At 34.2% G+C, this 72,089-nt stretch overlaps 4 protein-coding genes and 1 non-coding gene across 13 annotated transcripts; 4 read left to right on the top strand and 1 right to left on the bottom strand.

Annotated features, from left to right (window-relative positions):
- The first annotated feature begins 3,563 nt into the window (after positions 1-3,563).
- Positions 3,564-9,282, top strand: LOC115969175 (pentatricopeptide repeat-containing protein At4g39530). Of its 7 annotated transcripts, none has more exons than XM_031088761.1 (4): positions 3,564-7,049; positions 7,765-7,841; positions 8,265-8,394; positions 9,178-9,282. In XM_031088761.1, the coding sequence occupies exon 1, from the start codon at positions 3,890-3,892 to the stop codon at positions 6,455-6,457; it is 2,568 nt and encodes an 855-aa protein (XP_030944621.1). In that variant the 5' UTR covers positions 3,564-3,889; the 3' UTR covers positions 6,458-7,049; positions 7,765-7,841; positions 8,265-8,394; positions 9,178-9,282. The 7 variants fall into 7 exon arrangements, with proteins under 7 accessions (XP_030944621.1, XP_030944620.1, XP_030944619.1 ...); XM_031088760.1 differs by having other exon boundaries at positions 8,326-8,394; XM_031088759.1 differs by having other exon boundaries at positions 8,326-9,282.
- Positions 9,283-13,988: 4,706 nt separating this feature from the next.
- LOC115968872 (25.3 kDa vesicle transport protein-like) lies at positions 13,989-33,792 on the top strand. 2 transcript variants are annotated; one of them, XM_031088402.1, is made up of 7 exons: positions 13,989-14,289; positions 20,182-20,222; positions 20,345-20,569; positions 21,508-21,668; positions 21,844-21,990; positions 27,789-27,865; positions 33,377-33,792. In XM_031088402.1, exons 3-7 carry the CDS (start codon positions 20,385-20,387, stop codon positions 33,458-33,460), a joined length of 654 nt encoding a protein of 217 aa, XP_030944262.1. In that variant the 5' UTR covers positions 13,989-14,289; positions 20,182-20,222; positions 20,345-20,384; the 3' UTR covers positions 33,461-33,792. The 2 variants fall into 2 exon arrangements, with proteins under 2 accessions (XP_030944262.1, XP_030944261.1); XM_031088401.1 differs by lacking the exon at positions 20,182-20,222 and having other exon boundaries at positions 13,990-14,289.
- Positions 22,333-23,962, top strand: LOC115968873. Its single transcript, XM_031088403.1, has one exon. It carries the CDS (start codon positions 23,159-23,161, stop codon positions 23,690-23,692), a length of 534 nt encoding a protein of 177 aa, XP_030944263.1. The 5' UTR covers positions 22,333-23,158; the 3' UTR covers positions 23,693-23,962.
- A 2,206-nt stretch (positions 33,793-35,998) lies between the features above and the next one.
- On the bottom strand, positions 35,999-40,897 carry LOC115968363 (putative E3 ubiquitin-protein ligase LIN). Of its 2 annotated transcripts, XM_031087747.1 has the most exons (8): positions 39,698-40,897; positions 39,437-39,581; positions 39,123-39,315; positions 38,351-38,903; positions 38,128-38,275; positions 37,663-37,914; positions 37,169-37,478; positions 35,999-36,658 (listed from the first exon to the last, which is right to left on the bottom strand). In XM_031087747.1, the coding sequence occupies exons 1-8, from the start codon at positions 40,744-40,746 to the stop codon at positions 36,537-36,539; spliced, it is 2,772 nt and encodes a 923-aa protein (XP_030943607.1). In that variant the 5' UTR covers positions 40,747-40,897; the 3' UTR covers positions 35,999-36,536. The 2 variants fall into 2 exon arrangements, with proteins under 2 accessions (XP_030943607.1, XP_030943606.1); XM_031087746.1 differs by having other exon boundaries at positions 38,351-39,315.
- Positions 40,898-51,209: 10,312 nt separating this feature from the next.
- On the top strand, positions 51,210-51,348 carry LOC115969719. Its single transcript, XR_004087065.1, has one exon. It is a non-coding gene; the product is annotated as a small nucleolar RNA Z247 (small nucleolar RNA).
- The last annotated feature ends 20,741 nt before the right edge of the window (positions 51,349-72,089 follow it).

Raw genomic sequence — 72,089 nt, forward strand, 5'->3', positions numbered from 1 at the left:
ACACGGCAAATGGCCTACTGGTAAAGAACTTGGGCCAGCAAGACTTTCGCCTTGAGTTTGAGTCTCCCTCCCATTAATGAGAGCGTTATTGTGTCTATCTCCTTCTTGGTTGTCTTGAACGTATTGGGTCTCATACCTACGCATTTTTTGTATTATCTTTAACCCAATAAAAAAATGAAAAAAGAAAGACAAAAATATCCTATTAGTTTTATTTATATATATAATAAAAAATGTTCTATTAGTAAGAGTTCGGTTAGCAAATTCCATTTATTAATAAATTATTTTATAAAAATTAAAACAATTATTATAAAATTTAGTTTTTTTTTTTTTCATAAGAAATTTACTAAAAGGCACCCATTAGTAAAGTTTTAGTAGTATTTGAACAGCATGCACAAGCAGTCAGATGCACATAAAAGTTGGAAGATGGAACCTGTCCAGAAAAGATAAGGGAAATGGGAGGGATGGGGGTACCGTTGACGGCACGGTATATAAAAACGAGAGAATAGCCGATCGAAAAGGAACAAAAGTATGGTGTCAGAAAAATAATATGAGACAATGAGTGTCGGGTGAGTGACAATCGCTACTAGTACAACGTGGTCCATGCTATTATGCCAGAGCCAAAGCCACTGCCACATCACAATCGCAATCAAGCCCACACATCTCACGTTTGCTGTTCACTGTTCAGTCATCACTGTTGCAGTGTTACGAATCACACTGATTATAATAATAAAATAAAAGAGCACGGATCACAAATTTTGTCACACCTATATACGGTGGAGTTTTACATTCATTGTATTTATTCTAGTATTTATAACTTGTCACACAAGTTAGTTGCGGTAAAAATTGTGATTAGCACCAAAAGTTTTTTCCTTCACTTTGTCGTGCGTGCTCTCTGTAGACCAATTTCCAACCCAAAAGCCAAAAGGGGCCAAACCCAAATAGCTTTTACAGGTGCTTTTCTAGCTCACGAACCTTAATGCCTTTGGAGTTTGGACTTATATTGAAATGTCCTAAGCATCTATGCGTGACAGTCAATAAAGTTGAGTACATATAGGCATATCCGGTTCTCCACTCTTGGGACTTGGGAACCTGGATTTGGCTGCTTCCTCCACTAGAGATAAAACTTAATGGACCCACCTTGATAAAGAAGACAACAATTGTCTTCCAATTCATGGAACACCAAACTTCAGGTAGGAGTTATTTTGTTATGGTGCCATGGAGCTCTCTCATTCTGAATTTCTGATCTCCCTAGCTATCCATATGCTAGCTATCTTCATATTCATGGAACATCAAATTAATGGACCTACCCTTGATAAAGAAGACAACAAGTATTGCCAATTATGCAAAGGAAATAAAGGTTCTATGATGTTACATATTATTAACTTCTATTGACTCGGTATGATTAGTTTTAGTCTTTTTAAGTGGCTGTTGCCTACTCTTAAGCTAGAGTTTGAATTAAATTTGAAGTAATTTGTAGATTAGAGTTCAAATAAGGTAATATTGATCAACTAAAGTCCTTGCTCTTTTGAATCAATTTTGTTAGGCTTTTATGGATGTATTTGGGTTGAATAATTTGAATAGTGTTATAGTTGGGTATGATTAAGAGGGGATTAAAGATCATAAAGTTTTGATTTGCTCAAATATGATGAGTGAATATGATCCTTTGTCTAAATCAAATTAGACCTAATTTGAATTTGAAAAATGAGAGATATGACTATTTGAAATTAACAAAATTGTGTCACTGAGAATTTCCTTAAATCTTAATAGATGCTCACTCAAACAAAAATTGTGACAAACACTAAACTAACATTGAAGGCAATAGTAGATTCTCAAAACTTACAGTGATTTAGTATACGATTGGATCCTTGGAGTGGTTTTCTTTTGAAGATGTTCTTCATTGGTTTTTCACTTCATTATGAAATTTGTGTGCCTATTTATAGCTTTCATTATTATTGTTTTAGATTTAGGGCTTGTTTGGTTTAGAAATAACTCAGTTTTCAAAACTCATATCTCAAACCCAAAACTAATAATTCTTAACTCAAACCTCACTTTCACTCAAAAACTGTAAAACACTTGTTTGATTTAAAAACTCAGTCACATATCTCATTCTAATAACTCAACTTTTTGCCAAAATTGTGGATCCCACCCATTGAAAATCAGTTCTCAGTTTTTGAAAACACTCAAATGTTGTTTCCAAATTCCATCACTCAAACTCAAATTTTTGAGTTTTGAGTGATGGAAACAAGTACTCAAAACCAAGCCAAACACAAGATTTTTGTAGGACCCATGCGTTTCGGAAACTAAATGATGAAAACTGAGTGATATCACTCAAAATCAGCATGATCCAAACAGGCTCTTAAGTGATTGATTATTGTGGTTGAAATTCTAGGCTGGATTATATGTTTGAAATGGCCTTAATTTGTTAAATAAATAAATTAATGTTGCATAAGGGTTTGGGGTCTAAACATTATTTTTCAATTGATATCATATCTTACAGCCTTATATGCGGCTGATAATTGGCCTTAAGACTTTGGAAGGCTCATCCAACATCGTATTGATTTGAGGAGGAGAGTGATTATTTTTATTTTTATTTTTTTTATTTTTGATGATAGAGCTACCGTCTCCTCTAAAAGGATTTAGAATAAAATCTAGAACATAAAGGGAGGACCACTGGGGCAAAGAGTGGGGAAGGGTTATAAATATAATCCCTTGGTACATGCTTAAAAAGACAAAAAGAAAAAGGAACTATTAGGAATCTAAATGTCCTCGATAATGAAGTTGTAGAAACTAGAAAGTAAGGACCGTTTGGTAATATTGTTCTAACAACGTTGTTTGTATTTTATGAAAATGCGTGTTGGTGGAAAAATGTATAGAAATACATGTAATATTGTTTAAGCACTGAAAATTGTTGTTTAAAACTGATAGATCTTCTGTCAAAAACTTGAGTATGACTAGTAGTGGTGGTCTCATTAAAGATTCATTGGAGCTTTTCGCTCGTAACATTGGGATCAATTCTAGTGTTTCGGTAGAACTATGGGTTCTTGGGGATGGTTTAGAATTAGTGGTTGCTCTCGGTCTAACTCATGTTATTATTGAACTAGATGCTTTGATAGTTGTTTCAATCCTTAATAGCTCTACTAATGTTCATCCATGCTTGCTTCCTTTGGTGGATGATTGTAGGTCTCTTTTGCGGAGGATTCCTTAACTCTCACATTTCAACACGCTTACAGGGAACCCAATAACTAGGAGTGCTGATGCGCTGGCTAATTTGGGGCGAACTCTTTCCCCTAATTTTGTAGTTTTTTTTCTTATCCCCATCTGCTATTTGAGACTATTATGTAATGGATAATTCATTAGTGTCGTTTTCTGTCTTGTTAAAAAAAAAAGAACAAAAAACTAGAAAGTAAAGATTAAAGGTACAAATTGTACCAATGATATTTTCCAAGTCGGTGTAATAAATAGACGTGAATCATAACTCAGCAATCCCTACAGGCCACTACTCTCATCCCATTCCCACAGCCCCAGCCTTGACAACACGTGAAGAAATGACACCATCACCATTCACATCAAACACTTTGGTACTGTTTTGCTTTGATATGGAATGGAATCATCATAAAATGATAAAATTGAGAACAACTACTTCTCACAGGCCCAGCCTTGCCTTGGCTTATTTTTTTTGGACTCCTATTTTTTAAGAAGCCAATTAGCCCAATCTCTTCCTAGAGATCATGAGACCTTGTGGTCCAAGAGTTGATTGGGCTGGACCCATGTCTGCAAATTCTAGTAGTCTTTCTTCTTAATCTTGGGTACCTCTCTGACTCTCTTTCTGGCAAAGACAAAAAGAAACAAAAGAAAGAAAGCAGTAGTTTATGCTTTATATAGAGAGAGTATGAGTATGAGTATGAGAAAGCATTGGCAATTTACATACCAGCACTACCACCTAACATTAAGACATTGCTCTCACAAGCATCATGCTTTCCACTTCCACTCTTCCACCACCTTATCACCACCACCTCATCTTCTGCAACCTCTTCCACGCCGAGCCAAAAGCCACCAATTTGCCCACTTTTTGCAATTGCCAATACCCCCATCACACTCACACAACCCCATTTTGTATTACCAGTCACTTCACGCTCAACTTGTCGTCTCTGGCTTTCATAACCAAGTCTTTCTTGCCAACATTCTCCTCCACTCCTATTCTAAATGTAGTCGTCTACGTGATGCACGCTTGTTGTTCGATGTAATGTCTCAAAGGAATTTGATTTCTTGGTCTTCATTGGTATCTATGTATACCCGACATGGTTTTAATCAACAGGCATTCATTGTGTTTACCCAATTCCTCACTAGTTGTGATGAGAATCCCAATGAATATATTTTAGCTAGCGTTTTTCGGGCCTGTTCGCAATTGGGTGGAGTTTATGAAGGTGCCCAGCTGCATGGTTTTGTTGTTAAGACTGGTTTTGAACAAGATGTCTATGTGGGTACCTCTTTGATTGATTTTTATGCAAAGAATGGTGATTTGGATGAAGCAAGATTGGTTTTTGATGTTTTGGCAGAGAAGACTGCGGTTACTTGGACTACAATCATAACGGGGTACACGAAAAGTGGAAGAGGTGAAGTATCTTTGCAGTTGTTTGAACAAATGAGAGAAACTTATGTTGTTCCTGATAAATATGTGCTCTCAAGTGTTTTGAGTGCGTGTTCAATGCTTGAGTTTCTTGATGGAGGGAAGCAAATTCATGCTTATGTGTTGAGGAGGGGAGCGGAGATGGATGTTTCGGTAACTAATGTGCTTATAGATTTCTATGCAAAGTGTGGCTTAGTGTATACAGCACGAAATTTATTTGATCAGATGGTGGTCAAGAATATGATAGCCTGGACCACAATGATTGCAGGGTACATGAAAAATTCATTCAATTTGGAGGCCATGAAGCTGTTTGCTGAAATGGCCAGATTGGGTTGGAAGCCTGATGGATTTGCTTGTACTAGTGTTCTCACTTCGTGTGGTTCACTTGAGGCTTTAGAACATGGGAGACAAGTGCATGGTTACACTATTAAGGCAAACCTTGAGTATGATAATTTTGTGAAAAATGGTTTGATTGATATGTATGCAAAATGCAATTCATTGACTGATGCAAGAAGAGTTTTTGAAGGTATGGCTGATCATAACGTGGTATCTTACAATGCTATGATAGAAGGATACTCAAGCGAAGAGAAGTTGCATGAAGCATTGGATCTTTTCCGCGAGATGAGGCTTAGATTGTTACCACCAAGCCTCTTGACGTTTGTAAGCCTTCTTGGTGCATCGGCTGCACTATTGACGTTAGAACTGAGTAAGCAAATTCACAGCCTGATCATCAAGTATGGGGTCTCCCTGGATGTATTTGCTGGCAGTGCTCTGATAGATGTTTATTCCAAGTGTTCTTGTGTAAGGGATGCTAGGCTTGTATTTAATGAGATAAATGAAAAAGATATTGTAGTATGGAATGCAATGTTTTTTGGATATACTCAACAGTTGGAAAATGAAGAGGCTCTCAAACTCTACTCAGAATTACAGTTGTCAAAGAAAACACCTAATGAATTCACTTTTGCTGCATTGATCACTGCAGCCAGTAACCTAGCAAGTCTCCAGCATGGTCAACAGTTACATAACCAAGTCATAAAGTTGGGAGTAGACTCTGACCCTTTTGTCACAAATTCCCTCGTGGATATGTATGCTAAGTGTGGATGTATAAAAGAGGCCCACAAAACGTTTACTTCCACATTTTGGAGAGACGTTGTGTGTTGGAATTCCATGATCTCAACATATGCACAGCATGGGGAAGCAGAAGACGCTCTTCAGATGTTTAAAGGGATGATAGATGAGGGAGTAAAACCCAATTATGTCACATTTGTGGGTGTGCTCTCAGCATGTAGCCATGCAGGGCTTGTAGAAGATGGGCTTCATCACTTTGAATCAATGGCGCATTTTGGAATTGAACCGGGAACAGATCATTATACTTGCATAGTTTCTCTCTTGGGTCGAGCAGGTAGACTCACTGAGGCAAGGGAATTTATTGATAAAATGCCAATAAAACCAGCAGCAGTAGTATGGAGGAGCTTGCTCAGTGCATGTAGAGTTGCTGGTAATGTTGATATCGGGAGATATGCAGCAGAGATGGCAATTTCAGTTGATCCAACAGATAGTGGATCATATATTTTACTTTCTAACATTTTTGCATCTAAAGGTATGTGGGAAGATGTCAAAAGGCTGAGGAAAAGAATGGACTTTAATGGGGTGGTGAAAGAACCCGGAAGCAGTTGGATCGAACTGAATAAAGACGTTCATTCATTTATTGCAAGGGATAGAGCTCACAGCAAGGCCAATCTTATTTATTCAGTTTTGGACAATTTAATTCTGCAGATCAAAGGGGTTGGTTATGTGCCTGACACTTTTATGCTTCTCATGACTGATTAAGAGGAAAGATGGTGGTAATTAACACCCTCAAGAGGCCAAGCTTTTGATCTCTTGAGCTATTGTAGGATGTAGTGCTCCATCATGCAGCTTATCGGAGTGATCCTGAACTTGAAGGGATCAGCATCCTGAAGATGTTTGTATTTTGGGCTTTTGTGGACTATCCTAGTGGAAAGAGTAATAACTTATGCAATAACAGTCTAGCTGAATTGTGGCATGGTATTTACAACTTAAGAGGGAGACCAAAGGGAATGTACATGGCTACATGCACATTTAAAATGGATTTCTCCATCCACATGCAGTTTGTAAGAAAAGAAAGTTTATACACTCAGAACTCTAAGCTACTTCATGTCAACGTCACAAAAGCCCAACTTGGTCCTTTGTAAGCAGCTCCTTGCTTTTTATGCTACCTTAATGAGACAACGTTTCTGAATCTTCTACATTGCAAGATTGGATATAAAGAATTAACGACTAGAGGTGTTGGATTTGCTTTAGATCACATTACATGCAATGAGGTAATGACAGTGGTGTAAGGCCCTTTGGAGTATTTCTGCTGGTTACTGGATTTGATGACTATGGGCCACAATTATACCAGGTAATGTTTCCCTGATATGCTTTAAATTATAGTTACTAACTGGCTGCAATTTATGTCTAGACCACCTAATAGGCTGCGCCTCTGAACTTGTTGGCATACAGAAACCTTCTTTTGCACTAAATTTATAAAATTCTTTTGTCTTTGCCTTGTCTCAATTGCAATATAATTTACTCTTTAAGAGATTAGTTTGATGCTGTTAGTGAAGAATCTTTAGAAGGGTATTCATAAAGAGGAGCTAAGGAAAATTGTACAGCCTTCAGCCTTTATTATTCACTTATATAGGAGAGTTTGTTACAAATGGATAAGAATATTCTTGGCAGTTGGTGGAGACACCTCACCACTAGAGTATTCTAGACTCTTTTAGAAGAGTACAAGCCATTAGTACCACTTATACAATATTAGCTCTCTACAGATGCCTTGTCATATGGCTGGCTGAGTTACAATTTGATCATAGCTGGATTGTGAGAGTTTACCGTTTAGCAAAATCTTTTTAGGGGGATTTTTAATAAGTAAACTAATTTGATTCAATCAAAAATTCAAATTTTAATCAATTTAAGCATTTTGGCCAGCTGTAACTGTGAAATTTCCACTCAGGTTGTAGCATAGAAAGAGAGTATAATTATTTGATGAAAGTAAAATTATATTCTTTCCTCTAGTACTTTGGCATATAAGTTAATTCTACAATTGTTGATTGTTATTATATATTTTTCTGTAGGTGGATTCCTATTTGTCATGAAAGGCCTTGGCAATGGGGAAGAATGTTTCAAATGCAAAAATATTCCTAGAGAAGAGGTATTTGATTTAGAATTTTGTTGCCACTTACATTTCAAACTGGTTTAAGAGCTGTTGCTTCCTTATTCTAAATTTTTTATGTTGTTAATATTAACAATAAGTTGAGATCAAAGAATGTAATCCTTTCACATGCACTCAGTTTATGACTTTTTATGATGCAATTACATGATCTGGTTCTAGGAGCATTTAGCCTTATATGCATGCTGGACCGAGTACATTCATCTAGCAACATGGTTTTCCAGAAGATAAACGTTGCATGTCCTATACCATTTTCTTATTGATCCTTCATAGAGTTAAAATATCGACTTGCATTGATATATTTATGTGTTTTGCAATAACAGATGTACGATATTTTCACTTAACTTTATTATCTGTCAAATCCACTCCCACCCCACTCTTTACCCCCAATTTTTTTTTTGTTAGGTTTTGCCAATTCTTCTGTCACTTGAATATGAAGTTGACTGTGTTCCCCTTTCCATTATAGTACACCGTACACAGATGATATGGAGCTTGATGAAGCTGTGCATATGGCTATTTTGATGCTGAAGGAGGGGTAACTAATTGTTAAGCTTCTTTCTTTTTGAAATAAATATATTTAAAAAGCTTTGGTGGGGAACGGCCAGAATGATAAAACTTAAGGGCATTCTTGATGTGTATATGCTTATGGGGTGATGCTTGTCAGAGAAGATGTGGATGATGATTGAGGCTGAGAATCGCTGAGTAATTTTTTGGAATGGTCTAACTTCATGATGCAATACGTTGGTCTAAGACATTGGCTTCTTGGAGAAACCAATTTGCATTCCTGCCAGAATGGGTATTACATGGAGCCAATCCTGGAGAAAGGAGATTTCCTTTTGTGGTTGTGAGTTCTCTTAAATGGAATGGTTGAAATGCAACAGTTAGTTGCATAGTTTATAGAGAGGAAATTGAGATAGGAATAATCGAGCTCTGAGCTTAGGACTGGCTCGCTTGGGCTGGTTGATTCAGCTGAGAAAACCCATGACTGGTGCTAGAGAAGTTCAAGCCAGGCCTCAATTTGCTTTGGGCAAGAATGGGCTATGTTGAGCATACCTTTTCAGAATGACGATGAATCCTGCTTCTCTGTCATTACCAATTTAAGAATGGCAACATAAGCCTCTTTTCCTTGCTCTCCTATCTAATTAGCCTCCTTCCCTTCAAAAATTATCCTTTATGTTTCCTCAACTTATTATTGATACTGTCCTCATAATATTCAGATTTTTCAATCATTTCGAGTCCTTTATGATTCTTTGATTGTGAAATTTCTTTTTTAATGTGTAACTGATACTAATAAATCTGCTGTGCTTGCTTTTTGCAGAGTAGGAACCCCAGCTAAAAATGATGATTATTTAGCTGAAGTGGAGTAGCTTGCTGCTTGCCCTTGCCAAACAGCTTTGAAGAGATATTATTAATCAAGTTAAAATATATATATATATATATATATATAAATAAATAAAAAAAAGGTTGCATTCCTTCTCATTGTAGTAGGGGTGACCAATTTGATGTAGGTTAATTGATTTTGAATTGATTGGATTAAATTGCTAACTTGTCTGAATTGGAGAAGCAAATTGTTGAGCCAATAGATTGGTGTCCCTTTTTATAGGGTTGTAAATGAACCAAGCCGATCATGAATAACTTGGTCTCGGCTTGATAAAAAACTCATTCATTTTTGTTTATAAATAAGCTAAGTTTGAGTCTTAGTTTTAGCCTCGTTTAATAAACAAGTCGAGCCCAAGCAAAAAAATTTATTCACAAATAAGTTCGTGAGCTATTAGACTTGATACAAAACAATTTAAGTATAGACTCATTTATAAGTTTATATATGTGTACAGTACACTAGTCAAGGCATGGGAGAATGTTGATGTGGCTGGATCTGGACCTTACACGTGGAGTGACTGTGAGCAAAGGAAGAGGAAATGTTGGCTACAAAGTTCTATCCTCAACCTGTGCCAAAGGCGTGACTACCTTGGGAAGAAAGTAAGATATGCATCTAACATGGTACTCAAACACTCACAAAAGGGAGATAGTGACTTTCTAAGGTCAGCAACTATAAAAACACTCCTTATTGGATGAGTGCATGTTGGACTACTTCAGAGACACGTGTATCACCTACAGTACTTCTGACGTTCTTCTCGTTGCTCAAGAGTTGTTCCCCAAGTAGTGGCAAAGTCACCTACCCTCATGCCACAATGCCATGTTGGAGTTTTCTCTTTTCTCTAGTCACCAAATAGTACCCCAGTTATGGAAATGTCCAAAAATAGGAAATGATGACTTGACGTCTGTCTTTGTACTCAGCCATATTCCTCAGATTATAAGAGAAACGTGCCGCTAGACTTTTAGGGTAAGAACCAAAGTAGATCTTTGGAGAAGAGAGTTGAAAGTAGATAAGATATGAAGATAGAAAACAAGGTCTCTCTTTTAAGGAAAAACACTCTTATTATACAAGAGTTACCTCTTCTTTACATATAATACAAAAATTGAAATTCTTGCTCAAACCGAGGTTTTTCATCCCTTTCTTAGGGTTTTCATGTACATCTTGTGTCAACTTGACCATTCTTGCTATCACTTTATTCTTCTTTTGATATTGTGATGTTAAAACTTGCACCTTTGTCACTCATAAGCTTTTTCATTTAGATGTATTGTTAGATAACTTATTTCATCTCTTATAAAAGCTCAAATTTAACTTGCACGTATAATGCGTTAGTTAAATATACTCATTACACATATTTTAATAAAGACATGGTTAACATGAGATTATTACCTATTACCTTAATTTTTTCTATCCCTCTAAACTGACTAAGAACCACTTTAGACCATAGTTACATTTAAAAACAAATAAATTAATCAAGTGGGTCACGTATAATCCTTTCCTATCAATCATCTAAAGTAAAGTTATGAAATATGTTACTATTTTCTCATTCATAATAGTTACAAACAAGTATTTTTATAATTCTTCACCATTTAACATGAATGTAAAAATTGTATCTTAAACAATTTTTGAAGCTGTAGGCAAGGAATGATGAATGAATAAATTTAATTATGTAAATTTTTAATTTGAATAATGACTAATTATAAGTAGGACTAGATGCATGATAAAATGAGTATACTATTTTTTTCTTCTTCTTAATTTTAGAGATTTAAACATTTGATAATGTAATTTTTTTAGATCTCAAGCTTAAAAGCTTGATCTGAGCTTGAGTTTGAGCTTGATATTGAGTTTGAGCTTGCCTTGACTAATTAATCAAGCAAAGCTCAAGCTTGTTGGCTTTCCCATGAGCTCAAACTTAAACACTATTTTTAGGCTTGTCATGAAGTCGAGCCAAGTTTGAACATGTACTACTCGACAAAACTCAGCTTGTTTACCGACCTACTTTTTTCAGTGCATTAGAGACTATAAAATTCCTTGTCACCCAACACTATCATTAAGAACAGCAGAAGCTGACGTTAGTTTTGAAGGGATTTGTTGGCTGTAAGTTGGAATTGGATAGGATAGGATCATAAGAATGACATGGGATTGTCGGATTTGGCGGCCTACACTACAGTTCTTATCGGATTGTCTGGTATGGAAACATGAATCATTTTTAAATACCCAAATCTCTAGTTAACAGCCTTAGAAATAGAGTTAGATGCCAAAGCTATTGACTATTGTTGACTTGTTAGCTAATTCTAAATTTCTCTAATAATGCTGTCCCTTCCATTGTGGATGATTGTAGGTTGTTGATTTCCAAGCTTCCCCCCATATTCGAATTAGTCATTACATTTGCGAAACAAACATCTGTGTTTATGGCTTGGCAAGGATGGGTGCTAATCAAACCAATAATTTTGTGATGTATGAATTTCTTTTTTCTACCAAAAAAATTATTATAATAATAGAATGCATCGCATGACAAGTGGATATTGAAATAGGGGAGAAAATAAGGAGAGGTTGTCTACCTTATGCAACCGAGACTTGTATGAAAAAACTTTTAATATAATTTACTAAATTTAGATATAAGTTAACATAATATGTAATTTTATTATGAATAACTTAATAGGTAATTATTATATATTTTCACAAACTCTTATATAGTAAAAAACTAGAGATCATTAAACTTCACATGTAAGGTGTGGGGTACAAGAATTTAAAAAGGAATTTGTGCCACGTGTCATACCCATGGTCGAGGAGGCCACCATCGCGCTGAGGAGGTCACACGCTCGGACAATAAGGCCACGTTAGTGGCACATTATTAGAGGAGGTCATTTTGTAGAGAAAGAGTTTTGGGAAGGAGGTTAGCCCTGACATGATTGAAGGGATGGTGGCTGCCACCACATTTAATGCATTTTACCAAACCTCCTGGTTACATTTATGTGGAGAAGACCATTAAACAGTGCTGTCTTGGGTGCCCCAACTCACAAGGGGTTTGAGAAGGTGTCTGATGGGACAATCACTCAAGTAGTGGCCTAAACGATCAACAAATGGAGGGCCAAGATCATCTAAAAGGAGCTATATAACGTAAGAGACTCTCCAAGGAGAAGGGATCGGAAAAATCTGTAGAGAACACACTGTAGCAACAAGAGCTAAAATTGTATCCAAATCCAAAAGAACTAAATTCAAGAATTATTATCCTCGGACTTTGTCGAGGAAATATTTCCTTTCTTTAAACTTGTCTTTCTTTGTTGTTTTAATATCTCTGATCTATTGTGTGCATTTCCTGATTCATTGAGACCTAGCATTTAAGTCAACTCTCTACAAATTAATTATGTGGGTCTCTTTGAGCCTTAATTCATTCATCATTTGGGTTTAAGAGCCAAAACCTACCCTTATAGAAGGATTTTTTTTTTGGGTGCTTGGTTTAAGTCACAATTTATTTGAATTTCTATTACATTTAGTTAATAGACTCATTGAGTTTATAAATTTAAAGGGTTTTAAAGTCTTGTTTTTAATTGGATTATTAAAATTTAGTGTTTAATTTGTATCAAAGTAAATTTTCCAATTTTTTTTAATAAAGAGTAATTACTTTCTATCTTCCTTGGAATAACAAATAAGTGTAACCACTTGCTATTGTGGAGATAATCACATAGGGAGACAAGGGATGGCAATGGGGCGGGGCGGGGCGTGGTTGAAGGATGGGTCTTCCCGCATGATTTTGTCTTACCATATTCTCACCCTGTCCCGCATGACGAGGAAAAATTTCTCACCCCATCCCTGCCCTTTAGGGTCTTGTGAAGTCCCGCCCCACTTCGTAAAACTCTAATTTTTGTTAATTAGCCCTACAACTAGTACAATTTTTTTTAATGAAACCTATTTCTTTAATAAAAATGTAATTGAAATTACAACTAAATTTATCCCTTCAAATCAAATCAATTTTTAGAAAAAATTAAATAATATATTCAAGTGTTTAACAAGACAATAAAAAAAAAAAAAAAAAAACTCATAGTATAACATATAAAAAAATAAAGGCAGAGAATCAAATTGGGTGGAATAAAATGAGTTAATATTAATATGTTTGTTTAAATAGTAGGGTTTTAAGGTGTAAAAAATTTACAATTATAACTCTTAGCAACATGGGGTGGTTGCGGGGCGGGGCGGGGACGAGGAGGGGCAGGGTGGGGTGGATCTAAAAAGTCTAAACCCAACCCTGCCCCACCCCGTGGTGCGATGCTAAAATCTTGTTTCATTTTTGCCCCACCACCTTTGTGGGGCAGGGAAAACCTGCTCGAGGCAAAGCGAGGAGGGGTGGGGCAAAAAAAATTGCCATCCCTGAGGGAGACATGTCATGGAATATACAAGTTGGTTGGTTGGTTGTACTACCTCTTTGTGCCTGTGACGAACCCTTAGTTATGGTTTTGGTGCAAGCATCTTCATTGAGCTATAAAACTCTTATAGGTTCCAGATAATTTAATTGATAAAGTCTTTGATAGTTGAATAAGAGATTTAAGACTTAATTCTCACCTACACTTATCAACCATATATTGAAACTCTATTAAAAAAAAACTATAAAACTCTTGAAGATATCAATATAATTCATTTTATGAAAAGTAATAAAATGCCACATTTTACCAAAAAAAAGAAAAAAAGAAAAGAAAAGAAAAAAGAAACACACATGAGTGAACACAGTAATGAATAACTTTTGTTACAATTTGCGCACACAGGCTGCGGGCAAGTGGCGGATCCCCATCTCCACTAGTGGCAACTTGCCGACTAGGGTGACATTAATCACCAGCTGTCCATTCTTTTTTGCGTGTACGATTCCATACGTGGCCAATTAAAAGAGAGTTTGCAGTTAAAAGTGAAAAAGTCGAAAGCTATATATAAATTCAAATTGAACCCTCTTTTTTTCTCTCTCTACTGGGTGTGGTTTCTACCAAAATTCAAATTGACGAAATAAGAAAAGAAAAGAAAAGAAAGCGAAATTTTGATTTTGAAACGCGTCGCGGTCAAGGTCACCAGGTTTTCCTCAACATACATGTTTTTCTCTTTCTCGCTATTAATTAATTTTATAATTCCTCTCAAAATTAATTGTTTTATAAATTTTGATTCCATTCCATCTCATGCTATTTATCAAAATATCTATACATTTTTTTTCGATTTTTATTTAATATTTTTCTTGAGTGTCTGATTAGTTTTCCAAATTGCTATGGATGAAACGATGTATGTTATTGAAAAATATTAAGGCATTGGATGATGATGATGATGAGGAAGTGGGTTTTCATATTTTATTAACGAAATCTGGTTTTCAATATTGTTTTTTGCACATACATCTTACTATGCAATTTATGTCAAATTCCCTTTTTTTTTGTTTGTTTGCTTATGTATATGTTTTCATCAGATTAAAAAGGTCATTCATGCTGCTTTTTGTTATTCTCCATTATGGGTTATCAGTGTTGGTCCACGCTTTTCTTAATTCTGTAGAAAAAATTGATTGCAAAATGAAACAATTCGGTGTTACCATATGCATTTTGGAAAGGGTCATCTGTGTTCATTTTTACTATATGAAAATTGTAAAATTGTTTATATTGAGCACACATTCAATTCTAGAGAGAGAGAGAGAGAGAGAGAGAGAGAGAGAGAGGCCTGTATGTATATAGACACAAATCTTTTAAGTCTTATAATGCTACTTCAATAAATATAAGGGTAGTACAACAAGTACAACAGGCTTGGGCCCATAAGTGGGCTCGAGTTAATATAACTCGAACAACCCCCCCTCAAACTCAAGGTGAGTTTTACTGACAGGATGATGAAATCGGCCTGGCGGATAACAAGCTCATTCTAGGGGGAGATTGAACAAAGCTGTTGAGTGCCCTGAAGTAGATGATGTGAACAAACTGAAAGTTGATCTCAATATGTATTGTTCGCTCATGAAAGACATTGTTATGGACGATCTGATGACAATTCTGCTACTACAATGCACTATAATGGCTGAAGAGAGAGAGAGAGAGACCTATATCCTATAGTAGCTAGTGAAACTAAAAAAGTTTAGAGGTAGTAACAGCTAAGGCTTGATACTCAGTCCCAGTGTTAGAATGGGCAACAATCATTTATTTCTTTCTACACCAATAGATAAGAGATTCAACAAGGAGGAAACAGAGCCCCATGGTGGAATGGCAATTGATAGGGTCTCATACCTAGTCAGCATAGGTGTAAGCTTGAAGTACCAAAGAGGACCAAGGGGAGAAATGGAGGCTGTGAAACAATTTACGCTTGACATAGATGAGAATACAGAGAACAGTTGCAAAGTGTGTGGAGTGAGGAACTCCATATATTGACGGACTTGATGAACAACATAGGAGAGATATCAGCTCAAGTGACAATATGATACACAAGGTTCCAACCAGTTGTTGGCACAATGTGACATCTTGGAGTGGTTTACCATCATGAGTAGTGAGGCATGCGTTAGTCTTTATAGGAGTATCAGCAATCTTTCTATTAGAGAGACATGCATGAAAAAGTAGATCTAAGGCATACTTAGTTGTGCTAGATAATATCCAATACTTAGCTGTTTTAGATAATATCCAATCAAGGAGGAAGTAATTTCAAGTTTAAAAATGTAAATGAGAGGGCTAAGATCCTTCATTACACATTCAACTGTATAGAGAGAGGCCTACATATATAGGCACAAATTCCTAGGTCAAATAATGCTATTACAACATGTACAAGGGTAGGATGTAAGTTTCACAGGTTTGAGCCTGCAAGTGGGCTTGGGCTATTATAACTCTAAATGAAGCAGAGTAGAAAGGATAGGGAGCAAGGTAACTTAATGGATGTAAAGTTTCCATGAAAACATGAAAATGGAATAATCCATGCAGAGCGAGTTTGAAATGCAGCAAAATGTAAAATTATTATTTTTATGTTTAATGTCCATGTGTATACTTGTCTATTCTTGTTTCCTCTTTACATTTGTGTTAAAAAAAGACTGTTAGTGGCAAAATAAAAAGCTTCCACTTCGTTTGGGAGGGGGAAAGGTGATGCAGGACCGTTAAGAAGTTCAGCACTATACTAGGTTTCTTGATGAATTCTTGAATAAGGATTATTGTTTAAGAGTTTAGGTTAGAAAAGTATGAATGTTGACGGCTGTTGCTGAAATAGGGGATAAACATAAAATAACATAAATAAAACACTAGGCAATCACACCTAGGTCTTCCTAAGCATCACACCTAGGGTTCCTTGGCATCACATCTTGGAGAAGTTTGCATCACACAAACAAAGCTTAAAATAAGCTGCTGAATTTTATTAATCAAAATATTCTGAAATAACATGACTACAAAAGAGCCTTTATATAGAGGCTATAGTTATCATTTTCCTAGTAGGACTTGGACTCTAAATAACCTATTCCTAGAATGAATAGAAATACTAATAATAATTAAATAAAAGACTTAATAATACGTAAACATAAAAATAAGACTCATGGGCCTTTCGTATGGCCAAGGACAGCCCTTTCCAGATTTCTAGAAATTACCAAATTGCCCTTATTCTAATAGAACTTAATTAAAACTGATCCAGAAGCTTCTCAACCTAAAAGACTCTACTAATAACTAAAATGACCTATCAAAGGTGCAAAGAAGGTCCAACATCAAAACTAGACCACAATTCTTGAATCTTTGTATATTTAATCTTCTTTTTCCTTGAGCTCTTCCTTGTCCTCATCAAAAGGGGGGAGGGGGGGGGGGGGGGAATGGAACAAATAGAATTTTTAAAGAATATTCCTTCCATAATCACATTTGAGAGTATATAAAGATTGAAATGGAAGTCCATACCTTATTTGAGAGTTTAAGTAGGAGGGAAAGGAGGGGAATGGATTACTGATACTTGAAATTTTTTATCTAATTCCTCATGATGCCCCTTATATTTTGCCAAATTTCCTATATTATCCATCTGAACCCAAGTCCCGCCCTATAAAAAATTAATACATAAGGTAATTAGAAACAAAACAAAACCAGAAGCAATACAAAATAAACATTATAATCACAAAATTAGCATTTGGGACAAGGCTGAGGTTGATAGAATTGAACACAAATCACGAAGAGAAAGGCCCACCTGAATCATGCTCTATGAATGAAAATGGAATAACCCAGTCTGCACATTGCCACACCAACTCATTATGAAATGAACATGAACCCTGACCATAACTATATCAATTGATAAATACCTCCTAAACATTATTTTTGCTCTTTTTGGTAGGTTTTTATTGATTCATTCTAGAACAGTATACAGTCTTAAAACTCAATTGTGTATGACGGGCCTTTACCTGAATAGCATAGGACTCTCAAGTAGATTTTTTATACCATTCTAAGCAAGCTGTGCGTGTGCCATATCTTCACCTTAACTTGAGGGGAGTAGTGAAATATATAGTCCAGATCTTATTTAAATTTGCAATTTTTAACCCTTGTGGGGGTTCATGCGTAATTTGCATACTATGATTTGAGTATAATAGAATCGGTGTTAGGGTTAATCAAATTAACCTAACACAAGATTTTCTCCAAAATATAATATATATGGGGTTTTAATTTGGAGGGAACGCAATTCTTGAACGTTTGAAGATATTGAGAGACCTGTAGATCTTTTGAAGTTTTTGCTAGCTGGGATTTTGTTTGAGTGGTCTCGTATTTGGGGTTTTACGCATTGTATTTCCATGTTTAATTTCCTTATTTCTGTTAGCTCTTCCCTTTGATTTGTTTGTATCCGTTTCAAGTGCAGTGGGTTTACTATTGTAAACACATTGTACTTTTCTTATCAATAAAATTTTTATTAACTATAAAAAAAAATAGGTTGGACTATGATGCCAAAGGATTAGAGAGGAATAGTAATAGAAAGGAGAGGGAATACAATTGAGTCCATGAATATAAAGATCATTTCCTAGAGTGTAAGAGGTCTGAATTGTGGGGTTGACAGTCAGAAACCTACCTTAAAGAAGATCAAAATAAAATTAATATAATTCTCTTTCTATGCTCTTTTCATTGATCCTTACATGGACAAGATAATTTGTGACTGATCCAAGGATATATTTATTTGCTATAATCCTTGGTATTAACTTAAAATTTAATGTTATTATTCATTCTTTAGTGCTCACCTTGAGGTTAGGCCTTGGTGCAATGGCAAGTGCCTTTCACCCAAAGCACATGTTGAGGGTTTGAGTCTGAAATCAGTCTTTTAAAGAAAGAGATAAGGTTGTGTACCAATTAAATCTTGCAAAACCTACAAAAGTGGGAGTTTTGTGCACTAGATACGACTTTTTATTTTCTAGTGCTCACCTCTCTCTCTTTTCAAATTCTTCTTGTCTTTGTTTACATAGAATATTTGAGTGAGTGTAGAACTACTTTCTATACCATTTTGAAATGCCTTATTATTGCCAATTCTTAGTAATGCATAAGGTACCATCAACCTTGGGATATTGAATAGGATCTTCATGGAAATTAAACTGGTCTGTAAGTAACCCTTAAGTGCCCCATAAGTTACATTTTAGTTCTCGTACTATCTTAAATTACAGTGAGATGCTTTGTGGAACTAACTCTTTTTTGGGGGGAAGGGGTGGCAGATATTTATGGAGTTGTGGGATGAAATAGTGGTTGTTTAAGATTGAAAAAGTTAGAGACCGATAAGATTGATTTATATTCTTTGTTCTTGTGATGATCTTTTTGATAAGTAATAAGTTTTATTGATATCAAAAAAGGGACACCCTAGAATACAGGGAATGTACAGGGGTCAACAAATCAAGTACAAAAATTACAAGAATCAAGAAAATAAAAAAAAGAAGAGAATGATTGGTTTTGTAAAGTAGAAAACCAATCTAATAAAGTTTTAAAGAAAAATAACTTGAGGTCTGGTATGGATCTCTCATTATCTTCAAAAAACCTACTATTTCTTTCCCTTCAAAGACACCACATTAAACAATGGGGAACAATTAACCATATATGACTATTTCGATGATGTCCAAGCCAACATTGCCAACAAGCTAGGAGCCCCACAATTGACTATGGCATAACCCAGCTTACTCCAAATAAACCCAAAACCGTAGACCACAAATCCATAGCAACTGGACAATGAAGAAAGAGATGGTCAACCAATTCACCATTACTTGCACATATAATACCAATCCAATATCCAAACCTTCCTTGTGATGATCTTTATCTTCATGAAGTAGTAGTAGGGGGTGTAGACAAAGTCTAATCAACCAAAGAAATGCAATCATGTGGTGGTGAACCTCCCATTCTAATTCAGTGCTCTGGTGGGTTCCCTTAACCAAGCCATTGCCTATGAGTTGTCGGCTCATTCTTCAACAGGCATGCAGTCAGAGCCCTTGGCTCCTCCCACTGCTTGAGAGCTTACAGTTTTGTGTTTTATTTTATTCTCTGATGGTGGTTGACAAATAAATAATCCAAAACTGAGAATATTGGTTCACTTTGCGGTATACAGAATTAAGAAACTAAGGGGTATCCAACCAATCAACCGCCACATATCTGTGTGTGTGTGTCTGTGTGCGTCATATTGTACATTAACTTTGAATTTTGAAGGTCTTATGAGATTGGCTATGAATGTGGTTAACTGTGCATGTTTCCATTCAATCCTTGACATAACCTTTGGATATTCACCTATTACTTGCTCCATCTCTTTGCCTCAAGTTCTCTCTTCTTAGTCAAACTGATGGAAGAAATATGTTTGCCTTTTTAACTTGAATAATTAGACAATAATTAGCTGTATACTTTCTTAGGTAAATTTTGTAGAATTTTTTTTATAAATTTTTTATATGTGTGAATCCATGTAAGTTTTAGATGGTGTTATTAGGGAATTATTCCTTGTTTATGTTTTTATTTTAAAAACGTTTATGATTTAGTCCTTATTTTCTAGGAAAGGGAGAGAAGCAATTTTACTAGTTGGACATTCATTTGGTGAGCGTTTACGCATCTTGAAGTGGTTTATGTTCTCAGTATTTGATTGGCTAACCCATGTTACTATTTGACTTTAAAGTTCTTATCTTCCATGCTAAATTCTCGTACTTCCTGTCTGGCAGAGGGTCACTGATTTGGACTTAGTTTGGAGAGGCTATAGATATGGTGAAGTTAACCATGATAGCTCGTGTTACTGATGGCCTACCATTAGCAGAAGGGCTGGATGCAGGTCGGGATCCACAAGATGAATTCTACAAGCAGCAGGCTAAATCCATATTCAAAAATTTGTCAAAGGGCCATAACGAATCCTCAAGAATGTCGATAGAAACTGGTCCCTATATATTCCAGTATCCTGATTTTTGTTGTCACTTATTATATTGTTAAAAATTTACAAGTTGTGTCATATGGATGGAACCACCATCCCTTACTTTGTCCATTTTCTTGTTTATTTTTCTAAACTCTTTTTTCATTCTGATTTCAACTTAATTATCTGTCTTAAGTGTCTTTTCTATTTGCTTTGAAATTGCATGCCAGTCAAATATAAGGATGTTCTTTACCAAGAATAGAATATCTTGGTACTAAGTTGGTACTGTAATGTCTCCACTTGTTAGAGTCTGGCTTTTTTTTTGGTTGAAAAAAAGGTTTGCAATGGTTATGACCTTGTAGATGCCAGAGCACAGTTATAGGGGTGTGAAAGGAAATGGTAAAATCCCATAAAGGGTGGGGTGGAGAAGACAAACTGTGCTGGATTCCTTCCAAAGGCTACAAATTTCTATGAAGTTTTGAGAGCTCTAGTGAAGGCTCCGTATTCCCGTGGAAGAGTATTTGGAAGACCAAGGCTCCTATGAGAGTGACTTTTGTTGCTCAGTAGCATTAGGGAAAATCCTAATCCTGACAATCATATAATAGTGATAGATTGGTGCTGCAGGTGTAAGAAGAGGGGGGAAACCTCTAATGATTTGCTCCTCCATTTTAATGCAAACAAAGAACTTTGGACATGATTCTATGTTTGTTTGGGGTGTGGTGGGCTATATCTAAAAGAGTGGTGGATTGTTGGCTTGTTGAAAAGTATTGTTTGGTAGTGGGTTGGGCTCAGCGGTTGTACAGTTTCCTTGGCAGGTCAAAACTGCCACAGCATGACGATATTTTCTATTAAGAACATGTTGCCTTTTAATCTATGAAAAACCCATGGCATTTAGTTTTCTAAACATTTGAGTTTCATGAGATTATACCTTCTTGCCTTCTATACCATTTGTAACTTGGACGCCTTGACACAAGTATTCAGCTACATCATTGAAGGCCGTGTTTGTTATCTGACTATGTGTGATCGTTCTTATCCAAAAAAATTAGCTTTTCAGTACTTGGAAGAGCTCAAGAATGAGTTTGAGAGAGTCAATGGGGATCAAATTGAAACTGCAGCTAGACCTTACGCATTCATTAAATTTGGTATTACTTCAGTGGAAACTAACCATGTTTCCTTTCCTCAGTACTATTTTTCTAAGTTAAAATAGTTCTTCATGAATTTGTATGTGTTTGTTGCTAGATATCTCTTCCTTCATTTCTAATTTTTTTTTTTTTTTTTTTTTTTTTTTTGGGGGTGGTGGGGGGGGGGGGTTATTAGATACATATATACAGAAAATTAAGAAATTGTATTTGGACACCCGCTCTCAACGGAATATTGCAAAGTTGAATGATGAACTCTATGAAGTTCAGCAAATAATGACCCGGAATGTGCAGGAAGTTCTTGGTGTTGGTGAAAAGTTGGACCGTAAGTTCCCTTGCTTTCTTCTTCTTCTCTCTCTCTCTCTCTTACTATGAAACTTCCTGTTTATATGATTAATGTTGAAGCGAGGTCTTGTTCATTACTAGGTTGTTGGTTGACTTCTTTTTTCCCCAACATGGACTGCTGCATTTAATAAACACTTTGTTAAATTTGCAGGTTGTGCCAAATTAAGTGAAAAACAATTTGTATTGCATTGCATGTGGCTATGATTTGGCAAGCTTTCATCATAAAGCAAAAAATTGTTTTATTAAACCCCATTCACAATTTGCTTTTGAATCTTAAAACATTTCACTGCCACTTTTCTTCTTTCCTTGATGAGTTCTTGGACCTGACTTTATTTCAATTCTCCAGCTGGCCTTTCCCGGGTTATTTGATTTGTTCTCCTGATAAGTATTCTCAATCTCCCTAAAAGATGCCAAGGTGACACAACCAGTGATGTAGGGAAGCTTTTTGTATTTATTTTTCTTGAAGCTTTGTATCATTCAGATTATGGATGTTGTACATAATAATAAGTGGTGGGTTATGTTTTTAGAGGAACTGGTTGCTGGAAATTTCCTGGCAGCAACAGATTGGGGGTTTTAAGGTTGGTTTGGAAGAGTTAGTTGCTGTCAAAAGATTGAGAAAATCTTTTGAATAGTTTTAAAATGTATGAGAGAAGGGTTGTGGTTTGGGGTTGAAAAGGAAGGAACTGCTAGCATTTTGAGTCTTAATTTTTACTTATATCAACATGGAAGAGCAAATGTTGCACTTGACAATTTATATTTGTCACCTTGAACATAATCTAAACAAATATGAGAAGAGAAATCCTGGCTCATAATAACTAGCCAATTAAGGCATCAAGGCCCTCTGGTCTCAAAGGAAGAGTTGGTTGGAACTATCCTTAATGAGGTTAGTTGGAGAACTGGTGCTTTCATTCCTGAGAAATGTTCTGCTAGAGTTAAGAAGCTTTGTACTGACTTGAAAATTAACTTGAAGTTCTGGTTGATTTGGGCTGGTTTGTTCTGTGTGTTGACTGTAGGTATATTTTTGTAGTTGGGTTGGGTAGTTTCTGGTCTGGTAGTATGCTGTCTTGACCAGTGTTGATTTTTTCATTTCCTTGTTAGCAGCTTAGCTGCTTGTTCTGGGTTTTGTGCTGTATTGTATATCTTTGGTAATGAAATCATCTTATTCTTGGAGTCGATATTCTTTCCAGGGCATGCCTAGTTTTGTGCTAGCTAAGAAGTTGAAAGCTTTGAAGGAAGACATTCGTTGGTGGAATATAAGAGAAATTGGAACTGTAGGGGTGAATAAGAAGTGGTTGTTGGAGGAGTTGGTGAGGCTATATGAGAAGGATGGGGTTAATGGGCTCACACTAGCAGAGAAGATGGAAAGGGATGGAGTGACATCAGAAGTGAAGCAGTTGGCTTCATTGGAGGAAATATCGTTGAGGCAGAAATCTAGAGTTTTGTGGCTTAAGGAGGGAGATAACAAGAAGTTTTTCCATTGGATGGAAAATTCTCATAGAAGGAATAACCATTTGGGTAATTTAGAGGCGGATGGTGTGGTATATGAAGAGGAGTCAGAGGTAATTGACCAGGTGGTGGGATTTTATCAAAAGTTGTATATGGAGACAGAGACATGGAGACTAGTGGTGGATGACTTGAATTTTGATAATATTGGGGTAGTGGAGAATGGGTTGCTTGAATAGAGATTTGAGGAGGAAATTCTACAAGTTATGCATGATATGGAGGGGGATAAAGCTTCGAGACTAGATGGGTTCACGATGGCATTTTTTCATCATTGCTGGAGGGTCGTGGAGAGTGATATTTTAGCTCTCTTTGAGGAGTTTTACGAATATGGTAATTTGAGAAGTCCTTGAATGCTTCATTTATTTCTCTTATTCCGAAGAAACATAAAGCCTATAATATAATTGATTTTAGATCAATAAGTTTGGTGGGTAGTGTCTATAAGATCTTGGCCAAGGGCATATTGTTTGAGAGGGGTGTTGGATGGCCTCATTTCTAAATTTCGAAATGCTTTTGTTTGGTGGGGGGGGGGGGGTCATCAGATTTTGGATTCAGTTTTGATTGCAAATGAGTGTGTTGACAGTCGGATTCAGAGTAAGATTCTGGGTGTAATTGGTAAACTGGACATAGAAAAAGCCTATGATCATGTAAATTGGGAGGCGTTGCTTTACTTGTTGGAGAGGATGGGTTTTGGAGCTAGATGGTGGCAATGGATACATACATGTATATCTTCCGTCCAGTTTTCAGTATTAGTTAATGGTTCTCCAGCCGGTTTTTTACATAATACGAGAGGCTTAAGACAAGGGGATCCTTTTTCTTGTATGTTATCTCTCTTAATGATGGAAGTGTTTACTAGAATTCTTAGACGGATGGAGGGGGGGTGGTATTATTAGGGTTTTCAAGGTACATGAGTTATGTGTATCTCATCTATTATTTGCAGATGATACTATACTTTTTTGTGATACAAGTGTTAGCACATTCTTCATATTAGGATGTTGCTGACTTGGTTCACAATGGTTACAAGGCTAAGGATTAATGTTAGTAAAAGTGGGATGGTTCAGATTAGTGATGCGGATAATCTAGACACTAGCTGATATGTTGGGCTGCAAGGTTGGGAGTTTGCCTATGTCATACCTTGGTATGCCATTGGGAGCTTCCTATAAGTCATCTTTTGTTTGGAATCCGATTTTGGAGAAATTGGAAAGACGGTTGGCAAGATGGAAGAAAATGTATCTTTCTAAGGGGGTTGCCTGACCCTCCTTAAGGGTATGTTTGATTGGGATGAAAACAGAGAGGATGGAAAATAGGGAGAGGAAAATAGGGTGGAAAATGACATTTTTCACTGTTTGGTTGAGGAGAAAAAATAAGAGAGATAGAAAATAGGGGGGAAAATTTTCCCTCTAGGCCCATCTTTTTTTATCCTCCCAATTTGGGAGGAAAATGAGGAAGAAAAAGTGCTGAAAGATGAACTTTACACAAATACCTTAAATTTAAGTTGCATTCTTTTTTTTCTTTCTTCTCTCTTTCCTGGGCAGCAATGTTGCCCCCACCCCCCCCTTTTTTTTTCTTGGGCATTAACATTGCCTCTTTTTTTTCTTTTCTTTTTTTCTAATTTTTTTTCTTTTGATTTTTTAGGGCTTGGGCGTGATAGTTTATTTTTATTTTTACTAGATGTGATTTTTTTTGGAACATGTTTTTTATTTTTATAAAAAAATTTGGGTGATTGCTCTTTTTTGTGTGGTTATTTGTCACTTTTTTTTTTTTAATAATTTGGAATCATTCTTTAACAAGGGTATATGAGTAAATTTATTCAAACTCATTTTTTCCATCCCTCCATTTTTCCACTCACAACCAAACAAAAAGGAGAGAAAATAAAATCTTTTCTATCCTCTCACAATTTTCCATCCTCTCACTTTTCCACCTTTCCAACCAAATGGACCCTAAGAGTACGCTTTCGAGCATTCCTACTTATTTGTCTTTGTTCACCATTTCTACTAGAGTGGCTAATAGGATTGAGAAATTACAGAGAAATTTTCTTTGGTGAGGTTTAGCGGATGAGCAAAAAATTTATTTGGTAGGGTGGGATAAGGTGTGTTATCATATGGCTGATGGTGAGTTGGGTATCAGGAAAATTAATACCTTTAATAAAACCCTTCTAGGTAAGTGGTTGTGGTGGTTTAGGGTTGAGGAGATACGTTTATGTGTGTGATAGCCTTGAAATTTGGGGAGGAATGGGGTGGCTGGTACTCCATGTTGCAAAGAGTTTCACATTGGTGTGGTTTATGGCAAGTTATATGGATGGGGTGGGAGAGTTTCAGTAAGGTTCATTTATTTTGAAGTTGGGTTGGGGAGTAGGTTTCGGTTTTGGCATGATTGTTGGTGTGGGGAGCAGTTGTTGAAAATAACTTTCCCGATTTTATTTGAGATTGCTACTTATTGGGAGGCTTTTGTGGTTGATATGTTGGTGAGTCATATGGTGAGGAAGGGCAGAGTTGGAATATACAGTTCCAACGTAGTTTCCTTTCATGCTTTGGAGTCACAGAATCCTCCAAATGAGGATGGGGATAGGATGAGGTTGGGGTTGAAGTCAAAGGGGGATTTTGACTCACAATCCTTTTTTGGTGCTTTGAGCGGTTCTAACTCTACTACTTTTCTTGTCCTTTGAAAAGCATTTGGGGTGTGAAGGCCCCACGTCAAGTGTCCTTTGTTTGGCCAGCTGCATGGGGGAAGATTTTTACAGGTGATTATTTAAGAAGGGGCATTCCAATTGTGGATTGGTGTTGTCTAGTCCGGTGTAGTGGGGAGAGTGTTGTTCACCTTTTGTTGCACTGTGGTGAAGTTTCTTGTTTATGGAGTCTTGCTCTTAGACTGTTTAGTGTTGCTTGGGTTTTACCCAAGAAGGTTATTAATTTATTAGCAGGATGGAAAAACTGGTTGGGGAAGCAGCGTTCGAATATTTGGAATTTGGTACCACATTGTGTGATGTGGATTATTTGGGGGGAGCACAATAGTCATATTTTTGAGGACATGGAGCTTAACGGGGATCAGCTTTTAGCTTTATTTGCAGGGACCTTGTTTGATTAGTCTCATGCATGGGTTTTGCTTCTAGTGAATCCATTCCATTGTTTTTAAATTCCCTTTCTTCTTGTACATAGTTTTTGTTTTGTTTTCTGTTTCTTTTCTCTTGTTTGAACAAAATGAAGTAGTCTTCTCTTAATACAAGTTTTCTTACCTATTAAAAAAAAAAACAAAAAAAGGAAGTGTTGGCTTACAACCATGAGCAATATTATCTCTTGGTTTGTTTAGCGTTGGATGGAATATCTTACCATTCCTGTTAAAACTTAATTTAAGAAGAAAGCCATTAGTATGATTTTCAAGGTAACAAAGAGTATGAATTTGGACAAAATATTATGGCATAAAAGAATATATGTGACTGTCCAAGGGTGGAGGGAGGGGGGCCCATGACCCCTGGCTTTTCAAATTTCTCCCTCCCATCTATTTTACTAATAAAAGTTTTAGAATATGTGTAAATTTTACTTGATCCTCCCCTTCATATAAAAAGAAAATTATACAAGCACTCATTTAAAGTATTAATGTCTCATTGTTTCTTTTAATATTCACTTTTGTAGTCATATATAACTCATTAACTTTTGGAGCATTAAAAGTATATGTTTCCAAAAATATATGAGTAAATCTCTTTAGTAAAAGCTCCTTTTCTTTTCCAAAAACAAACTATTTTTCATTTTCTATTTAAAGAGGGATATAGAAAGGCATGGATAATGTGTTTGTGTTATTTTGTGGATTTAAAAATTATTGATATGTTGGCTTTTAGCACACTGCCTGTGTGCCTTGTTTTATTTTTCCCTATTATTGATTTTCAATGAAGTTTATTACTTATCAAAATATATATATATATATATATATTATTGATATGTTTGGCTCCTATAAAACTTTTTGTCTTTGCCACTGGCTGATGCTAATACTTGATGTTTTTCTAATATGATTTTCAGTTATCATTTGATGGGGTTTGAGGGATTCCCCAGTGGTTCCAGCACCTCTTGTGGTGCTGGGCACTGGGGTTCCCATCAGCACCCCTCTTTTACCTAGCCAAAAAAATCAGTTATCATTTGAAGTATTAATTATAATGCATACCCTGATTGTATGTTTTTCTTTTTCTAATTATGCAGATGTTAGTGAGAAAAAAAAAAGAGTTATCATTTAATGTACTAATTATATTGCATATACTGATTGTATGTTTTTCTTTTTCTCATTATGCAGATGTGAGTGAGATGTCCAGTCGTTTGACTTCTGAATCTCGCATATATGCTGATAAGGCAAGAGATCTAAATCGACAGGTCAGTCTTTTCTTTATTGCTCATTTTTCCCATTTGCTGCTACACAAATACCATGTTCTAATCTTTCATCTTTTATTGGTAGTTTTATTGTGACAACATAGTAGTACTAGTACTTGTGCTACCATTTATGTTTCTTTAATGCTTTTTTTTTTGCACTTAGTTTTCCACTGTCTCTGCTTTTCACGGGATTAGTAAGGATTCACCCTGGACTTAGTCTTGTTGTTTCTGTCAAAGCTTGTTTAAATGAAGGAAAAAAAAGGTTCTTCTGATGCATATTAATCCTTACCTTCTCTGTGATAAAAACTTAGGTTATGTTTGGTAACAGTTTTTGTTTTATATTTTCAAAAACTTGTTTTTGGGAATATAAAGAAAAAAAAAATTTCTTGTATTTTTGAAATAAAAAAACATATTTGGTTAGTTGAAATTAAAAAAAATAATTTTTTGAAGAAAAAAATAGAAATACTAAAATATGTTGTTACTAGGATTTGAACTCTAATACTAACTCATTAAATGAGACAGATTCATTAAATCAAATGTGTGTTTTCATTGACTTTTTAAAACTAGAAATTGAAAATAGCCTTTTGCATGTTTTCAATTTCCTTCACAAATTGAGTTTTGAAAACAATTTTTGTTTTCTGTCTATTTTAGGTTGCCAAAAAAGTTTTTTAGTCTCAAAAATAGAAAATTGTTTTTGAAAACAGAAAATAAGGGGAAAAAACAGTTACCAAATATACCCTTAGTGTTTTCTTGTAAGATCAACACGTTCTGGAAGTTGTGGACCATGCTTGGCATGTAAGTAATGTTTTCAGAAGTTTTGAAATAATGGAGTTTTATTCTTTGCAAGTATTTGTGGTGTGTCATCAACACCAAAATAGCATAGTCTAGTGTCTCCATTAAGAACTAATTTGTTACTAATTTACACTCGCTTGAGGTTGAACCTGTTGAAACATTGCCAATTGAAATAAACTATGAAATTTTTTTTTTTTGATAAGTAAAGGAAATTTTATTCAAACACTTAATAATGAGTCACCCGAGTATACAAGAAGTATACAGCTGGGGACCAAAATAATCAAATACATAAATTACAAGCATCCATCAAATCATAGACCGAAAAAATATAATGACTTCCTATGATAGACATCTAGTCTGATAGAGTTTTAAAGAAGAAAAGTTTTAAATCAGTTATAGTCCTTTCAGGATCTTTAAAACACTGGTTGTTTCTCTCCCGCCAAATGCACCACATCAAACAATGAGGGACATCCATCCAAATAACACAATTACGATGATGACCAAAATTTCCTTGCCAACAAGCAAGGAGCTCAACCACAGTCTTTGGCATTGCCTAGTGGATACCAAACAAGGTGAACACCATAGACCACAACTCATAAACAATAGGACAATGTAGTAAAAGATGGTCTATCGATTCTCCATTACTTTTGCACATATAACACCAATCTAGTATCAACACCTTCTTCTTATGTAAATTATCAATAGTCAAGATAGTTCCTAAAGCTGCAGTCCAAACAAAAAATGCAACTCTGGAAGGAACTTTTTGCTTCCAAATACTTCTCCAGGGGAAGGATTGAGTACATACACCCAACAAAGCTTGATAGTAACTGCTTACCTCAATGCCCTTGCTCTTAGCAGGTGTCCAACACATCTTATCCTCACCCCTCTCAATGAGACTCCATATATAACATTCCAAAAAACAGACAAAGAATCTGATTCCCTATCATGAATTTCTCGCAGGAATTCTAAGTCCCAAAAAAGAACCCCGTTAGGAAACTGTATGAGATCAGCCACATAAGCCTCCTTATCATTACCGATTCTAAATAAATCTGGAAAACACGTACTCAAAGGATTATCCCCACACTAGACATCATGCCAAAATTTCACTCGTCCCATCTCCAATCTGAAACTGAATATAGCGAGAAAAAATAGACCAACCACTACTAAGACTTTTCTATAAACTCATCTCATAGGAGCCTGGAACAGAATTAGAGCACCAATCTCCCTCCTCAACTCCATATTTAGCCTTTGTAACCCTTCTCCACAACACTTCTCTCTCATACCCAAATCTCCACAATCATTTTCCCAACAGTGCTTCATTAAAGTCTCTCAAATTTCGAATTGCTAGACCCCCAGACTGGATAGGAGAGCATACCTTGGACCAATTCACCAAGTGACGTTTAGAATCATCTCCTAGACCTCAATGAAAATTTCGTTGAAGTTATTCTATACGATATGCTATATCTGCCGGAATTGGAAACAGGGAGAGGAGATAAGTAGGTAAATTGGATAAAGTACTTTTTATGAGAGTAAGTCTCCCCCTTTTGGATAGATACAATCTTTTCCATCCTGCTAACCTCCTTTCCACCTTCTCAATGATGGGATTCCAAACTGCTGTATCTTTTCATTTTGCACCCAATGGAAGACCTAAATATTTCATAGGAAGTGAGCTCTGCTTACAACCCAACACATCTACTAGCATCTCAAAATTTGGAACCACTCCCATAGGAACTAGTTCAGACTTATCCAAATTAATTTTCAATCTCGATACAATCTCAAACCATGACAAAATTAGGCGCAAAAACATTTGGTCAATATCAGCATCGCACATAACCAACGTATCATCTGCAAAGAGAAGATGAGTTACTTGTAAGTGATCACTTGTGGAGGTACCCACACTAAATCCAAACAATCGACCTTCTGTCATCACTTTATCCAAACTATGAAATGTTGGGTAGTAGCAACGCATTTGTGAAATATTGTGTGTATTTTGGGATTGCATTTTACTTAAGAATTATTAATTCTGAGAAGATACTCTGGAAGTTTAATTTTAGAAGGAAAAATCCCTTGGGATTTAAGAAATCTGAAAGTTTTCATGGATGGAGAACTTTTTTGTGAAGTAATTTTAGCATTTAAATGAAAAATTGGCGATTTTGGTGATTTCTTCTTTTTAATTGACCATTTAGTAAGGAACTTACATGTTTGACACACAAAATAAGCCTTAATGAGTTTTGACACCAATTTTGATATAGGACCTTTACGAGTTCAACATTAAATTAAGGTTCTTGATGAGGTTTAATGTTTAAGAGTTTAGGTATAATAAGATTTAATCTTGTATTAATTTTGTTAAATTACTGAATGTCCTAAAAGCTTAGTTAAATGGGTGGTAGAGTAAGCCAGAGATCGAACTCAGGATCTCTTGCTCTGATATAATTTAAATTATCGATTGTCCCAAGAGTTTAAGATGCTAGGAAATGGTGAATTTAATCATTTAACCATAGTTCTAATAAGTTTGATAGTTGTTTAGTGTTAAAATGGTGAATTGAATGAGAAACAAAGTAAGATAAATCCTAGGCAAAAACACCTAAGTTTTCCTAATCAATCACACTAAGGAAGGAGAATGTGACCACACACTTAAAATAAGTTGCTGGAATTTTATTAAAATCATCTATATGTCCTTTATTGAGTACATAAAGATTCTTTATAGACTATTTCCAATTCTAATCCAATAAGGACTAGGACTCATAAATAGTGTTTTCCTAGAAAGACTAGGATTCCTGATAACAAATAAAGTTAGTTAAGAAATTCTAAACCAAATAAAGAAAGGACCCAAAACAGAAAATAAAACTCATGGGTCTCCGCTAGTACGATATCTGGTGTGATGGGGAAGCTTCAATACCAGATCATATGTTGTTTCATAATAACTTTGTGCAATGGGCTTTGAATTTTATGAGACAGATACGTGACAAGGAGTTGGAGGCCTTATTTTCTTTTTTGGATTTAATTTATTGTACTTCAGTGCAAGGCAGTGGAGAGGATAAGCTTTGTTGGAAGCCATATGCACAAAAAGGATTTGATGTTAAATCATACTATTGATTTATAGCATCTAATGGCAATATGAGTTTCCCCTAGAAACGCGTCTGGAAGCCTAAATTTCCAAGAAAAATTTGTTTTCTTTTTGTGGATTGCCGCATTGGGGAGAATCTTAACAACAGACAATATGAGAAAAAGGAATATCATTGTGGTAAGTTGGTGCTACATGTGTAAAAGGAATGGGGAGACAGTTGATCATTTACCCCTCCATTGCTCTACTGCTAAAGAATTGTGGACTTTTCAGTCTTTTGGGGTTCAATAGGCGATGCTTAAAGGTGTTTTGGATTTATTAGCTTGTAGGCAATTTCGATTTGGTAGACATTGGAATAGAAAATTTTGGAAGGCGATTCCTCACTACTTAATGAGGTGTGTATCAATGTATGACGAAAAAGGAATAGTAGAAATTTTAATGGGAGCCAAAGGACCATCTTAGATTTCAAACTGATGTTCTTTAGAGCCTTTTTTGAATGGATGACATCATTAGGATTATTTACTATTTCATAATCACACTAATTAGATTTGATTTTTCATTGTAATTTTGCTTGATTTTGGGTGTGCCTATTGTATACATCTTGTATACTTGGGTTTTATGCCACTTTATTTCAATAGGATATTTTTACTTGTATATAAAAAAATAAAGTAGCCTATGAAAGGTGCCAAGAAGGCTCAACATTGAAAGTTTGAAACTAGGCAACAATTCTTGAATATTTTGGTATTAAATGTTGTTCTTACTTATACTCTTTACCATCTGCATCAATGTTAGAAAGGGAAGTTTGGGAATCCTGTAAGTGGAAAAATTTGGAGTGCAGTTCCGAAATGCTTCATTTAAATAGATGTATTTAAAACGAGGGATTTGAATTGAAATTTGAATTTTTAGTTTAAATGACATTCAAAAGTATGAGAGGGAATTTATTTTTTTGGTATTGATGAAATTTATGGGTGGATTTGAAATGATTAGATGTAAACTATTATTTAAAATTCATAACATCATGAATGTTTTGTTGGAACAAAATCTCCAAAGCTCAAATAATTTTCTGGTGTGAAATTTATATAAAGCAATTGATATTAGCAATTGTTCAAAGTCCTTGATTTTAAACTATCATATTCAAATGCAACCTTATTCATTTTGTGGATTTTTGGATAGAACAAAAAAAACCACAAATTTAATGGTGTTGAACTTCTTTCCAATTAACTTTGGTCCATTTTTGTAAAATCTTTTTAATTGAGTGGTTGTTTTAGGCTAAATCTGGTGTTTGTTGCTTTTATTATTATTAAATATTTTGTAGATCTCCTCAATTTCGGATTGTAACATTTGGAGATTTCCCTTAACTTCCGGAATTTTGTCTTCATGAACAATTTTTTCTGCACAATCAGTGTAGTATTATATTTAATATTTTAAAACTAGTTCCAATTTCCTTGATTTGATTTATTATGTCCCCCCCCCCCCCCCCCCCCCCCCCCCCCCGGGGGTGGGGGATTTAAGAGGTTATTTAGCCATGCAAAATTCTGTTTCAAGTTTTAATTGTGTTATACTCTTTTGATGTCTTTTGAATTCTTGAAAACAAATTAGGATGAGGGATTTGGCTTCTAGTTGTGTTTTCTTATCCCATTCTATTGATCTAATTTCAGGCGTTGATCCGGAAGTGGGCGCCAGTTGGCATTGTCATTGCTGTTGTTCTTCTCCTCTTTTGGGTAAAAAACAAGATATGGTGATCCTTTTTGCTCGTACATTTCAGCTGGCATCATTGTCAATTATCACTCGCCGGATGGAGTATGTTTCAGGATTGTGCAGAGTTTTGGTGTGGGGTACATATCCATACTAAGGAAGAGCAGTGGATATTATCAGGTGGGCAAGCCTCAATTATATAAGTCGATTAAAGGGAAAAATGTACTTGGTAAAATTTAGAAGAGATCGATCCTCTTATTGTTATTACTTTTATAATATAACTAAACAAATTAGGCTCATAGTTCATACAGACATGTATCTACTCGGTTTCGATGATATATTCTAAAAAGGAGAAATTTCAATTACTTTGTTTCTTTTCCTCCTTGTACTAAATGGCCCACCAGAAATGATTTATTTGTTGTCCATATCTTTGGATTCTCATTGATCTCTTAGTTTGCACGTAGTGTATTAAAAATTGTGGCGGATTTTTCATTTCCCTCTTGCTTAAGACAATTTTGAAATTGTCAACAGTGAAGGTGGGTGGGGACAAGAGAACATGGGAAGACTATCTACCTGAACATAAAGTTGAAAATAGGTTGTTCTTTTTGTTAGTTGATTCTGCGGCTGTTACTAAAGGACCACTGAGAGAAACAACAACTAATACACTTAGTTGGAAATACCAGCAAAATGACAGAAATTCAAAAGATATCATAAAATGTATCAGCAAGGTTATTGGTAGAAAAATGTGATAAAAAGATTTGAGATAGTATGGTTGGATAGAGCAGTATGCCAGGTCATCGTAGCCAATCAATTATCATGCCAATGAAGCTTTTGATGGTGACTAATTTTCAGAGATAAATTCTATGAGGAAAAAACACTAGAAGATGAGGAAGTACAGCTCAACCCAGCACTTGCATATAGCTTTTACAAAAATAATGGTAGAGAGTTATTGACATCCGTAGTTTTGGACCTCAACTAGAAGATGGTCCCCAAAAATCCATTAAGCTCTTTATATATGGATCATCTATAGGTTCATAGAAGACTTGAAAATGAATTTGGGAGAGAAAATCATGCCACACTTGGGCACTCACAAAATTCTATTTTGGTCATTTAGCCTTAGGTTAGTAGTTAGTATTTTATAACACACCATATGATTTTTGATATATGATTAATATTTTTTATTATTTCGATATATATCATTTATTATCAAACCGAGACACTAATTGGTTTTTGGTACAGGCGGGGATAGAACCCTAGATTTCTTATTTGATAATAAGAGACTTTATTAGTTGAACTAATTGAAACCCACTCGATATAGGTTCCACTCGATATATATCTTTTAAGTGTACTGTGATACTATACAATACATAATACTAGTATCTTGTTGATCACTCGATACAATTTAACATACTTGATTACATCATTTTTATTTACATTTTTTAGAAAAGATATATATTTTTAAAATTGTTTTTTGGGGAAAAAAAAGCACATCCCCCCTAAATCTATGGGGTATTTCACAATTTCCCTCTAAACTATAGAATGCAATATCCTCCTTAACTATTGAAAATAAGCAAATACCCCATGCTCGTTTGATTACTAGAATATTCCACATGAAAAAATTTAAAATTCCCTTTAGGGGGATGTCAAATGACCCAACGTTTCTAGATAATGTCATTCAAAGAACCCACAAGATTTTATTTTTATTTACCACAACTTAAAAACTTTCCTCTAAAATTCTCATCCGTGAATGCTATATTAACTAGAGTTTGATACAGATAGTAACATTATTTTTGCTGGCTTATACCTTTTACTTGTGGCGGAGCAACGATTCTGATTCAAGGGTGGCAAGATTAATATATATATGAAGACAAAATTAATTCAATTTTTTTTTTATTAATAGAAGGAAAAATCACTTAATTTATTAAAAAAACGATTAACTTAAAAAATATAATGTAAATGTAAGTTATATATATATTTTTGTTTTTTTTTTTTCCATGCTTGATTTCAATTTATTTTTTCAAGCCTAGTATTAGAGTTAGTACAATCAATGTTACACCTAAACTTCTTCATTAATTAAGTTGACTATAAATATATATTTCAAATAAGTAAAAAATAAATATAAATAATTAATAAATAATCATTAATATATTAAGTTAAAATATTAATCTAAATATAAGATATTCCAAAAAAAAAAATCATTTGAATACTTAAAATTAAAATGAAAAAAAAAAAACTTAGAAGTATTAACAATATGATCATATACATGAAAATTTTAAAATGTTTTATGCGTGCCTTGATTTTTCAAAGACATTATATAATGTTTTTATTTTGAATTAACTTAAAAGTATCAATATTTGTTTTTTCTATCTTAGATTTCAATTCTAACTAACTGATTGTAAATGACCTTATCAAAAGTTTTTTCTATCAAAGAGATTTCAATTCTAACTAACTGATTGTAAATGACCTTAAAAAGTATGTAGTCAAAGATTTTATTTTATTTTATTTTAAGAAAAACATATATAATTCAGCAGAAACATGATATATTACAGCAATATTTACTAATCAATCTGCTGGGACCTGGCCAATAGCACAAACATTATACAAGTTTCTTTGGGAATTACATCGCCAATTACAATTCGACCATTGTCATTCTACCATATTATCACACCCATGTCTCGTTTAAGTTCTTTACAAGTATGTACAACTACAGCTTTGATCACTTTGGAATCTTTCCACAAGTGTTTTTGGTATTTGGTACTGCTTCCTTGCTTGATTGCATCAACAATAACATCACCTATATGAGTGCATTGTCAACTTCTAGCTCCTATGGTTCAAATACATCTTCATCTAAAGACAATAGAGTGTGCAGTTTCACTATTATCTGGATAATTTTAGTATGTAATTTTTTCTAAGATAGGCTCCAGTATACAAAAATGGAGGAAAAGGAAAAAAGATAATCCTAATGTGGAAATATACTGCACACACTACCACACAACCCTCATAATCTTCTCCACATACATTTTTTCTTAACGAAGAGATAGAGAGATTCAGACATTGGTGGATGTCCAGAAGAGGGCAGTTTAATATTTGATGATTTGCTTGCATTTCTGTAATCGGCCAATACTAATGTCTCGAGCTACTTGGGATGATTGACATAAGCTCACTAGCTGTCCATGTCACCAGGGAAAGATTATGGAGATGGCCGAGCAACTCTTTGTCGAATGATGGGAGCATAGAAACACATTCTGTTTGGAAAAAGTGAAAAAATTAGTAATGAGAGAGGCAACCAACTGAAGGTACTCAGCTAATCAGAACCTCAGATATCAAAATATTGATTTTAATGCCCATTTGTAAAGAAACTTGGAAGAGTAATGACATCTAGTCAAATTTATGATCCAACAGTAAAGCTACTCAAAAATTGGCTTGGTTAGCAGATGTAGAATCTATGTTGAATCACCATTTAGAAGGGATACTAGGACTTGGGTCTCTGTTGGGTGGGGCATCAGATAAAAATTTTATATAAATCAAAATGTGGGAGAAATGAAAGACTAGTTTGTCTGCTTGGCTAGTCAAACATGTTGGCCAAATTAGCTGCCCCTACAGTGAGGAGAAAGGATCATGACTTAAGGTTTCTGATACAGAAGTAACACATTTGGTAATTCCCTAGTCATAGAAGAAAGACGTTTTTAAGGAGTACAGATACCATTATGTCATTCTTCTTAAAAGTACTTTCAAAGATGTGAAATATGTCATACCTGAGCTCTTCATGAGACTCAGTAGTGAGTATGAAGCCAGCACTCTTTCCTCGAGATCTTTTTCATAATTCAAGGATTCTAGCAACTGTGGCGTGAGAATTGAGCATGCCATAGACCGCAAATTTTCATCTCCAACTGAATGGAGAAGGCTGGTCATCCAAGTAACAGTAATCATACTTGCTCGTGCTAACCTTGGGATGCCATTGGCTATGCAATCTGAAAGGGCGACTAACAATCTCTTGTTCCCACTGTTGAACAACATACTAGCTGCTTTCCTTTGCCAGTTTTCTGTTGCTTCTTCCTCTTCATCCTAGTAATGTAATAAAGACCACGTAACGAATAATTCATTAGAAAAGAGTGGTGAAGATCAGATTTATAATTAGCAGGGGGAGTAGTCAAAACCCCATTCTTACAGCAAAAAGAAATTTCTGTCATTTATCTAGTTTCTTCCTGATTAATTCTATATTGCTCATGTAATGTAATTGTAAGCTTACTGAGTGCATGAAACCATCTATGACAATTTCCTTGCTATGAAATGAGTCCCCTGAACTCTCATGGAAACCTGCTTGTTGTAAAAGCCATTTTTCCGCTGATGCCTCTCCAGTATAAGAAAACCGGCCTGCCAACATAAGAAGAGCTCTTGCTGATTGTTCTTGAACATTTTCGTGACATATTTGACAACTTAAAGCTGTTATGATTGCCTCAACTGCTTCTTCTCTGTATACACTGCACTTCATAGTATTACCCTGCAATGTTTGTGCAATTTGTTATGGTGATTGCTCTAGAATGCACAACCAGATTTTATACAATTGGTCTGTTTGCTCGCTGAGAAATTTGAGGAATTAAGGAGTCAGAAATATGATAACTCCTTTTTTTTTTTAAAGATTTCTCAGCAACCATTAAAAAATTATCTGACTGAATAAAAATAAAAAAACAAGAAAGAAATTATATGGAATTACCAGAAGATCAAGCTGCAATAAGATTGCTGCAACCAGTGGGTATTCTTCTTCTGGTGCTCTGTGGAGACGGGCTAATAAAATGTGCATGGTGTTCAAGCCACTCCATCCTTCTTTTAGTCCACATAAGAATTCTATTATCTGTGTTCTTCTGGTAAGAATTTCTTGAATTAATATAATATGGATTGAGCTTATAGAAGAGAATGTAATAGGTAAAAGTTCATACCTATTAAGGCAGAGTAACTCGGTTAGTAAAGAAAAAGCATGGCTATTAGAATTCTTGCAGTTCTCAAGGACAATAAGTTCAAGAAGAGAAGCCTTGTTCAAATTTTCAGCCAAGAAATTTCTACAGCTGCCATCAGCTTGAATGCAACAGGACATGATCAAAGCAGCATTGGTCCTTTCATGAGTATCCCCTCTCTCAATTTGTTGTGCCAGCAGATTCAATCCCCCAAGAGAAACCACTTGTCTAGCATTCTCTAAGTTCCTATCTTCATCAAAACCTGTCAGAAGTTGGTCTATAAAGTAAATTGCTGCTGCTTGAGGACTGCACTGTACTGTGAAGAGGGTCTGCAACTGATCTCCAAACTCTAACACTCGAAGGAATAATGGCACCCAGTGAACTGATATCATCTGTTTTGCCTTTGGCTTTGCTAAATAAAGCAGAACAGCGGCTTTTAGAAACAGAGAAGTGCTTCTCAGAAGTCTCATGAAGATTTCTAGCTGTGGATCCAAATTCAGTATAATCTGCCTAATCACGTCATTCGTCCCTACAAATTCTGCTAAAATTGATATTATTAACTCTAAAATTTCATCATCATCAGAAGCAGACAAAACCTCTAGCATCCCCTCAATAATGGATGCTTCTGATAATGCAACTTCAATGGCGGGATCACCATGTGAGTCCAACCACGCTTTGGAGATTATTCGAATTGCAAATTCACATTCGCTAAGAATATCTGAGAAGCAAACAGTATTAATAGCTCTGATTAACTCACTTGAATTGGCATTCTCTTCCTTTCTGACTAAACGATTCTTGGCTGCAAGGTCGCCTTTCACTAAGCACTCTTTTGGCTGACTTCGGCAGGTAAAGATCTGGAAATAGTCTGATTTTTGTGTTTCAGGCCATGATTCAGCTCTCGAATCTCTATTGTTTTGGCTTGATGACCTTCGATGAGTCCCATATCCTTTCTGTACAAGTCAGAAAAAAGACGATCATCTGCAATGCAACAGTCACTTTTTCATATAACAGAAAAAGCAAAAGCCAAAAAAAAAAAACTGACTTTAATATAATGTAAAGAGAAATACCCACATAAACAAAACTGCAGTTATAGCTATCTTCATCTGTACATAGTTTATCCTTTTCCTCTAAATGCCACATATTGATTGAAGCTCCATTTTGATCACTGTGGTCCATAGATTTTCGCTCAAGTGAGGTCCCAAATACAGCTCGGTATCTTTTATGATTTAGGCAACCATAAAGCAAAATTCACAATTAGCACATAAACCAAATGTCAAAAAAAAAAAATTTGGGGATTAAATTTTCAACAAATTATATTGTTTATAGACTTACAAGTTGTTCATGGGAGACTGCAAAGTGTAAGAATCTGAGGATCTCCTACTTGATGATCCATAACTGGGTTTTGATGGCAAATGCACAGTAGGAACAGGAGGGGCTTTAACCCCAACTTTAAGCCACCCTTTATAGTACAGAGCAAACTCAATAGTCCCCTTATCCATTTGGTCATTGTACACCTTGCTCAGGGCCTTCACTTTCCTCTCCTTATCTATATAGTTGGAGTTTGAAATAGTTTCAAGCTCCTTAGTGTACCAGATCTTAAGATGGAGAAGGTGGGGAAGAAAGAAATGCTCCCAAAGATCAGCAAGCAAGTCATTTCGAGCTAGAAATGGAGAATCACAAAAAACTTGAAGTAGGTGCCTAGCACAAATCCTATCATTTTTCTCAAGCTTGTAGAGAATTGCTAATAAAAGCTGAGCAACTGCAGAGATATGAGAATTGGGAATTCCACATGTTGAACCATTCTTAGTCTTTTTAGAATTAAAGGAATCAACAACACTTAGAAGCCGAATGGAGTTCCTTAGTGTCTTCATGCTTAGCTCCTTCCTAGTCCCTTGTTCAACTACCAACTTGTCAATGTTGTCGATAACAAGTTCCATGTTTGCGAAAATCCCATTATCTGGTTCCTTTTTTCTTCTCACCAAGCAAGAGTTGCACTTGTCTCGAATTGTTTCCTGGAAATTCACGTCTTTCACGTACCGGCCAATGTAGCCGCTGAGGATGGAAATCACTGCTTTAATAGCAACTTCATCAATTGGAGGCTCATCAGCTCTTGAACTCTCAGTCACTGTCGCCACTGATTTATTAGTATTCGATCTCTCTGACACCGAACCCACCCTTTTAGATGATGAAAATATGGAAGACCCTTTTTTGGTAGCATAGAGATGGGCAGTTTTTCGGTGGTCATGGCAGATGTATATGGGCAGTGCTATTGAGTCATCTACTTGTCCTCTGTCTCTGATAGGCTTCACAGGCTTTGGAGCCTTCCCAAAATTCCTGCGATCAAATCCTTCCTTGGCAAGCAGTTCTTGTAAGGAAGCCATGTTTGTTGGTGGCACAGGGTTGGATTTGGTATTGGTTTTGGTAATGGAGCAAAGTAGAGAGCTTGAAAAGGTTCAATGACATTCTTTTCAAAACCCAAAAGAGAGTAAAAGAAAACAAGAAGACAGCTAGCTGTTACTATTAGGAGAAGAGAATAAGGTGAAGAAAAACACAACCAATCTGAATCAGGACAAAAATACGGAGTATAAGGCAAAATGGAATTTGGGTGGTAATTTTTCTTTCTTTTCTTGTTGTGTTTTTAACCGTCAGTGCTTTCTGACTGTTTCAGGTAAACAGTTGGACCGGGCCGGTTGATAACAGTTAATAAAAACTCCCGCCATCTGTAGAATCGGGTTCAGTTCTGGACCGGATATGTGAATGTGAAGGAGTAAGTTTTGATTTTTGGTTAAAATATAAAACCTTTAGAAAACCAAGGTAACAAACACAGAATAATGCAAAAGAATATGTGGGTATTTGGACTTTTGGAGCAATGTGAATTTTGTCTTTGCAATATTTGGGACCCACTAATTTGGAAAAAAGTTTCATTCTTGGTTTAATATGGGGATTGGGGAATTTGGAAGGTAGCATATATAGCAGAACATAGCAGAGGTAAATTAACCAAACTGTTGATAAGGTCGGTCGTCGGTCATATATGCTATCATCATTTTCTACATATTGGTGAATTTGAGTTGATAGGATTTATTTATATGTTGTAGTGTAGTGTAGGAGAGAGATTGACCGTTGGATGGATGGCGACCCATCACTTTTCATTCACGTGGAAACCAAACCTATATGGATATTTTCATACAAACAACAAAATGCTTTTAGTAGTATTTGAATTTGCCAACGGTGAATGAATCATATGATCGGTGATATTCGGTTCCCTCACTACTAGTGAACTTGAGTTTCAACTTTATCTACAATAAAGTCCCTTCTTTTATTCTGACATAACAATAATAATAATAATAATAATAATTTCTATTTGGGTTTGGATCGATTGCAATTTGCAAATCTATTGGATTTAAAATTAAAAAAAAAAAAAAATTCTTTGAGGTTTCCATAATTATGAAATTGATTTTTGAGACTAACTTTTAAGAATAATTATTTGTCTTTAGGTTTAAACCAATGGAATTTTGAAACTTAATTAATTATAAATACTTATTTTGAGCTCTATTAATAAATACGCGTATTTTATGGGTATGTCCGTAATAATTAAAAAAACTTAAATCTACTGAACTATTGTCAAATGTACGGAATTTTCCGCGTGATTTTGATCTATACTACTATTTAAGGGGCTGCACCTGTTTGGACCGGATTTTTTTTTTCCAAAATACCCCTATAACCTACGTTTAAGTAGGGACAAAACTTGGTAAAAATGCATCTTTAACTTCTACATAAAACACTATCTACAAAATAGGATCATTTACTCTTAAGTCTTACCTAAAACATTTCCTACAAAATAGGAATTCAAATCTGCTCTAATCACTCCTACCAAAACACGATTACTTAGAAATTTTAAAAAGAAAGTTTCTTTCTTTAATCAACTTTTTTTTTTTTTTAATAGCCGTCTAAATTCATGTCTTTATTTTTTAATAGCCATCTAAATCCATGTCTTGGTTTTCTCCCTCAATCCCCTTATCCGGTTATCCCACATTCCCACTTCCATTTTTTTCCCCTGAATTATCCACTTACAATTAGTTTCTCATCCACGATTTAATAGACAGTTACCACTCTTTTTTATAACAGTTTTTTTTTTTTTGGGTTAATTTCAAAAATTAACTCCCAAAACATTATCCAACCAAGCTACCATTTTCTACTATAAAAGATGATTGCAGTATATCAATCAAAATTCAAAACTAAAATTCTTTGCTTATTTGAAGACAGAAAAAGAGGTAAGTTTTCGGTGAATTGCCCCAGTGCTAATTTGTTACAAAATCTAAGTAATAGAGGTGAGAAAATTAAATTATTGATTTTAGGTATTTACTTTATGATTTTGATGTGTTTCTTAGCCGGTTTTTATAAATATTTGCACTTCCTCTCTTTCTTTGTGACAAACTGTGTAGTTGAATTGCTTCTCTATAAAAAATCTTGATGTGAAAAAATTTCAAAACTGGGTTGTTTCTATCTGATTATTAGCGTGCATTTGTTGAGATTTACTTTTTATTGTTAACATCTTCTCTCTTTGTTACAATTTCTTAGTCCTTATGAAGCTCTAAAAAACAAATATGTTGAATTGAAAGTATTGTACTTCGGGAAAAAAATGGAAGAACTCTAAAAAAACAAATATGTTAACTGCATCTGCAAGTTTATTTAAGATTTAAGAATTGACGCTAGATATTAGTTCAAGTTTATTTAAGATTTAAGTAATAAGTTGGGTTTGAAAGATAAGGGTGATGTGTTTGATGTTCCATACACCAATCCTTTTAATGTATTCCCTATTCAAGATACTCATGCTGTCGGGAGTGGTATCAATCTAAATTAGGGAAGAAGAGCCTGAAGTGCAACAAAGAAAGTGGAATACATTTGGAATGATTTAAGGTCAACCAAAGCGCAGAAGAGTGTATGGTAAACCTGCTCACATAGCTATTATAAATTAGATTCTAAAAACAAAGTTATATAAAAATTCAATGGTTTACGTCTTTGTAAACAAAAAAACAAAATTCTTACTAAATAGACTAATTTGCAGCCCTCTGTTTGTGTCTTTGTACCTTACCCCTTGGAGCCGTTACTTCTCTGAGAGTCTGTTTTTGATAGATAGATTGCACACACTAAGAACTCTTTGGCTTCTGTAATCAGATTCCAGGTTAGAATATAGATATTTGCAAACTTCTGCTTTGTCCATTTCCTATATTTAATATCATTTTTATTTTGAGAAAGAAGATGTAACATATGCTAATGTATATAAGGATTAAAATAAAATATTGGGTCTTATGAAAAAGTTCCAAAATTCTTTGATAAGTCGGGTTGACGTATGCACAAATTTATTGGGTTGCATTGAGGAAGCATTGGAATGGAATATTAGATAAGTTCGGGTGAGATTCAAACCTCACATGAAGTGGTTGTTATCTAAGAAATTGTTGTAAAAAAATTTCTTTTGTAACATAAACTATATTTATCATTTGTATAATTCTATGTGAAATTCAATTTATATATTTTTTTTATAATTATTAATTTACTACTCCATCAAAAATGTTATGTACATTTTCTCAATTTAAAGGTAGTTGATAAATTTTAAATTTAAGCTCTTTTTAAATTTTGTTATGGATGTGTAGCAAGTGGCTAACATTTAGGATTAAAAAACTAAAATTTTGAATTAAACAAAAATTGATAACTGTGAGCCTTTCCTCTAATAAAAAAAAGAAAAGAAAAAGGGAACAACACCACCTAAAAGGAAAAAAAAAAAAAAACGTGGATGCAGCATTGATCTAAATTTTAGGATTTAAGCTCTTTTTAAGCATCCTGGAACCTTTCCTTTAACCAAAAAAATAAAAAATCAAAACAACCAAAATTTGAGCTTTTATTGTAAAAGAAAAAAAATGGTAGTTACTAAATTTTAAATCTCAGAGTTTTTGAGTTTTTGTTATGGACGTGTAGTATATGGCTAAATTTTAGGATTAAAACAGTATATTTTAGAATTGAACAAAACTTGACAACTGTTATAAATATACTAGCCTCTGAGCACGCATTTATCCGTGTGCTCAGAGGCTCTTCTAATTTGTGGGTAAGGATTAATTTAGAGCATTTATTATACTTTGAGATTATTACATTTTCCAATTACAAAAAAGCCTAGGGGTGTGATGAGTATTATGTGTGGTGAAATAATTTTCCATCACACCCCTAGGTTTTTTTTTTTTTTTTATGATTGAAAAATGTAGTAATCTCAAAGTATAATAAATGCTCTAAATTAACCCTTACCAACTGAGAGCGCGTAAAAGATAAAAGTTATAAAACTTGATGGCTGTTAATTTGGCAGTGACATAAAAGTTCAAAGTTAAACACATGTATAATACAACTAAAGGAAACGAATTCCTATCAAATACAAGAGTCATTTTTTTTTAAATAATAAAAAAGTGTCATGTATATAATTTAATTTACTAAAAATATAAGTAAATGATATGTTCACAAAATTTTTACAAAAATTTCACAACAAATTTTAGGTAGCCTATTATAACTGGTGGGTAAAAAAGTAATGTTAATGGATGACCCAAATTATAATCAATAACAATTTGCCTTGTAGAATTTGTTGTGAAATGATTGTGAACTTACTTTTCCTAATATTATAAACCCAAAAAAAAAAAAAGTTGCGAAAAAACACATCCCAATTTTGTTTGTTGCTATTGAGTCTATGCCTTATTCTAGCAACACTAAGATAATCACAGCTTAGTTCGTAAAAAATGCTAAAATTATGACATATATAAATTATAAATTGATATGATAATGAATATAATTGGCTTCATTTTAACACAAAATGAGTGCTTAAATTATCTTTTATGAATGACATATTAACATAAGATTTATATAATAAAATTTGTAGTATATATAGTATCACTCTAAAAGAAATTTGTTAGAGATTTTGGATTTAATCCAATGGAGTCAATTCCGTACCGTACCGGCCGGTACGGCCGGAATTTATCGTACCGGCAGGTGAACCGGTACAGAAACACCCATGATTCGTACTGCTTAAAATACCGGTCCTTACTGGACTATACTGGACGTACCGCCGAATATTGGACATCTTGGCCGAAAAATGGATACCGGGCGGTACTAAAAACTTGAAGAAAATGGAAAAAGTTAGCAGCAGAAAGCTCACGATGCCATCTTCACTGGTTATTTTCCCATGTTGTCGGCCATTCCCCCAGCCTTCCTCCTTCTGTTTTATCCAGCCGCTGCTCTTTTTTCTTCTTCTTCTTCTTCTTGTTCAGTTTTGACCAAGACTGTTCTTCTCGTGCCTTCTGTTTTAGTTGTGTGTGGCTCTTGTTTTTTTTTTTTTTTTTTTTTTTTTTTTTTTTTGAGAATCAGTGTGTGGCTCTTGTTTAATTGTTTTGTGTGAGTTTTAGTTGTGTGTGTGTGGCTCTTGTTTTGTGTAAGTTCTGACACCCACGTGAACTCTAATGAGTTCAAATTTCAAATATACTTGACTTTGAGGCTGGCTGCCACTCACATTTGGTAAGCAATTTTAATTTTAATTTTTTTAATAATTAATATCATCCTTTTTATCTTTTTATTATTACTACAATCTTTTTTTTTTTTTTTGAGAAAAAGGTAAGCGAAATTTTATTAATAAAAAAACGAACTACAAAAAACAACGAAACAAAAACCCAACTCAAGGAAGATCCGACTGGAAAACAACATCCACGTCTTCGGGTAAGTCTTCTACCCAAACCTCAAAACCTGCAGATAAAACTGCTTTTTTAGCTAGACAGTTATTATTATTACAATCTAATATATCAGGTTATATTAATGGGTTGATATTTGAGCAAGAAATAATCATATTAAAAGTAAGCAATTAATTTAGAGAAATATGCTATTATAAATTTAAGGATTCTTATATAGATTTATAAATAATTCTAAATAAATAATAAGTATGTCTATATATATATATATAAATATAAAATAATAGCGATAAACCTGAAACGGTACACCGGTATTGACCGGTACCCAAAATATATCGTATCATTGGCCAAATCGGTATAGCCTCTAGTACGGCATTGATTCCCTTGATTTAATCACATATGACTAGACGTAAAGGTCATGATACAAAGATTATTCTATTTATTTGAAAAAAAGAGTAAATGTCTCCGTTTTTTTGTTACAGTTTTTTTAAAGATAAACGTAACATACTCGTACTATATACATACCATTTTTTTTTTGTTTTCGTATTTTATGCCGAATTTTTAAAACATAATTTTTAAAAATATACTGAATTATTCCCGTCCATATATTTACTGTATTAAACACGTACTGTATTTTACTAACTATGATTTTGAGACTAATTAATCATTCACAATCACATGTATTTGATTTTAATTCCAAGAATACTTCTTAATCGTTGAAACATGTAATAGGTTGAGCTTGATCTTGGAAGCACTGTTTTAAAAACCGGACCGGACCGGCCGGTCCGACCGGGAACCGGAAGCCAATCCGGTCCGGTTAAAACCCAAAAAACCGGTCAACAACCGGTCAACAACCGGAAAACCGGCCAAAAACCGGTCAAAAACCGGGGTTGAACCGGAAATTCTAAAAAAACGGTTCTTTGTCCGGTTCGGTTTTTAAAACCATGCTTGGAAGTAGGAAAGTGATGTGCTTGGTGGTGGCTCAAAGAAGTTAGAAGTGAAGCCAAAGTTTGGGTTGGGTTCGTCTGTGAAGATGGTAAATAATTGTGAGAGACCATAGAGATCTAGAATTTCATATTTGCCATTCAACTTCTTGGATCATCTTTTGAGTTGCTTGCTTCTTAATCAACTCGACAAGTTTGTGATTATTAAGCAATATTTTGATGAAGCGCTAACCATGATGAGATTGGGGAAGTAGTATATTGCTGGCTGCTGCTTTTTGATTCATCAAGTTTGTGATGGAAAAGTTTAAAAATGCCACTTGGTTATTTAGTAGGGATTAGGGAGGTGTAACATAGCTACTAAATGAGCTATGTGGGTATCCACATTCCCTTTTAAAAATGTGGATATTCACATTCCTATCCCTGGATAATGTTACATTTTGTATAAAATGATAATTTTACCTATTTTCTCTACCCTTAAACTAATAGAAGGAAAATAAAAATATTATTATTATAAATTAACAATTTAACTAATTATTTTTTATAATATGTCATTTAAAAAATTTTATATTATAGGTTTTTTTTTTTTTTTGAATTTTCCATGATTTTATAGTTTTCATTTTGTTTCTCATAATTTATTTGGAGGAAGATTTAAAAAAAAAAAAAAAAAAAGAGACCTGATTTTGTATTTATGAATCAAATGGTATTTTAGGAAAAATAAATCATTCTTATAAAATTCTTAGAAATAAACCAAATACAAAAATATCATAATTTAAGGATTTTTTATTAGATTCAAAATCAAACCAAACATAGGAAAAGTTACATTTTTAGACATTCAGATTGCCCGTCATCACATTTCTGGGAATATGAATGCCTGGAATAATGTGGATTCCCTTGTACCAAATATCACGACATTCAGATTGCCCGTCATCACATTTCTGGGAATATGAATGCCTGGAATAATGTGGATTCCCTTGTACCAAATATCACGTAAAAGTACTAACTATATATTTGATGATAGGCTACACGACTGAAAAAGAAAAGGAGAAAAAATAGTTTTTCTCTTTCTTTCTCGACACCACATAGCTAGGGTTTGGATTATGAATAAGAGTCCACACTCTTGGTCAAGTGAAAAGTTATTGAGTTGAAGATCAAGGAGTTTTCATGACGATTAAGTTCCTGGATTTTTAAAAATAAATAAATAACACCAAAACTTTTGATCTTGAGCATCAATTTATGTTTTCTTTTGAACCATAATTTTATATTTATGAGGAACATGAGTGTGAGAGACTGCGCCCTCGGCCTGTTTTTATAGGATGTTGGGCCAAACCCACGTGAATGGATGGAGTCGTGTTGTTGCCTCTCAAAATGGAGGTTTGACTAGTTATATTTTCCCTTTAGATTAAGGGTTTTACAATGGAGTCACCACTTATTTAATTATTGGAATAAATAAGAAAACCAAAATTGAAAAATTCTTTATTTTATTTATTTGAAATTGAATTTACATTGATCATAGGAAATTACATGGCTTTGGTTCTAGATACAATCTAAGATAAAGTACATGGCTTTGTTTCCTAGTTATAATCTAAAAATAAAAAATTACATGAATAAGCATTTGATCTACTAACCTTTGATCTAAGTTCGAAAGCTATGTTATAAGGTGAAAAGGTGTTAGGCACCCACCTTGCTTGGTGAAACCGATCTTCTAGACTATGGTGGCCAAAATTCATATCATATCAATCAATATGTCAATCAATTTACATGTTGAATTTAATGTGTGTGCATGTGATAAACCTTAAGTCAATTTATTAAGTATTGTATTTGGATTGAAAAATAAATTCTAGTGAATGTGTGTGGATGTTGATATCCTAGATTCAAGGAATTGAAAGAATTATTAAACAAACATCTTTTTCATGTTTTTGATATGGATTTCAGATCAAAACTAGTGTCATGCATGAATATGTGATGAACAATCAAGAACATGTGAAGAACATATAAGAACAATTAAGAACATTCAAACATATTCAAAGGAATTTAAATGATTATTATCATGCTTTAATCTTAAACTCTCATCATAGCAGCACAACAAACAATTAGGGAAATTGATTATACCTTCATGCAAGATTCATATGGTGGAGGAGGAGACTCTTGAAGGAGGTCCTAAGGGTGGAGGAAAAGAAGAGTCAGGAGAGGGAGAGTGAGTCTCACTTAATACCTTGAGTCTTAGGAAGACCAAGATATGATAAGACCACTCAACTTCCTAGAACTCAAGAGAGGAGAAGAGATGGGTTTTTTTTTTTTTTTTTTTTTTTTGGTGTTGGAATGAAGTAAATGAGGGGTTTATATAGTAGTGGTGGAGGAAATATGAATAGAAGGTCATTTAATGAGGGTTGACAAAGAATCATGAATCTAGACCTCATTTTAGCATTTGGGGAAATCTGGTGCATTAAATATGGAGATTGGTGAGAGTGAGGAGCAAGTTAAAATTTGGTTTTCTCGTAGCTGCTATAACAGCCTATAGAGCTAACTTCGAAAAATCATATCTGACTCAATTCTGATCGAAATTGTCTCGTTCTTGTGCTCAAATTGAAGCCCCGGATGTCTAGTTTCTGGGAAAATTAACTTCATTCACAGATTCAAAATATTCTGAGAGATATCAATGAAATGGTGAATAGAGGTCATTTGTTAGAAAATTATTTTAGCACAATTAACATTAATAGGTCCCAAATTAGCTCCCAATTAACATTAAATGACTCCAATTACTCCCATTTCAGACTTAATTGGTTCCAAATTTACTCTAATTAAAAAATAATTGCACAAATTACTCATTGAATAATTAATGTTTAACTATCTAGTTAATCAGGTATGTGTAATTCTACCATAAAATAGTTAATCAGGTGTGTGTAATCCTACCATAAAATGTAGTCCTAACCAATCAAATTATGACACATCATTGATCTCAAATTGATTATACTTATAACCAATTGAAATTAATTATTCATAATCACATATAGTCGGACTCAATTTGTGATGGTGCATCTCAGCCATTAAAACTTGATTTGATGATAACTTTCAATTTGATGGTTCAATTAGGGCTTATGACCAATCGATTTGATCGTTACAACATTAAAATCATTTTGGTGAAATGAGATTAAGAATTTAATGACCAAAATCAAGATATATATTTCCAAGGAAAAATTACCCTTTTATCCTCCAAGTGAGGTTAAATGTGGGTTGCAAAATGAAGTGTCAACAATGAGTTTATACATCATATGAAGTAGATCTACATTATTTTCTGTTGTGTATTTCATGAGTAAGATGTATGATTTCTTCCTAACAATGGGTATCTATTGAAGCATACCAATTTGATAAGGAATCAAATATTGCAGCAGGTCATATTAATTCAAATTCAAATATTGCAGTAGATAAGAATAGTTCAAAATAAGGCAGAGCACTTTCATATCTCATATACTTTTCTATCTCATCTACAATTTGTATTTCAAATGTATTCTTTTGTATTCAAACATCTTATTCTATGTAACTAATCTGATTATATATATGAAAGCAACTCCCAATGTTGTGTGTATGGGAGCATAAGATTCACTTCATATAATATCTTTGTTCTTATATGGTATCAGAGCTTTTACGACTAACATCATGAGTTCCTCTAATTCCAACTCCTCCACAAATCAAACCAACTCCTCCAATGTCACCATTCTCTCTCTCCCTATTCAAACACTACCAAATCATCCAATTCGCCTTACTCTCACCAAGGACAATTATCTTCTTTGGAAATACTAAGTTGTTACTCATCTCAATGCTCAAAACTTATTTGGCTATATTGATGAATCCAAAACAGTGCCTTCTTCCACTATTTCTAATCCTGTCACAGGATCAAATCAGCCTATTCTTATTCCAAATCCTAAATATGTTGCTTGGTCACAACAAGATCAACTTATTCTCAGCACATTGATTGCATCCCTCTCAGAGTCCATTCTATCTCAAGTTCTTGGCTGCAATACCTCTCACACTCTATGGGTGGCTCTTGAATGTATGTTCATCTCCCAATCTCAAGCTTGTGTGATGCAAATCCAATACCAGTTAGCTACCTCAAAGAAAGGTAACTCAAATGTGACTGATTATTTTCAGAGAATGCATAGTCTTGGAGACACGCTCGCTACAATTGGACAAGCTCTCTTAGATATTGAAATGAGCTCCTATATTCTTGATGGCTTAAGAACTGAATACAACCCATTTGTCACTTCTGTCACCACTTGGGTGGACCCTCTTTCTCTTGATGAATTATATGGGTATCTCCTTGCTCATGAGCAATGCTTGGAACAGCAGCAATCTGCTGCGGAGTTAGCATTCTCAACTACCAATATGGCAACTTGGAATACCACAAATCGTGGTTGTGGTGGTCGTGGTTCCTATGGACATGGATCTTTTTCAAATCAAAATGGTCGAGGCATAAGAGGATGTGGTCGTGGCTCCTCAACTGCCCAAGCTTTTTATTCCTCACCATTTGCCATTCAAGATGACAATTGGTATCCTTGTACCAGTGCCTCACATCATCTTACACCAGATTTCTCTAATCTCAATGTGAGCTCTGAAGCATATTCTGGCACTGATCAGATCACAATTGACAATGGTCAAGGTTTGCCTATTTCACATATTGGAAATGCATCTCTCTCTACACCTAATCACTCATTTTCTTTAAAACAAGTTCTATATGTTCCCAATGCTTGCAAAAATATTCTCTTTGTTAGTTAATTTGCTAGGGATAATTCTGTATTTTTTAAGTTCTATGCTAACTTCTTTTTGATTAAGGTTCTCACAACTGGGAAAATCCTCCACTGCGGACCTCTTAGGCATAGGCTATATCCTCTCTTTTCACGTTCATCTCCAACCACTTCACCACATGCTTTGCTTGGAGAAAGAACATCTGCTGCAAATTGGCACCATTGTTTGGGACATCCCAACTTTCGTATTGTTCGTCAAGTGTTATCCAAGTTTCAACTTCCAGTTTTTGCAAATAAAACTTTAGCAATGTGTTCAACATGCTCTCAAGCCAAAAGTCATCAGTTGTCTTTCAATTCTTCTACCTTTGTTGGGGATGTATGGGATCCATCCCCAACTGTTTCCTTTTCAGGTAATGAATATTATATCTCTTTTGTTAATGCCTATAGTCGATTCACTTGGTTGTATCCCATTCAAGCAAAATCTGATGTTTTTCATGTTTTTAAGCAATTTCGAAGTCAAGTTGAACGTCACTTTAATGATAAAATTCTCAGTGTTCAAACTGATTGGGGAGGTGAATTTAAATCTTTAAACACTTTGTTTAAAAAAATTGGCATCACTCATCGTGTTTCATGCCCACATACTCATCAACAAAATGGTTGTGATGAAAGAAAACATCATCATATTATTGAAACTGCCCTTGCTTTACTTGCACACAGTTCTCTTCCTACCTCTTTTTGGGATGATGCTTGTCTTACAGCTTGTTATCTCATTAATCACATGCCCACTCCTAATCCGGGTCACCAATCACCTTTTCACAAATTGTTTCATCAAGAACCTGGCTACAAATTTTTAAAGGTTTTCGAGTGTGCATGTTACCCTCATCTTTGTCCCTACAATAATAACAAGTTGCAATTTCATTCTCTTTAATTCATTTTTCTTGGCCATAGTTCACATCATAAAGGTTACAAATGTTTACATATACCCACTAGTTGCATGTATATATCATGTGATGTGCACTTTGATGAATTTACTTTTCCTTTTGTTAGGACATATGTGAATCATGCTAGGAACATATGTCAATATAAAATTGGCTAATCCTTTGACAAAACGTACTTTACTTGTAATTGGGTAGATCTAGGATGTGTTTAATACTTCAAGGAATAATGTTTCAAGTTCAAGTGTTAAAGCCATGCAAGTCTATCCAAGAATTAAGTAAAGAAGTGTTGGATTTTAAATCTCGACAGTTAGTATCCATCGAGGTTTAAAAGGTTGTTTTGCTCGATGCTCAACAACTTCTCGATAGATAGGGTATCTGTTGAGGTTTATGAAAATCAGTTTTTTAGATCTGATTTCACTCCAATCTGTGAATTGATGTTTGGGCTTTCTTTTGTCACAACCTTAAACATATATAAGGATTGTTTTAAGGGCCGTCACAGCTGATGCAACTCAATGCAAAAGTTTTTCACAAGCATATTGTGAATTGTAGACATATGCCCTAGTTCATCTTTCTATTCAAGAAACTGCTGTGTTTGTACACCGTAGAGTTTTGTAACTAAGGAGTTTCGTGATCTTCATCGTGTTGATGAATTGAAGAACTTTGCAGCCAACATCCTTCTCAAGTTGGTGAGCAAGCTGCGTACTAGGATCCGTGCATCAAATTGGTTAGTCATGTACTGGGAGTCGTGCATTGAAAGGGAAGATTCCTTTACTTATAACCGCTTGTTGTGATAATAGAGAATTCTCGGGAGTGGTGACCTTAAAATCACACGATAGGGTTTTTTCCGAATAGGTTTTCCTTCCCCATTTGTAAACAAATCACCATGTCAATTTATTTTCCACTGCACTTTAACTTAGTTGGTGATTTGTTTGTGCTACCACGCTTATTGCATGCTAATTGAATTAATTAATTAATTAACTTGGCTAATTAAGTGGTTAATTCATCACAATGGATCAATATATTCTTGGCCTATCACCCTTTGCCAATAAACTACTTTCACCTACTTCTGTTGTCATTCCACTTTCTATTACTGTCCCACTTACATCTTTGCACTAATACCTCTCCTACTTCACATCTCAACTCTCACACCAACAATACTAGTCTGTCATGTTCTGATCATGCCAGGATCAGTGATACTTCTCCAACCAACAGCTCATCAAATCGCACTAAACCTTCATCAGTTCAGCCCTCTGTTTTAGCTCCACTTTGTACTCATCCAATGGTGACTTGATCACAGAATTTGATCACCAAGCCGAAACAATTTCATGATGGTGTTATACAATACCCAGTTCCTTGAGCTCTAATGTCTTTGATGTCTCCATTTGAGCCCACTTGTTATTCTATAGTAGCAAAATTTCCAAAGTGGCGCATTACTATGGAAGCAGAGCTTAATGCCTTGTTGAAAAATAATACTGGGAGTCTTATTCTTTCTTCAAGAGCTCATAATATAGTGGGTTGTATATGAGTTTTTCGAATCAAAAGGAGTGCTGTTGGCACAATTGAGTGTTATAAGGCTCGCCTTGTAGCCAAAGGATTTCACCAACAAGCCGGGATTGATTTTAGTGAAACTTTTAGTCCCATTGTCAAACCCACATCTATTCGAGTTGTTCTCTCACTTGCTGTCTCAGCTGGTTGGTCTATGCGCCAAATTGACATTCAAATTGCATTTCTTCACAGCAACTTATCTGAAGAAGTATACGTGCTCCAACCTCTGGGTTTTCATCACCCATCCCTGCCTAACCACATATGCAAGTTGAACAAGGCCATCTACGTTCTCAAACAAGAGCCATGTGCATGGTTTTCGCTCTTGAGTGGCAAATTGTTGGAGTTTGGCTTTATTGCCTCTAGAGTTGACTCATCCCTCTTCACTTTCCTCTCAAATTCTCTTACTATGTATGTACTCATATACGTGGATGATATCATTATCACCAACTTAAATCATTTGGCAATTGATGATCTTCTCAATCTCCTCCAGTGAGATTTTGCTGTTAAAGATCTTGGTGAGTTAAATTTTTTTCATAACGTTGAAGTTCTGAAGTATCCAAATGATGTTTTGTTATCTCAACGCCATTACATCATTGATCTTCTTAACTGCACAAATATGTTGCATGCCAAGCCAATTTCCTCTCCAATGTCAAATGCCAAGCCACTTTCTGCATTTGATGGTGCTATCTTTCCTGATCTTACTCTATTTCGTAGCACTATTGGCTCTCTACAATATCTTTCAATCACTCGACCAGATTTGTCATTTGCAATTAATCGTGTTTGTTAATTTATGCACAGACCAACTACCACTCACTGGCAAGTAGTAAAGAGAATTCTAAGGTATCTTAAGCATACTATCTCTCATGGTCTCTTACTAAAACGCTTTGCATCCACTCACCTTGGTGCCTTTTCCGATGCTGATTGGGCTAGATGTCCAGATGATGTCCACTAGTGGCTTTTGTGTTTATCTTAGTGACAACTTGATTTCTTGGAGCTCTAAGAAGTAGCCTACTGTGGCCCGATCGAGCACAGAGGCTGAATACAAGGCTATTTCTAATACCACTGTTGAATTGCTCTGGCTCCAGTTTTTGTTGCGTGATCTTGGTCTCCATCAATCCCATCCTCCTCGGCCATGGTGTGACAATATCAGTGCAACATATCTCACTACTAATCCAATCTTTCTTGCAAGAACCAAGCATGTGGAAATTAATTTCTATTTTGTTCGAGATAAAGTTGCTACTAAGGCCTTGGATGTCCGGTTTATTTTTGGCAAGGATTAATTAACGGATGTCTTCACCAAACCGCTTGTTTCATCTCGTTTCCACTGGCTTGTTTCCAAGCTCCATATGTATCCTTCCTCGTTGAGCTTGCGGGGGGATATTGAAGCATACCAATCTGATAAGGAATCAAACACAACAGCAAATCAGATTAATTCAAATTCAAATATTGCAATAGATAAGAACTATTCAAGATAAGCCAGAGCACTTTCATATCTCATCTACAATTTGTATTTCAAATGTATTCTTTCTTATTTAAACATCTTATCATATATAACTAATCTGATTATATATATGAAAGCAACTCCCAATGTTGAGTGTGTGGGAGCATAAGATTCACTTTATATAATATCTCTATTCTTATAGTATCAGAGCTCACTTCATCATCTTGTATGATGATGTTTGGATTTGATAAACAAAGAAAACATAATGAAGATGGCTTAGATGAGGATCATAAGGTTGCTCTCATTAATTTAGACTCTGTCATTGCAACAAAAATTTGTGTAAGATTGGATGTAGGCATGCATATTCAATCATTTTGATTGAGTTGACATTTGAGAAAGCGTGTATATATCAAAGGTTAGAGAAATTATTGAGACCTCCTAGAGGACTACTGATGTGGTCTTCCCAGGTATTGCCACCCAATAAGAAAATGCCACCTAACCATTTTTTTAAACTCAGCTCCACATCATCACTTACCCATTAACTTAACTATTGTTAGCAAATCAAACCAAGGTTAAAACTAATTCGAACACAGCTAGATTTAACCCAAAATCAACTAAACAGTGATTCAAAATTTTTCTCAAACCCTTAACATTATCTGCCTCCTTCTTCCTCTCTCACTTTAACTCTATTTCCCCAGTATCTCTCCAGAGAAGAAATTTCCCTTCTTTCTTCGTATGAAACTGAAATTTCCAGAAGTTTTGCCCATGGAAGGCTGCTGTTTTCACCCATAACCATCTCCATCACCACAAGAACTCTAGCGGTGACAGTCAGTGGAGGGTCGAAAGGAAAGCCAACAAGTTCCATGGCGGTGTGTGGATTCAGACCTGGTGGGGACGTGAGAAGGTTTGGGTTGCATGTTCTTTATCGAGAGGCAAAGATAGGGCCAAGGGCCACAAGCTCCACAATGGCCAGTTTTGTACTTGATCTAGTGGGGACATGGGAATTTTGTAATTTAGGTTTTAAGACCCATGCCCATTCGATCTTAACAGGGACGTGATTGATGAGATGAAGGCATAAAAGTGTTTTAAGTTCTTTTCAATTTGTAATGTGGGGAAGATTGTGATTGTGAGTCTTTTTGTTGCTGGGTTCCATGATTTTTTCATTTGAACGTTGTTATTGATGCTGCAAAGATTGATGTCCCAAAGTTTTGAATAAAGATTGTATTAGTGGTATTTGGTTGTGGGCAAGATTGTATTAGTAGTATTTAGTTGTAGGCTTGCTGCTAACTTGGAGGAATTGGTTCTGATGTGAATTGTTTATATGGTTTTGGTATAGTTGTTTTCATTTGGAGTTGTAAATGCTCTTCAGAAGCTCATTTATCCTTGCATTAGTTTGTATGTTAGGCTATATTAGCCATGTTAGCTTTTAGTTATTGTATTTGCAAATAAATTTTGTGTTTATAAATGAGGTTCATCTTTTTGTTTTGGTGTTTGGATCTCATTGTAAATTTTGTTCATTTTGACAATAAAATTTCTCATTTGTTAGACTATTAGTGATGTTTTTTTGAGAGAAATGTTAGAAATTTTATTGATGTAAAGCTATTGTATTACAAAAACTTTGGCCATGAGCATCCTAGGTAGCACATGAAGGCCACAGCAAGTTACATTACAACCCAATGTTACTTTTGCCAGGGCCAAAACAACGAAAGAAAAAACAAAGCCTGCTTTGGGACCTAGGTAGTGAGCAAATAAGTTGAAAAACAGTAAAACCAGCACTTTTTTTAGGTCAAATGGCAGCTGCATCTTCAGTTAAATTCCCTTTTTTTTTTTTTTTTTTGGTATCCTAGTTTGGTTTACTGAAGGATGAGCAAAGGAACAAAATAACCCAATTATCCTAGAATATCTAACAACTGTAGCAACATCTCCAATACAAATTTTCACAAATGACATATTTAAACGTTATAACTTTTTTTGATAAACTTCAAATTTCATTCAAAGAAAAGGAACACGGAAGCAATCATCCATACAAGTAGAGTAAACCGCACAATTACTGATAGACCAATCAAGTGGGACATCTTCAGCGTTTAAACTTAACGCACCATTTTTTTTTTTTGGATAGGAAACTGGAACTTTAAACCTTTTACTAAGAGCACCAACCACCAATCCCATCTCATCCCTTATCACAACACCTAACCCACACATACGTTGAGAAAAGAAAATTGCAACATCCATATTGACTCTGAATACATCATCAGTAGGCAACTTTCAAGCTTGTGAATACTTTGTAAATTCAAGAGGGGACTTCACATTTACAGCCCTAAAATCACTGTTAAACTACCCAACCCACTGCACTAGCAAAGAATTAGTCATAAATTTCCTACCAAAGAAACCAAAGCAAATCCATAAAATTCTAAAACTGTACAGTATGTTGAGACTGAAAAAAAAAAGAGTAAACTTCCACACTTCCACAGCATCTGTACAATCCCAAAGTAAAAGTTTAAGAAACCAATCATCAATAATTATCCCCAAATCCAAAAAATAAAATGTTAGGTATTTACAAGCCAAACTACTCAATCCCCAGAACACCTCCAAGAAATTCATATGCAATCATAAACTAAAACAACAAAAAAACCATATTTTCCCCCTTGCTCCAAAACATTATCCAAATGAAGTTAGAACAAAAGTAAAAAATACACACACAAACCAAACAATGAAACACCTTTACAGTTCACAAGAAATTGCATATAAGCACATTTGAAATGAAAATACTTTTAATTTATATTAGTTATATTCAATTGGATGAATAACAGTGTTGAATAATACAATTTTTTTCTGAGGATGAGAAGGCATAACAAAAGTAAACATACAAAAATGAATGTATTTTAACATATCCTAAAAATTAGCCTATTTTCATTGCCTTCAAAATACAAAACAACATTTCCTACAACTTTCTAGCTTTCACTCCTCTCATCATCAATCTATACTTGTTAGTTGCATACTTGTCAAGAATCTTTTGAGTTGAATTCTCATCAAATATCTTTCAAGTCAAATCACTTTTGTCTTAGATTTAGTTGTGTAAAACCATTTAAGAAAGAATTCTGCGAAATTTGATATGGACATTTTCAATTATTAGTAACAAAGTGATAACTATTGATACAAATAAATAAACATAACTAATGAGGAATAAAAAAAAATTAAAATAGCAAGTATATTTACTTGACTTAAATGATTCAAGCAATCGTTACTTTGAAGCATGCTTGTTAAAGCTAACATTTGGAGAAGCACCACTCCAATAAAAAAAAAAGGATTTACATTCAAATTATCTCAACATCAAATGGTAGATATTTATAAAAATGAAATACAAGTGCATAAATCATTTTATTTTATTTTTTACTTGTAGCTAATTTGATAGTTGAAAATGATTTGAACTACTAGTCATTAGCATGGCTAAAGAATGGAATACCTATAAAATACAATAAGATATTAAAATGTATAATCATTTAAAAATAAATAAAAAAGAGGATGCAAGGGGCTTAGTTCATACTTGATTATTGTAGTTCTCATCTATGGGTACACTAGATGGGTGCATCGGCTGGCATAGACTTGTACATTGTGGTGCATATGTTGAGATTTGTGAATTAGTGACAGCTGTTGTAAGGCATATAGTGTTATTTTCATAGGACTATTATTATTGACAATGCAAGTAATAATGTTTTTTTTTTTATTTTTTTATTTTTTTTATTTTTTTAATTTTTTTTTAATTTTAACTTCAATGAAACTTCATTAAAAAAGTGTAGAACAAGGGGGGAAGTCTGCCTTACAAACTTCGACTAACACCAATGGCAGACTATCCTTAGTGAAACACATAGACCAAGGGGTTTTTAGAGCTAGTTTTGCAGCTTCATGTGTTGCTAAGTTGCAAGCTCTTTTAACCCAAACAAAAGAAACAAAAGAAAAGACCCTACTGCTGAGTTGCAAGTAATAATGTTATTTTCATAGGACTTATGGGCTACATATAGTACATTATTGACAACTATCCCAAAGGCAATATAGACAAGATAACATATATATATATATATATATATAAGAAAAATTGTAAGTGTCTACAAATAAATGGCAGTAAAAAAAAATATTTTGACCAATGCAAACTTGGGATACCCAAGTTTAAAGAGTCACTTGACTGTGTAAAATTATTTATAGATAAAAGCCAATACCTTCTCTAACATGACTAGAGTTTGCTGGAAGTCCTCTCGTGGGCAATTGTTCTAAAAAAAGAGAGGAAATATTGGGCATTATTCACAACAAATAAACAATTGAATCATTGAACTAACATTTTTTTTTTCAATTTAAAATTTAAAAACAAAAATATTTACTTGATCTCATAATATCTTTTAATGCCTTCCTTTTACGCTTGTCCATGTTGCTTTTCATTCTCGCATTTGTGACTCCTTTTGGTCGCACACACGGGGGATCTAATATAGGCAAATTATTGAGTGAGCAATTTGTCTTCTCAACATCACCAAAGATGGTATTATCAACAAAACTATTTTCTCTTTCACCATCATCTCTTGCCACACTTAACACCTCCATATCTTTCTCAACTAATTCTATCATCTCTCTAATTTTTGTTTTGCACATTTCAATATGTCGAGTTGTTGTTGCACTTCTTGTGAAAATTTCATAAATTGAGTGCATTAATTCATTACGACGTGATGTCATTGACAACTCATCATTTGCATCAGTTGATTTTGCATGATCACATACAACACTATATATCTTTGCATCTTTTGTCCATCATTTCAAATTATACTGAACACGAAGCTCTGTTACATTTTTCACAATAAGTATTCACAAAGCATGTCGACATAGTAACCCCAATGTTTCAAACATTTTACAACTGCATGTTACAACATTATTTGAGGAGTTAAAATGGATAACATGAACCCTCCGACTACCTCCTTCAATGACTTCATAGGTGGAAGACACTCCATCAGAATTAACATCTTGGTGTGTGACCCCTGAGGTAGAAGTAATTTCTAACTCAAATCTTTTAAACATTGTATGAGTATAAAAAGATGATACATGTTGCAAAAGTCCACAATTTTGGACTATTTGAAAAGATGTACCTTCTTTGCAACGAAAATCTTCTTCTAACTCTTCCGTGCGCATATTTTTTGAAACTTTCTCATACTCATGTACAAATTTTGTTAGCCTTATGGTTTTGCATGCCATATGTTGAAAAACATTAGTTGTACTCTCACTCCTAGATGAAGCTTTCATTCAGCAAGAGAAAATGTTATGACTAAAAACTGAACACCACCTTTGATGTTTTTCATATAAGGTGCTAAGCCACTTATTGCCCACCAAATTGTAATCTCTAAGCAAGGCATCCCAACAAGACTCAAACTCTATTTCTGTCTCACAATTATAAAGAATCTTATTAAATCTACTCTTAAATTTAGGATTCCCATAATGCTTTGGTAAATTTTTTGCAGCATTTTTTGAGATATGCCATAAGCATAGGAAGTATCAGGAAGCACAACTCTTATGGCATTCTTCTTTGCAACGAAAATCTTCTTCTAACTCTTCCGTGCGCATATTTTTTGAAACTTTCTCATACTCATGTACAAATTTTGTTAGCCTTATTGTTTTGCATGCCATATGTTGAAAAACATTAGTTGTACTCTCACTCCTAGATGAAGCTTTCATTCGGCAAGAGAAAATGTTATGACTAAAAACTGAACACCACCTTTGATATTTTTCATATAAGGTGCTAAGCCACTTATTGCCCACCAAATTGTAATCTCTAAGCAAGGCATCCCAACAAGACTCAAACTCTATTTCTGTCTCACAATTATAAAGAATCTTATTAAATCTACTCTTAAATTTAGGATTCCCATAATGCTTTGGTAAATTTTTTGCAGCATTTTTTGAGATATGCCATAAGCATAGGAAGTATCAGGAAGCACAACTCTTATGGCATTCTTCATTGCTTGACATTGGTCAATAAAAATTGTCTTTGGTTTTTGATTTCCCATTGATTCCAAAAATGTTTCAAACAACCAAGTAAACGAAGTAGTTATTTCATCCAATAGAAATGCACAACCAAAAAGTACATTCTTCTAATGATGGTTGACACCTACAAATGGGGCACATATTATATTATACTTGTTAGTTCAATATGTAGTGTCAAAGCATATTACATCTCCAAAAGAGTTATAATCAATTCTTGATCTACCATCTCTCCAAAAAAAATTTGTCATTCGATTTTCTTGATGAACTTGAATTGCATAAAAAAACATAGGATCTTCTGCTTGCTTCTGTTTAAAATGGTTTACTAAACTTTGAGCACCTCCAGTCTCAACATTGATTAATTTCTGCTTGTTCATCACATTATAGCAATCTCGTTTTATAAACCCAACTTTTTCAAATCCCCCAGCTTCCTCAACTAAATAGGAATATGTACTTACTGATCTTATGCCCGCTTCTTTGAAAGTTCTTATTACACCTAATTGAGCATCAATTATTTTTCAATTCGACCTTAAAAACAGTCTTTCTTCAAGCTTTGCAAGCTCATGATTATGATTAGGTTTGAAATGAGTAACCTTCCACTCACCATTTGTCACCGTAAAGTGGATACTAGCTTCACAACCAGTCCTAGTTTGTAATCTTTTGAATTTCTTATCATCCAAATGGTCACCATCTCATGGAAATCATTCTTTCGAACACACGTACTCTCGTTGTCTTACATCATTTTTTGCATATCTAAGTTTTTTTTTTTCGAACACTAAACCCAATTCGTATAGCATAATCATTATACAATTTATATGCTTCCTCCTCACTGTACACCACCATTCTTAGCAAATTTTCAACATCTTGTAGTTCTTCATCGACTCTAATATCTATAATTAAAAACATCACGAAACACATTTCTAAGGAAACTCAAATCAAAAGGATAATAATTAAAAAAAAGAATGGTTAGAATGGTGTGTGCGTATAAACTATTAATTGTAAGAAAAAAAAATTTGAACTATTTTTACATTTTGGACTTAAGGTTCATTTAGAACTTGTGCTCTGTTTCAAGACCAAAGAAACAGAATGACATTTAATAAACCCAAAAACAAAAAGTAGGCAGGGGTATGGAATGGGTTCTAACAATTCACACCACAGACTCATAAAAATTTAATTTTTAATATCTATAAAGTAGATAGAAAGAAAACAACACATAAAAATTTCATTATTTTAATTCTTTCTCATCTTGGGCTTTTATCAAACACGTAGAAGAAACCATATTTATAAACTACATAAAAACAAAACAAAGTAAAGAAAATGATACATTGAAGAGTGAAATGAGTCTTTGTAACATACATACCTTAGCTTGATCAATCTTGGTTAGTTGCAATGGTGGTGTGTGGATTCCAGCAACCACTTCATCCATAGTTTACAGTCAATCGTACTCATTATTCATCCAAGGGAGAAGAAATAAAGCCCAGCATAAGATTGTTCGAAAGACTCATCCAATGATGCAGGAAGGGAGAGGGAAGAGGATTGAGCGGGTAAAATAAAATTTTGGGTTTCAGAAATTGGGTGAGAAGTGGCTAACACAGTTGGGGTTAGAAGTGGCTAATTGAGATTGGGTTAACACAGTTAGAAGGTTTCTACTGTGCTTGTATTAGTTTTAACCTTGGTTTGATTTGCTAATAATAGTTAAGTTAATAGGTAAGTGATGATGTGGAGTTGAGTTAAAAAAAATAGTTAGGTGACATTTTCTAATTGGGTGACAGGACCTGGGAGGACCACATCAGTGGTCCTCCAGGAGGTCCCAATAATTCCTCCAAAGGTTCATTCTTTACACAGGCTACGTCGCTTTGGTGTCATATTTCTGTCAGACTAATCGATTCTCCATTCAAAGTCTCCAAAATGTTGGGGTTATTATCTTGCCTTGCCACACATCAAAATTTGATTGGATCGCCTCTCAGACTTGGGTTCAAGCCAGGGAAGTAAAGTACGTATGTGCAGCAACACATAAAGTGAGGAAGGTTATCGGTGTGCCTCTAAATTGCGCTTGAGTTAGGGAAAAAAAAAAAAAGAAAGAGAATGAAGACGGAATTCCCAACTAACTATAGAGATGTATGATTTCGATTTAAGAAAGTGCATAAATTTGGAGTGCTGTGGTGAGTCAGGTGAGAGATAAGGAGGACTGTCGAGCTATTTGTGCTTCAAAACATGGAGAAAACTAGTTTTGGCATTTGCTGATCGAATGTATAAGACATAAACTTTGACTGTAGGTTTAGAAACTAACATTAGTTTTTCTCCTCCCTAAGACAATGATTTTATTTGGCTATTATGTTTACTTTAGAGGTACAGCCAAGAATCTTCAATTGAAGGGAAAAACTGTTTGGTTAGTGGGAATTAGCAAAAACACCAGCCTATAGTAATGGGATTTCATAACAAGCTAGATTGCTATGGTTTTATGTTTTTTAGGCAATTCAGTTGACTCAACCACATCTGGTTAGTTCTCCTTTAATGGAAATACAACCCTCATTACCTGTAAATTTGTGGGATTGTGAAAATCAATGTTAAAGGTGATGGGCCTATCATCTATAGAGGTTTCCAGTTTGACAGATATGGAGTTTATCCATTAGATTCAAAGGGCCTTTTTTATTTATTATTATTATTATTTTTTTTGTGTATTTGGATTTATGCACAGTTAACTATTCATGGACTGGTGGTTTTGCAAACAACCTAAGCCCATTTACGAAGTTTAGCATTAAACTTAAAACATATGATAATAAAAATCTTATTTTGCCCTACACCTCACAACTCCCAAATTTTCCTTCAGATAAAGTACACATGGGCTTGGCCATGCCTTTGGATTTTGTATATTTATTGAAATTGGTATTTTGATAGGCCCATAATTGTTAAAAAAAAAAAAAATCAAATTAGACAATTTATAAGAAATAAAAAATTATATAATTTAATTATAATTTGTTCGTAGAAGATAAAAGCCAATTTAGTGATTTGTTAACTTGTTTTATATTATGTTTTTTTTTAATGATAAAATAAAAAAAGATGATACGTTCAATAAGTTTAAACTAACATATTTTAATATTGTTTTTAGCTAGCTATAAAAATTAAATTAAAATATATATTAGTATAATGACTTAGAAACATATGAATTTTGAAAATTTTATTTTATAATATTAGAAAATGTTAATTTTCCCTGTATATTATTATAAGGATATATATATATATTTTTTTTAAAATGTGATGAGGATCATTTTTGTTGCTTACTTCCCAAGATGCCGAGACTTTCATATGGCTCTATCATCTCCCCCCCCCCCCCCCCCCCCTAACTGTGACGCCAGCATGGTCCTTGGCAAAACCCAATTGGTGCAGCGGTTTAAATACGTTAATAGCCCAATTGGGTCTATATTGACGTTTTTTAGACTATATATAGTAGCGATTTAAAAATACCAATATAGGTTAATATTTTTGTAGTGAACTGACATGACTTTACGGTCCTGCATAACATCATTAGTTCAAAACACCGCAACTAACAGTAGCTTTAAACCCCCTAAAAAAAAACAGTAGCTTTAAAACTGAAATACATAACATGTACAATATAAAATCGGACAATACAACAATATCCCAAAATAACATTATTACTTATAGGATACTAGAAACTTTCAATATAAGATTTCTAACTCTTGCACCAGCTATTTGATTCCTCTGATCGAACTTGCCTTCAAAAGAATCAAAACACACTACAAATGTGAAACACAAGTCAGTAAATAATGTTGATAAAGAAGAAAGTGAAAGAACTATAGTATGCTTCTAGTAAAACAAGTAGTTTGTCACTTATGCAAAGATTGATGTTTAATCTAGAAAAGACAAAAGAGAAGCTATAAACTATAAAATCTTGTTATGTTTATGTTATCACTAAACATTCATAATGAATAATAGTGATCATGTAACATGTTTATTATTACATTGCTAATAAAATGATTATATAATAAATAAATAAATAAATAAAAATATATATTAAAGCAATCCTAAGGTCATGTATTAAAGCGGGGTTGGATAAGCTTGTCCACCATTATCACAATTTAGGGTTCTCACATCATCCTCAATTATTTGTAAAATGAAGAATGAGCCACGAGGAGTGATATAGTGTCGAATCACTGTCCACCAAAATCATATTTAAAAGGATTGTTTCTGTACATGACATAAATAACTTAGGATATATCAATAAGGGGCATGTTGGTAGTTATCTTCAAAATGAATACATTGGGATTTCTTTATAATTAATAAAAAAAAATTATTATGGAATAACTATTAAATCCAGCCCAAAAAAATAAAAATCATAGGGATGATCCAAACGCCCCAAAACACCATATTTTGCACACAAAGCATCTCAAAATTAATATTCATAATTAATTAATTGAGTGTTGTAATTATATTTGAATAAAAATTTTGGATGCTATATCAATTGATCCCAACATTCCATCAAACTAAGAATTAAATCAATTAAGAATCTCATACACGTTGTTTGCAGAAATGATAATTTGAATTTCCATAATTTTCACCAATATCATAGATAGGACCGTATGAACCAAAAAATAACTTTTCACAAAAATCAATTTTAAGAGTAGTTGAATTCATTTATTACCTATGAAAGAAATTATGAAATAAAATTCATTTTAAAAACAAATCCATATTATGCTATCTACTTAACTCACAAGTTCATATCAACATAAAAAAAAATAAAAAATAAAAAAATTGACGTCAAATATTAAATTTGATAAGAAATTGATAGATGAATTGAAGCATGTTCCTTTTAAGGTCACATGAATCATGACTCAAATTGGTGGAAAAACTACTTCTAATGTAATTAATTGATGATCCTTACCTTTCAAATCGTTCAACAAGTTTGATTACATTGAATCTAGAATGAATATGAGATCTAGAACATCTGCGATAAGCATGAAAGTAAATAGAATCTGAATCTTGACCCAAAACCATGATCTTAGTTCATTATAACAATCTATGTGACACATGGCTTATTGAGATTGAGGGAAAAAGATAAGAAAAATAATTTCTTTTGAAGTAAAAAAATTAACAATCATTGGTTGTGAAAATGGTGAAATATTTAGCACCTTTTTAATATTTTAAATTAAAACTTTAATGCACCATAAACTGTCAAATTTCTATGAATATCAACTTTTAGTACAATGCTTCTTCTTCTTCTTCTTCCTTTTTTTTTTTTTTTGAGAAACTAAACTGGAAACATCCTGTGATTTTATTCAAATAACTAAATGAACATCAAATAAGACTAAGGAGATAATATCCTCAGGTAGGTCTTCCAACCAGACCTACGAACAATTGCATTAGTGACAGTCACCAAATCACTCTCAAATGTCACCCTCCTTAATTAAGCCAATTTCCAACGCAAATTGCACTGCCCTTCGACAAGCAAGAGCCTCCAATTCGGCCACCAATTGAGAAAGCGGGATTGGCATAGATAAAGCACCAATTAAATCTCCATCGCTATCTCCAAAAAAAAAAAAAAAACTTTTAGTACAATGTTAAGATCAATGTAGAAGAAACAATGTTTAATGTTTTTTGACAAATGAAAATGAGTAATTTATAATGAATGTTATATCTTTGAATAAAACCAGATATACGGTTTTAGAAACGATGTATGCTTGCCAAAAAGTCAAGCACACCATGGTGGTCTCATATATGTGCTTTTATATTTCTTTCCAATATTTATAGTAGACATCCATTCTGGGACCTGTTGCTCTACAAATACTGCTAAATCTTTTATAATTTTCCCTTAGAACCTTCCTATTCTCGTGGTCTATTTTCACGCCCAGGTTAGATGATTTAGGATTATACTTCTGTTCATGAAGTCAAATTTGGTTCTTACCATATAAATCAGGTAGGATATCCATTATTCATCAAGGAAAAAAACAAAAGGTAGGAAATCATGTCTAACTCCCAAATTTGGAGTGACTTGGAGTCTTGGACCTATGAAAAGGTAATAGTTACACACAAATATATTTTTCCTTCATAGAGAGAGAGAGAGAGAGAGAGAGAGAAATTTTGAAATAATTTACCAAATCTAAAGTCCAAGTTAGCTCTTGGATTTTGCGTATAGATCAAATCTCAATGCCTTTTAGCTTGATCTTCGTAACACTGTATGAAACAAGCTTCCATACGAAAAAGTTTTGTAAAACGGTTATTTATGCAAGATTCTAGGCAGTTTTTAGCAACCAAATAAATTGAATTGTTTGAAGATAACCCATTTTTCTGTGCACAAATTTCAAAACTTCGGAAAGCATTTTCTGCATACTTTCTCTTATGTTCCATTCCTTTATAATTGTTTTGAAAAGTCTCAAATTGTTGTACAAGACAATTGATAAATGATATTTGAACAATATCAAGTTTAAAGGCATGGTAAGGGGTAGCGGCAAGGTCAATAGCTTTCACTTGAAAAAGAATAAGGATAATTAAGTCCATCATCACTATTATATGTTTTCTCGTAGCTCTTCTAGCCATCAATTTTATCCCCAGCTTTAATCTTTTTAATTTTGAAGTTATGATTAGAACAACAATAAGGCTTAATCCCTTATACCTTATATATAATTGAATGATTCTTCTTGATAATTTTTTTTTTTTAAAAATAAGGATGGTTAAGAATCGTTTACTTTTGGAAGTATGAGCATTTTTAAGTTAAGTGACTTCTAATTAAGTAATGTCTTTTGGCTAGGGTCATGAGGTTTACGTAAACATTTGATTCTTCACAACCATTATTTGTATTCATAAGAGGACAATTAGCTTTAATTTATTATGGTTTGAAAGCGTGTTTGTCATTTGAGAATACATAGAGTTCAAAGAATTCTATTATTTATTTATGATATGGTCGAGAAACCCACGTAACTGTAGCTTAAAATTAAAAGATCCTAATATCATTATTAGAGTCAAACGACTCAACCCCATGATCTATACTAAACAAGATATAGATGGGTTTGTGATCTGTTATTCGTTGCCCTTTAGAAAAGAATGGTATTCCTAGACGAGGATATCCTTTATCCATTTATGAACTCTATTATCCATAAAATAAAGATTTTTTCCTGAAGCTTGAAGAGTTCAATTATTTCTACAATTTGACTGACAATATTCTTTGAGTATATACAACGCTAACTATGTACATTGCATTCTTCTCAAAAAAAAAAAAAAAAAATTATGTACATTGCATTGATAAGAATATAAGTACCATTCTTGTAAAGGGCAACAAATAATAGTCTCTAAGAGCATTCTTATCAAAGAATGCAAATATATAAGCTTTTAACATCTCAAAACCCTACTTTATCTATTTTAACATACCACTTTACAATACATCCAACATCAAAGTTTCTATTTTTTTAGCACCTCATTTAAATATTCTTTATTTAATATTTATTTATCTCTTCCTACCTATATATCTCTCTCTCTTCTTTAAAGCAGGAGGAGAAAAGCCATCAAACACCAAACAGTCCAAATCCAGCTACCTCTTCTCAACCCAACAAACCCACACAGCCACAGCCGGCTCTAGCATATAAGCAAGGGAGGCAATCGCCTAAGGCCCCAGGTAAAAAAAAGGCCCCCTAATTTTAACCAATAGAGTTATTTCTTTCATTTTAATATTATTAATTAAGCCCAAATATTAGCCAATAAATAAAATAGTATTTTTTTACAAAAAAGAAATTCTAAGTTCACAATATTTTTCACAATACTTACACAATAAATTCTAAGTAGCAGGATGTTACTGACTGTTATTGGTGGTTAAAAAAATAATTTCAATGGCAGGTTCAAATTAGAACTAGTAACAACTTAATATCTAGAATTTGTTGTGAAAATGTTATGAATTTAGCACTTCTAAAAAAAAAAAGTAATACACAAAAAATTTCACAAGATTTTTCACAACAATTGAATTGGCAAGTTTTTACTTATTCTCATCCAAGTCCACCACTAATGTCACTATTTTACTTACCATTATTAATCTGCCACATCAACAGCCGTGAAATGTTTTGTCAATTTTTTTGCGTCTACAGACATTCTAAAAAAAATATTCTAGGTGGTTCATATTAATTAGTAATTTTGAATCTAATAAGAGAATAGATTTTAAGCAATATTTAGATTATTTTTTTTAAAAGTCATTTTTAAATATATAAAAGGTCTCAATTCTTTTTTCGCATTAGGCCTCTCAATGCATTAAGCCACCCCTGCACACAGCCACCACCACCACGACACCACCACTGGAATATTAAAAAAAAAAAAAAAAATCAGCCACCTCACCCAAAAACCCGAACTACCATTAGCTACCACACCCAAAACACCAAACCCACCTATCTAACCCAACAAACCCACACAGCCACCATCGAAATATTAAAAAACAAATCAGCCACCCCACCCAAAAACCTAAACTACCATTAGCCACCACACCCAAAAACACCAAACTCACCTATCTCTCAACCTAACAAACCCACACAACCACCACTAGAAAATTTAAAAAAAAAAAAAAAAAAAAAAAAATCAGCCACTCCACCCAAAACCCAAACTACCATTAGCCACCACACCCAAAACCCAAATCTGAAACCCAAAATCATTTACCACCATCACATCCACCAAACCCATGACCCAAAATCAACATCCACCATCACCAAAACTACCAAACCAGCCATCCCGGTACTTTTGAAAAGCGCTGGTACAGGTCCGACGACCCTATATTAACTATCACTGTGCGATGGTTTAAAGCGCCGGGATGGGCGTTTTTAGCCTATTCTGGTGCTTTTTAGGGCTAAGCTAGCGCTTTCGCAAATGCTGGGATAGTCCCTTTTTTTTTTGTAATGCCACCATTGATATATATATATATATATATATATATATATATATTGAGAGAGTTTGAGCTAGAGGAGAAGAAGAGAGAGCAAATAAAGAAAGAAGTGAGAAAGAAAGTGATAGATATGGAAATGGGTGGAGAAGAAGAAGAAAGCATTGAGAAAAAAGAGAAATCAATATTTTAAGAAAAGAAGAGAGAGAATGGAATAAAAAATTAATATTTTTTATAAGATTGCAACTACAGTAAGCTATTAAAGATAACAGCTTACTGTAGCTTAGATGCTAAAATTTTTAAGTTTAGCATCTTTGATGTATCATGCTTTTGTTGTTTGTGTTGTTAAAATATAACTTTTTAACATTTTAACAGCTTTGTGGGAATGCTCTAACTCTTAGAATCAATAAGTGTCAGTAAAAGACATTAGACCTCAAGTTGTACATAAGACAAGTTGTTTAAATTGCATCCTCCCCCCCCCCCCCCCCCCCTCTCTCTCTCCCTTACTCCCTCCCTCCCTCCCTCTCTTAATAAGGAAATTATAAGAAAGGTCTAAGATTTATACACTATTTCAAATTGAGAAATGATATGTCCACAATATTTTTACAATAAATCCTAAGTGGCAAGTTGTTATTGTTAGGACAGAAAAGTAATCTTAGTATTAGGTTCAAATTTGAATCAATAACAACTAACCACCTATGATTTGTTGTAAAAATATTGTGAACGTAGCACCTCTCTTTTAAATTAATTAAGTCCCATTTTTAATTAAAGTACCAAATTTATGATATCAGTTCAATTTGAAGGCTCTATGCATCTATGTAATATATATTACCCTAGGAAGTAATGGAGAGGGAAAAAAAAGTTGGAAATCATTGATTACACTCTGCATTTCATCTAGGATTTGCTTATAAATCATTTTGTTTGCCATTAATTGAACAAAAATGGCATAGAATGAGAAAGTAATTGCCAAAAAATCATGGACCTAATAATATGAAACAAGATATAAACCCTGGGTTTTTTATGTAATTTTTTTTTCTTTCCTTTTATAAAAATAGAATACAGAGTGTGACTATTTAATTAAATTGTAATCATGTATGTTATTCCCAATTTTTATTTTAAAAAAGTTTCATATGTTTTATACCAAAGCCTTCTAAGTTCTAACTCTTATGGTGTTTAAATGATAGTCCAATGGAAATGACACCTTTTGTGATGTTTAATCTTTAATGTCTATCAATTGAATCCCATCTCTATCCTCCCACATTATCTACCTATCGAAAAAAATTCCTTCCTGATCTTTTTTAAAATGGCTATATTATGTTCAAAGTTGATATGAAATCTGAATAGTTGTAGAATTGATGAGATGTTAACTGCTTTGACGAGATGATTGGATAAAGAAATAATCAAAAGAGCCTAAACACTCCTAAAATGTCTACAATATTTTCACAACAAATTATAAGTGGTTAGTTGTTATTAGTTCTAATTTGAACCTCCCATTAAAATTACTTTTTTTCTCCGCCAATAACAATC

The sequence above is a fragment of the Quercus lobata genome, chromosome 11 (assembly GCF_001633185.2).
Source record: "Quercus lobata isolate SW786 chromosome 11, ValleyOak3.0 Primary Assembly, whole genome shotgun sequence".
NCBI lineage: Eukaryota > Viridiplantae > Streptophyta > Magnoliopsida > Fagales > Fagaceae > Quercus > Quercus lobata.

What these genes read in the sequence shown, in the direction of transcription:
- LOC115969175 (XM_031088761.1), top strand. Translation starts at nt 3,890, where the DNA reads ATGAGTATGAGTATGAGAAAGCATTGGCAATTTACATACCAGCACTAC.
- LOC115968872 (XM_031088402.1), top strand. Translation starts at nt 20,385, where the DNA reads ATGGTGAAGTTAACCATGATAGCTCGTGTTACTGATGGCCTACCATTA. An exon ending in ACTGGTCCCTATATATTCCA is followed by an intron (nt 20,570 to 21,507) that starts GTATCCTGATTT and finishes ACAAGTATTCAG; the next exon opens with CTACATCATTGAAGGCCGTG. An exon ending in CAAGAGATCTAAATCGACAG is followed by an intron (nt 27,866 to 33,376) that starts GTCAGTCTTTTC and finishes ATCTAATTTCAG; the next exon opens with GCGTTGATCCGGAAGTGGGC.
- LOC115968873 (XM_031088403.1), top strand. Translation starts at nt 23,159, where the DNA reads ATGAAATCATCTTATTCTTGGAGTCGATATTCTTTCCAGGGCATGCCT.
- LOC115968363 (XM_031087746.1), bottom strand. Translation starts at nt 40,746, where the DNA reads ATGGCTTCCTTACAAGAACTGCTTGCCAAGGAAGGATTTGATCGCAGG. An exon ending in CAGTCTCCCATGAACAACTT is followed by an intron (nt 39,582 to 39,697) that starts GTAAGTCTATAA and finishes AAATCATAAAAG; the next exon opens with ATACCGAGCTGTATTTGGGA. An exon ending in ATAACTGCAGTTTTGTTTAT is followed by an intron (nt 39,316 to 39,436) that starts GTGGGTATTTCT and finishes TGACTTGTACAG; the next exon opens with AAAGGATATGGGACTCATCG.